Source organism: Aquila chrysaetos, chromosome 4 (genome assembly GCF_900496995.4).
Source record: "Aquila chrysaetos chrysaetos chromosome 4, bAquChr1.4, whole genome shotgun sequence".
In the NCBI taxonomy this organism is placed as follows: Eukaryota; Metazoa; Chordata; class Aves; order Accipitriformes; family Accipitridae; genus Aquila; species Aquila chrysaetos.
In genome coordinates this window covers 27,919,289-27,991,377 of record NC_044007.1, presented here as the reverse complement: position 1 = coordinate 27,991,377, position 72,089 = coordinate 27,919,289, and the positions used below count along the sequence as shown (strand labels likewise).

Below are 72,089 nucleotides of genomic sequence, written 5' to 3'. Positions count from 1 at the left end.
CCTAGCGTTTTTCTCTTGCAGGTTAGGCCAGGGAAGATAGACTGGATATCTCAGCATTGTATTCCCACCTCCTCCTAGCCTCACCTGTCCTGGTGGATTCCCTGTTCACCACATGTTTCTCCCTACCTAGGCCCATAGGACAAACAGCAGTCACAGAGAAGTTCTTGGGATCCAGCATTGCAGAGCACCTTATGGAAGGCACTGAAGGCCAGTAGGAAGCCTAGTTTGTATGGTCTGTCTTCTCTGAAGGGTGGCAATAAGCCATGGTTGAGCACAGCTTGAAAGAAGGGAACATAATACCTCTGGCTATTCTGCAATTGCCTCTTCCCTGCCTTTTGGCTTTCCTCTCATATCCTGAGGATTTAAAAGCCTTGGGGGAACTAGTGAAGGGAACAGAAAAATCCATTGCCCCAGATGGAGTTCTTCATACACCAAGTTTATAAATTGTCAGAAACCAGAAGACTTCCCAGCAAGATCCCCAGATTTTTACAGGATTTGCAGTGTGTGTTTCAATATAACATTAGCATATCTTTTCTCTGTGCAGCTCTTGAGATCATTTGCAGCAAAGATGGGAGCAACAATCCAGAAAAAAAGACTTGCAGATATTAATGAATGTAGAATTCATCTAGAGACAGAAAGCTATGCTAAGCAATTTAAAGAATAACATCATTCAGAAAACGGCCTTGCAGTACCATCATTGACCTCTTTGGCAAAGGATGGCCATTTCTTAAAGTCTGCTATTTCTCATACCTTGGCTTGTCTCTGACTTAGTCATTCCACTTTTACAGTTTCTTTGTTTAGAGATACAATTTCTTCTTTTTGCTATTGCATATTAACAGTTAGAGCTTGTCTGTCTGTTGGCCTGGAGGTGTCCATCAGCATCATTTAATCTTTGTTATCACTGCAGTGGAGTGGAGAAGAGAGAAGGTCTATGTGGACCATAATGCTTGTGACTTTTCAAAGACTGATGCTTTTGTGTCTCATGTAAGAGATACTAAACACGGCTTAGTCAATGAAACTGCACAAACTGTGTACCAGACAGTTTGTCCATCCTTTCTATTCCAACTTACTTCACCACACGAGAAATAAGAGACTCTCAGATACAGTCAGCCCAAGAATGAGGAATCACCTCTGCTAACAAACGCTACTTTACCAACTAAGTTAAGGAAGAGGATAGATCAATTTTGTTACAGAAATGTACCAGTGAGGAGATAACCCTGACCAACATCCACTGTTAGCAAGAAAGGTCAAGAGGATCTGTGAATTCCAACCAGCAAAATCATTTCAGGGTCTTTAGATGGAAGAGGTGGCCCACAGTCATCCCATTGCTGTTGTGGACCCATAAAGACTCAATTTTTTTCTTCTACTCCATTTATAGAAAATAAGCAAAGACTGTATGCTTCTCCAAGCATGACTTACATCTGCCATAGCATTAAATAAACATATGCCCACTCACTCTGCTTCACTTCAGCTGTAGTGGTATACTTTGTACCATGGAGCTTAGGCTGCTTCAAGTCCCCAGACAACCATATGCTGGCATAAGTATTGCTTGGAATTTAAGCTAGTGACCAAAGGCTGAGCATCTCTTAGCCTTACCCCTGCAGCAAGTGATCCCTCAGGCAGCAATCTTCCTCTTCTTTACCAAAATACTTCTGCCAATGACCAGGTCCTCTAGGACAAAGCTTGAAGCTATCACAATCAGCATGGGTTTAGTAGATATAAATACACTCATTTAGGCACCTTTATTTTTTAAATGGTAGCTTGTATTTTTATAAGCCTCCATAACTTCTACCTTCTGGAATAGTTTTTGTCTCTGCCCTTTCAATGTATGTGTTTTTCTACTACAGCTACCCATGATTACCTCACTGCAAAACTTACAATTACGTGGCACATCACAGCCTTGCTTTGAGCTTTTTGTCTAAAGGACTTCAAGAACCAGAGTCGTTCCTAATATAATTCAAGTGAGCCATGATCTTTTCTTCTCTTGTCTTCAGGACATGTGTCTAGAGGCAGCAAAAAGGAAGCTCTGAAAACTTTCCCAATGAAATAAAAACAACTCGGTCCCTTCTACATACCTAAAAGCTAATTACTGCAACTATGATATTAAGGCATTCTCAAAATAATTTCTTTCTGACACACACTCTGCTGACGTACAATAAAAGCTTTTAAAAATATCTCCCTTCACCTTTTGTACTCATTCACATAGAAATCCCAGCTTGTTGAATTTCTAAATGTTAATTCACAGCTCTTCATTCATCATATTTATAATCTTTTTTTTTTGCATTAGTAGCTGTTATGTAATTTTCAGTAGTTTAAATGCCAGCTACCCTTACCTATCTGCGTACATACTTGCTGGGATTTCTTGAATATCTTTATGAACATGTAGAAAAGCAAAAGGCTTGCTCAGACTATTCAAAGACAGAATTCAGTAACTATGAAGTTCTTAAAGTATAAGGGAAAGCAAGCTGGTTTTGCAAATGGAAACAAATTCATGCAGTTTTATATCAGTTATCTTAAAAACATATACCGATTACAATTAATTTCAAATTTGCCCTTCATTAGACACTCAGGCACTTCAGGTCTATTCAGAAAAGAAAAAAAGCAGGAAACTTCAGAAATAGAATACATCTGTTTCTGAAATTAGTGTTTCCTTAACGTATTTTTAATCACTACTTTTATAAATGGAAGGACCTGTTAATCTGAATCCCATTTCAACTGACTTAGGGAGATGTGTATACACTAGCAGTTAGGTGATTTCATAGCAGTGGGATTCAATAGCTTAAAGATGTACAGAGTCTGTGAGCAGTCAGAATTTGTTCTTAGGAAAGGGCTTTGATGACCTGATGGTAAAACATTCACTGATATTCTAATTAGAAATCTTTTGAATTAGAGTATCATACAGAGGTCCATTCACAGCTGGATCCCCGTTATTGTAGCCACTAGGTAAGCAAACAAGATGAAGAATGCCTAAATGAGTCTTTGGGTAGGAATTAGATCAATATCATCCACTTACAGCATAGAAAGAAAAATTTTTAAAAATCACATGCAGGGAGGAGAATAAAGTAAAATAAACAGCAATGTGGCTTCTATTTCCCCTCCTAAAACTTGCTAGATTTTAGGAATTGAGTGTGTACCTTTGTACCTTGCACATTTTTAGCCTCTCTCTTCTTCCTCTCCAGATTCTTTTTATAATTTAAGTAAGTAAAAGCATAGGTATCAAATTGTACTTTAAGAACTTAGAGGTAGATATATGGTCTGCAGACTTGAAGCTGAAATAATTAAAGGGTCAGGCTCCCTGACTGCCACTATATGTCCAAGGCTAGTCATCTCATACCTAACTCTGAATGGCCTGAGGCCAAGAATAACCTCAGTTTCTACCAGGATGCCCCCAAAGTGCTCACATTGCTAGTTTTGGCAGAACTGCCAGCTTTTGGAGCAGTGATTCTACAATACACATGCTCTGGCAGACCTACCACTTTCACTGCGCTAGCATGGTAATTAAGTTGCTGTTCTCAAGAGCATTGTCACCAGATTGCCATTTGCCCCAATAAAGGAGGAAGGAGAAAGAAGTAAAAGCAGAGTAACAGAGTAAGACTGTCCTTACAGACAGTTACCAAAGCAACACTCAAAGGCAGGATCTCTGTTTCCTAACTTTCTTCACCATAACTATTCCACATAACAAGACTTCTTCATACGGGTGATGGCTGCAGCATTGAAGACAATTGCTGAGCGATAATTCACACCCACAGACAGTTCTGCCAGTCCAGGAAACATTTCTCTGAAAGTGAATACAGTTTAAACATGTATTTCTGTGTTGACCTGTTTGCATTTTTTAAGTACCGTGCTCACCTGATGGACAGAGCACTCCCCCTCTCTGTTCCCACCCACAAATGAAGGCAAGACCTAACTCTTCTTCTTCCACCTTGAACTGCTGCTCCTTAGGACAAAGTGCTCTTTGAAGACTTTAGGACAGCTAATTAACTGGTGGTTCTGACAGCTCTGTCAATATCAGCTTTCATAGGTTTACCAAGATGGACATCACTTCACTGAAGCATTATAAAACATGCAAAGTCATTCAGTCAAAACCAGTAACAACACAACATGGCATGGAAGATGCTCTGCAGGAGAATTTCTTAGGCTGCAGCCTCTACAGGGGCTCAAGGACACCCATAGCCTTGGACTTCCTCTGGTCTTCCCTTTCCATATGACCCTTCTCCCATTGCTTTAGCTGAAATTACTCCATGCCTCCTGATCCAGTCACCTTTTCATAGCTACATCCCCCAGTCTTGTCCTTTGGCCCAACAGCAACTGTCCTCTCCCTTGAGTACACTCCAAAGTCTTTCCTGCTACTCTCCCTAATTGAGAGGTTTCTAAATTGGGATGGTGGGAGCCAGAATATTGTAAGCTACATAGGGAAAGAAGTATGAAAACTAATCTATACATACATAAATAATATGCTGCAGCTACAATATTACATCAATTCTATGTTCATTATATATCACTAAAAAAAAAATTAATTCCGTTGAGAAAACAAACAGGAGATTTTCCCCCCTTTCTGTTTACAAGCATTGGTCCCATGACATTGGGACATTGCCCTCTTTCCCTTGTCTTCCTGCAACACCAATTACCCTTAGTCCCAACCAGTCATGGGCAGGACTCTCATCCCAGATCTATGAGAAATTCCAAGCAAAACTAGGAACAAGAACTTGACTGCAGTTCCTTAACAAAAACAAAGCAGAAATATAAAAGGCTTTAGCTCTTTTTATGAGACCTAGTACTGCTGTGGAATGTAGGCCAATTATATAGACCTGCCAATTTATACTAATGTCTTCTCCAAGTGTTTTATCTGGTGCTTCTACCTTGCAAGCATACTGGGGCTGGATGGTCCTAATATGCACTACAGCAGTTTCCCACAGTTACTTTACCTGACACATAGTCTTGGCAGTGTTGTCATTTCAATTTTTCATACTTTCTATTTCTCCTTATACAGCTTCAATAACTTGTCAAATAATAATCGCAGATATCAAACCACTTAGCTTATCTATTTTATTCTTATTTTTTTAGATCTGAGTAGCTTGCACTGTTCTATAAGCTCCCCAATTTCCTTAGGCATTTAAGCACTATTCTCTCTTCCCTTAAAATTAGTTTTGGACCAAAAGGTAATAAGTGATTTTATACAACTATTTGCTATATTATGAGTTTGGGGGGGAGGGGGTTGAGAAAGGATTATTTTGGCTTGTCAAACTGAAAACATTTTAATGGAACAAGGAATGAAAAATTGCCTGTACAGGACATGCCTACCATAGAGACAGCTGAAGAATTAAAGTTGAGCTTGTTAAAAATATATTCTGACAGACATTTTCTGGCTGTAATTACTGACTTGATTTAATAACAACACTCTGTGGGGAACTGTCAAAATTGTTGATGGAAAGCAGGCAGGGAGGCTGGTGTGACCTGCCTTGCCTTCCAGGCTCCTTAGCTCTCAGGATGGAGAGCTTTTTGGTCACCAGGCTCACTGGGAAGGGAGAGGTCAAAAGTGCTGACCAGCTGCCTGGCTTCCTGGGGTCCTTCTCTGGCCAAAAGTCAGTTCCCTGACCACAGTATTTTTCAAAAATGCTGTTTTACGATGTTTCTCCTAAGGAAAAATTCTAAAAATTCTAAAAATTCCACAGAATATTTCACATTTCCAAAGTGTTGCTCCAAATCAAAATGGTAAATAAATTGAAAATGCAAAAGCTTCCCTGTGCGTCTAGTCACACATGGTTTGTCAGACCAGTAATCTAAAAAAATGGTGGTTCTACCACTGAAGCCTGGAAGACACATTATTTCCTGTACACTGTTTCTGCTGCCTTGGGTGATTAAATCGGGCCATGCTGCAGCTAGTAAGAATGTGGGCATTGGCTTTTAACAGAGCTGGGACTTTACGCCTTTATGTAGCTAAAACACTAGCTTCATAGTGTAGCTCCAGCCACACACAGGCCACTAAAGAGACCATCTGTGTAAGGCTTACTGTTGATTCCCATGCTCAGCCAGTGGCAATTCTTCTAATGACTTCAGTGAATGTTGAGGATTTCACAGGAACTGGAGAAAAATGGTTAAATGTCTGAAAAGATTTACATGGGAAAAGAACAAAACTCAAAATGCATACAGCTTAGCTAAGCAGTGACTCAGAGGGATCTGATTGCCATCCACAAATATTTCAGAGAGGTTAAACACATGGGTGGAGAAGAACTACTCAGGATAACAAGGGAAAGGAAGCAATATGATTGCAGACAATTTGGATTGAACTGGAGGCATATCTTCTCAATAGCATGACTGGTTAGACTGTGGAACAATTTGCAAGTGAGACAGTGGTGGTCTCAGCATTTTGGCCGTTTACTGCCAGATGGGGAAAACACGTGGTGATGAATAATCCTATTGTAGAAGTAGATGGACTTCACAGATTTTTCATGAGCTGTTTCTATTACGCTTTCAAGCTTCTGGGATCTCAGGATGAAAAAAGTAGAAGCAGATGAAAAAGGTAGAGGCAGGTACAGTTTTACTGCTGTTTGCTACATTAAGAAAGTAGTATCTCTAAGTAACCAGAGTTATTTTCATTTTTCATTCTATGTCATTGCTCTTTTTAAAATCATCCTATTATTTCACTCCCTCTAATTTAAAATTTCCTTAGTTTAATAGCACTGTATTAAAATGGAACTAAAAGAATCATAAGCCATCTGCATTACTTCTTGCTTAAAACTAAATAGCAGCCATTATGCCAAACAGATAATATTTAAATAGGCTTGCAGAATTCTGTAGTTATACCAGCACTAAAAAATATATACGCACATTTTCTTCCTTTTCTGAACTTGGGTAATGACAACATTAATGACTTTTACATTTACATAGCACTCTTCTTAAAGGAGACCAATTGCTGCACAAACTAATTTCACAGACAACATACAAAACACATTTCACTCATAAGTGTTAGGCAGTCAGCGAAAGGCTGAAGAGAGCATAACATTAGAGCTCTGGGTTTATATGGTTTGGAGAGAGGGATGTCTCCAGATGAAATAGCAGCATCATGTAGACCAGGGCTGAGCACATTTCTTACAGCAGTAATGACTTTTGGGACCAAGGGTGGCATGAACAGCATCACCATCTCAGCTTTGCAGGAATGAATGAGAGATTTTGAAGTGCAATGTGTGCTTTATTAAGTAGAGGAAAGGATAAGATGAAATTTGTACCACCTAAAGACAGAAAGAAAAATACTGCCCCAGCCTTAAGATTTGAAAATGTCTGTTTGAAAAGGAGTTTGAAATACTGGATTTAAATTGCTTGAAGAATGTTTTCTAGGGCGTGTGGTAATGCACAGCATAGTAAAGGATGTCAGACAGAGGCATTATTTCTAACTCAGACAAGAAACGTGTCCTGACATATTTACATTACCTAAAAGTTGGCTTGTGTAATGCAAGCAGAAAGAAAAAAATCACAACTGCACCAGGGTTTCAACTCTGTGAACCAGCATGCTCCATATGCTCTTCTTTAACTACCCACACCTTTTCCAAGCCCCTTACCAACCCACATCTGAGCTACAGCAGAACATACTGAATGGCCATGAAGTAAGGCCCAGATATTAAGAAACTGTAAATTTTATTCATGCACTGCCATCTCTCTCCAAGAGTCTGATGTCCTTAGCCATCAGAGGCTTTCAAAAGCACCTACATTTAAGCTTGGAAAATGTTTGGAAGACAAAACATGCTTATAGCCTAGCACTTAGGTAAATGAGAGAAAATCAGGGCAGAAACTGTCATGTTGTATAATTCATGTTAATTGCAATTCATGCTGTTGGGTAAAAGTGCTTAATATTAAACAACTGAACAAAGATAGGTGAGACCAATAGAACAGGTTTCCTGGAATAAATGATCTCCTTACGAAGAGAGTGAAGGAGATATGCTCTGTCCCAGCCTTTTTGTCTCAGCACTCCTGGAGTACAGAGCAACACAAAAGAGGTCATGAAACAGAATAAGGACAGAGGTGCTGAAAAAAGCATTGAGCATCCCTACAATGTGCAAAAGCACAGTGACTGAGGGGTCAGGGGAGAGACAGAAGAGCATAAATGAGATGGAAGTGAAGTACAGCTCAATCAAGCTTCAGCTGATTGTTCAGAGAGGCACCCACTGTGGACAAAACAGCACCTGAGCAGACTGCTGGCGAGAGCAAAGTGCAAAGCTAGAAACCAGGATAAAGAGATGGTTACAATAATTGATCTGAGAGGATGAAGGGAGGGACAAAGGGTTTAGAAGTAAACTCAGAAGGGTTGCAACTATATTGGCCCAGATTCCAGGCTTCCTTCAACATAAAGGGACCTTTACTTTTCATAGGATGGTCTTAAAAAGCCAAAGCTCTTTATATTTTGCTAGCCACACTGCTCTCCCCAGTGGAACCCTTAAACATGAATTTCTGAGTGCTGGATCCATCAGCTCCTGCACAAAGTTTGCTCCTGATGCAGGGAAACTCTTGTTAGGGAAACAATTTACAATCTCATGTTATTGGCAGAACTGATTTGGAATAGTTTCTATACCTTATTCCTTGCCTTGCCTAAGGCTCAGGCTCTCCCTGTGATGTCTGCTCAGCAGCAGCCCCAGCACATCGCTGCCCACGTCAGGCAGCAGCCACCCTGTAAGGATCTGACAGGGTGAACCAGTCAGGTCAGGTTGCCCAGTGGACTCGGCTTTCTAAAAGGCCATGCTACACCTATGCCTGGAGCATCATGTAGATGTAAGGCATTTGATATTTTAAGATTTCAAAAGATCAGGCTGAGTGGTGTCATAGAAAAGTGGAGAGAGAAAAGCCGAAGTTTGCCAAAGGCAAACACAAAATAACAGAGAAAAAAGGAGCATCAACATTGCATCAAACTTTATATTGGCTAAAATCTTCAGTGTAACTCCACTTACTTCAGTGACTCCAGGGTGCATTTGGCCCACTGGATAGATAATGGTCTACACTCTGGCTCTTGTGTTTCTACCATGTACTTGGATAAAAGGAGTCTGTCTAGCTTTCTGCCTACTCCTCCCGAGGGAAAGGTGGTTTATTACAACAGGAGCAACATGCAATGGGGTCCGCTCTGTACCTCTCACCAACAAAAGCCAACGATGACTGTGACCCTCTGAGATTTCATACTTTGCAATCAACCAAATGCGAAAAGGGCTGGAAGCCCTCAGCCATGAAAAAGAAAAGGAGAAACCTATCTGTCTGATGCCTTTGTTGCACATAGCTTTTCATTTTAGGCCTCCTTTAATCCAATATAGCAGCCTATAAAATATATCTCCATTCTACCATCTCTTTTAAGGGAAGTCTCTTGATGATTTTTTGTTCTCTATTTTTGCTCAGTCGGATTGTATCATATTTTTTCTCTTCAAATTTTCTTTCCTCCTTAGGCTTTCAAGCTCATTTCTCCTTTACTCTATCTAGACCCATCAATCCCTTTTCTTCCACCTACCCAATGTCTCAAATTCTCTCTTTGAAACAAAGACAGAACTCGAGTCTTTTCAAGTCCTCAGGTCTCTAAAAATCTGTACAAATTCACTCCTTGATCCTGGGTGCCTTTTGTGTTATCAATTCACTTTGTAAAAGATTTAAAGATGTATAAAAATTAGTTTTAATGGTAAATATTAGTGTATTTTTGTCGAATGTCTAAAGCAAAGCAAAATTTGAATGTCAAGAAACCTGAGAAAAATTATAGAATTATCTTTGAGAGCAGCCCTGTGGAGAAGGACTTGGGGATACTGGTGGATGAAAAATTGGACCTCAGCTGGCAATGTGTGATTGCAGCCCAGAAAGCCAATCATACCCTGGGCGGCATCAAAAGAAGAGTGGCCAGCAGGTCGAAGGAGGTGATTTTTCCCCCTCTACTCCGCTCTCATGAGACCCCACCCGGAGTACTGTGTCCAGCTCTGGAGTCCTCAGCACAGGAAGGACATGGACCAGCTGGAGCAGGTCCAGAGGAGGGCTGCAAAAATGATCAGAGCGATAGAACACCTCTCCTATGAAGAAAAGCTGAGGGATTTGGGGTTGTTCAGCATGGAGAAGAGAAGGCTCCAGGGAGACATTTTTGTGGCCTTCCAATATATAAAGGGAGCTTATAAGAAAGACAGAAATACTTTTTACCAAGGCCTGTAGTGACAGGACAAGGAGCAACAGTTTTAAACTGAAAGAGAGTAAATTTAGATTGGAGATAAGGAAGAATCTTTTTATGATGAAGGTGGTGAAACACTGGCACAGATTTCCAAGAGTTGTGGATGCCCCATCATTGGAAGTGTTCAAGGTCAGGTTGGACAGGGCTTTAAGCAACCTGATCTAGTGCAAGATGTTCCTGCCCGTGGCAGGGGGGTTGGACTAGATGGTCTGTAAAAGGTCTTCCAGCCCAAACCATTCTGTGATTCTATGATTCTTTAATTATTGAATTGCTGAGATCTGTAAACACAGTCCATATTCCTTCCATTCAGCATAAAAGGTGACCCTTCTTCAAACTCCCAGATCAACACTCTTGAAGGCGAAGATGGGAAATCAAGTTTCAATCACAGTTGCTTAGTTTCAGTGTTTTTCAAGAATTTGGCTTTTCCAACCAAGTAAAGATATCTACTGATGGTACAGTAAACACTATTAAATACCTTAAAGAATATGGTTTCTATTACTTCCTTTCTTAAACTGGGTAGCCATCTTGTCTTAAAAATATAGCTTATCCCCTTCTGGGGAGTCTTACAAAAGGATTTATGGAAGATACATGTGAAAAAATGTGGACCACTAGTATATATAGCAGCAACAGTATAAAATAAAAGCATCTCCACTCAGTTATTAAGCTGAGATGTCCCCATTTATCAGCTGTGATTTATACAGAACTCAGACTTTTAGGGATTCCTGGCTGATATCGGTTTCAAATGCCTGGGTCAACTGATACCTGATTTTCACTTAGTTTTCCATCTGAATTCCTATACTAGTACAAATAAGTCAGAAAGTAGCCACTAGGATTTCTCCTTCAGTTAGCAGAACCAAAGCTGCAGTCAGAAAGTGGAACTCCAGTAAAAAAAAACAACAAAATTTTCTTAATTTCTTCCTGACTCTCATAAGAGCAATCAATTGTCTGGAATGATAATTTAGGTAAAGGCCCCTTCTATTGCAACTGCAGCTCACTCCTTTTTTTCCTATATTAATTAAATCACATGCAGAGCATAATATTCCAGACAAAATTCCATTGCATTAAAAGTTCAGAAACATGGTTTATTTTGTATAATAAATGCCAGAGCCATTGTGTATTCATCACAGATGGGTATGCCCCACTAAAATATTAAGTCAACCTTTGGGCAGGCCATGCTTCCTAAGATTCAGTGTGTATTTTGGCTTCAGCTGAGTAGGTGCATTAGCAGTGTCTCTCCCCAGACTGATGAAAAGTATTTTTTTTTTTTCTTATCTGGAGTATAATAGGCATTAGCAGCCAAACAGATTCTTTGAATTTAATTAACTGAAAGCCCTACAGTAAAGGAGAATAACTTCCAGTTGACCCAACATAAGAACAGCCTTCTTCATGAGCATTTGAGATAAAGCTCTGGTGTTCATGCAAATTACTATCTGAATAATAAATATGTTTTATGCATATTTATGATTGAATAAATGAAAACTGGGAGTAGTAAACTTCAAAACAAAACCTCAAAACAACTCTACTGTAAAGCTGTTACAGCTTGTTTTGGATACACAGAGTTGAAAATTTCCATTAAAAAGCAAGATGCATCACTCCCCTGCAGCCATTCTGAACACACTGGCTGGAGTTTTTTGGTTCGCTTTTCTTCTTTTGTTAGAGCAAGACCCAAAATCACAACCTTTTAATCTCAAAAATAATCTTCAGAAAATGTGTCGGTTTGTTAAAAATAGTGTCAACATGACAATGTGTGAAAAGATAATCTGTCTCTGTGCATAAATATTTGGCATAACAGTCCTATATGGCGAAGGCTAGCACAACTGGGCAAAGGGAGATGGAGGGGAGAATGTAAGCAGGAACTTCACTCAGAACCTTCCTTTTTTTCTTCTCAAATTGAATGTGAACCAAAGCATCCTGAAAAGGCTGAGATACTTAGATATTTTCAGGTTTCTGAAAAAGCAGAATCCGCAATGCCTGACCATGAAGGGGACTTCTTAAGTGATTTCCAGTCATTTCAAGTGAAAACATTAGAAATGTGGGGTTTGCAGCAATCTGAGATCACAAGATGTTCCAACATTGTTAAGTGTCTTAATTTTCCACAGTCAAATGTTTTTAAGTTTGTTTAAAACTTTTCCCCCCACATTGGTGAATGTATCCCTTGTTACTGAAAATAATCCTTCCTCAGTAATTTCAACTTCCGCAGAACGAGATGTCCGTCCTGCCACATTATCTACATGGATAAATGCAGAGAGAAACCTGGGTTTCACTGAAGAACCTGCCCCTGGTTTTTGGCCCAAGGCATGATTAAGTGGTGTTCTTTCTTGACTCTGTGCTGTAATAATAGAGTATCTGGATCATTTTTCTGCCAAATAGGTGTTTGAATGGAGGAAAACCAAACATCATAATATAAAGGTTTGCACCAACTTCTTAGACTGTTTTAAAAAGAATTTCTGAAAGTAATTGGCCATTATCTGAATACCCAGAAACACAAAAGAATTTGCATTTTAAATTCAGCATGGTTATTTCAAAATTATCAAATCCACTTTAGGTTTTGTTAATTGTTTTCATGTTCACTGTAAGAAACCTACACCTCTTTCAGTGAGGGTGTAATTGGCATAAAACTGTTGTCTTTTGACTGACATTTAGCTGAAAGACTTTTTGGATGCATAAGACAGTTTCAGCAGGAGCAAATAAAAAGTACTTCCCCCCACCTCCCCCAACTCCTCTTCACTGATGAGGAACTCAGGCTCTCTGGTTTCCTGGGAAGAAGCAAAGGTCCACTGTAATATAATAAGGATAAGGCTTCCTGAAAAGAAGGACCTGGGGGGAAAAAAAAAAAAAAAAAAAGGGAAAAAACCACCATAACAAAAACCAAACATTCAGTGATTTGCATTGAATGATTTGAAAGGCTTGTGGCAAGAACTCCATGTACTGTATTCCTAACTGGTTTTTTTTCCAATCTAACTTTGGAAAGTCAATCCTGTATGATGCAGCTGACTTTAATGCTAACTAAAAAAAATAAACAAATAAATAAAAGGCAGTATCATTTGCACCTCAAAATGCAAAATGAAAAATACTTTCCTCTGCAAAACGTACTTTAAAGACTGATTTCAAACTAGTTGCTATGACTACCACAACACGCTTAAAGATATCTGCTTTAAAATGTCATCATCCTGCCATCGTGTGCCCATTTGTGGTACTGCTCACAAAGTCTGTATTTAATATTGAAATTATGACTGTTCTAAAACTTGGACATTTTTATCACTAGAAAAATACATGTTGCAATATAAACATCAGGTTTTAAGCACTTCGAATTATTAATATGCTATGATGCTGAATGAGAATTATTAATGCATGTATCTAAACGTGATGCAATAACTGGTTTTGCTTCTTTTACTTCAGAGCCAATGATCTATAATATAAAACAGTTGGGAAACCAACAGCTAACTTGATGACATTGGTACCATTAACACTTTACTTGAAGAAAAATGAGTAATTTCAGTCTTGGGCTTTCTTGCTTTGTCCCAGTGTCATTCAGTTCTAGACTGTGTAGAAAATCACTCATCTTGCACCCCATTGCTATACTTAATCAGCTGCATTAATCAGGTATGCCGCATCAGATTACCCAGTTTTAGCAGACTGTATGCAGCACAAGATGGGAAGAGGAGGGAAAGCTGCTTTTTGTTCTGTTTAGGCTACAGAAACCAAAATCTCTTTCAATGTCTGAGTGCATATCCAGCCAGCTCCCAGCTCTAATACAGAGCAATATGTGGGCACGCACAAAACTCTCCGTCCTCTTCCACCAGGAGATCCCTAGGCACATACCCTTAAATCCCAGTAAGTAAGTACAGACACATTTTTTTTCCCCTTTGTATTACTGAACAGCCACAGGACCTCATCTGTTTGAAGTAACAACCCCTCAGTTTCTATTACAGCCTCAACATGGAAACACTGATCAAAAACCTTTCAAGCCACATAAATGAGAAGGTAGCAGCCTCTTTTCTCATCTACTTCTTTAGCACTAGACTATGTTGAATTTGCATCACCCTCCTAACCCCCTTGCTGACAGATGACAGTTTGCTGTTTAAATGCAAAGCTGGAAGAGAGAGACAATACATTGCCAGCTGGCCAACATGGAAGTGAATTCACACAGCACTGATCTGTACTCCTGAGCCACTGAGTATATCACTTTAACCATGTAAATTTAAAAAAAAAAAAAAAAAAAAAAATAATAATGGCTGAAATAGCTCAGGACCCCCAGGAAGAAAGCATTCACAACTTCCATAAAACCTCAAACTCGGAAGGTGTGATTGAAAGTAAGTCACTGAAATTCTCTAGCCAGCTGTTACAGATGAAGCAAAACATCCACTAAAAAGTTATTTAAAATCTCCACAAGGAACCTGAAATATCCCTGCTCCAGCTGAGGCAGGTTATAACTGTTAACTATCCATGTATAACCTTATTCAGTAAGATAACTCAGAAATGGGAAGCTATGCTACTTCCAGAGCAGAGCACCTCAATATTGCCTGGGCTGATAAAATGGTTTGCATCTGTTGCCATCCTACCATTGCACACGTTTAGGTCCTTCCAATGGCAGCCAGCCACTGACAAGCTCTGTACAAAGTTATCTCACTAAAAGCAGTTCAGTTTCTTCATTTAATCATCTACCCTCTTTCCCGTTATGATCAGAAATGAGATTAAAGGCTACCACTAAGAACAGAGCTGTCAGAGGCAGGAAGCATATCTAGCTCTCCCCGTCTCTTTGACAAACTGATGGATTTTGGTGTCTCTGCTCTGACACCAAAGACCTAATCTTGCAAATAGTTACTCACACAAATAGTCCCATTGATTGCAGTGGAAGTAACTTCCACAAGTTTGCAGAATGCCCTCCTTCTGCTATGCACATGCTGTAGCCATTACTCAGCTGCTTGAGCAGCTGATGAGAAATGAATGTAATTAGACTTTCAGGGCAAAAGCCCAATGAGTTTACATGGATACTAGCTGCACATATCCTCTGCAAGGGCCAACAATTCAGTTTGCAAAAGCATTTTACCTCAACCATTTTATCTGCTTATGTTTTACTTCAAGAAAATCTAAATTTGTGAACTGGTCAAAACCAAAGCCTGTACTAAGGACAAGTCTTCTGGGTCCAGACTAATGGGATCTGGCAGGCTAGTTTAATCCTCGTGGTAATTTGTGGCAGCAGAGATACCAAAGTCTCCTAATCTTGGAATAGTACCAAACATATGTAATTAACTCAGCATTGCTTCCTGCCACAGCTTATTGCATTTGGACGCAGCAAATTTTCCTCCCGCACCTTGACGCCCATTTTCCAACAGGAGCCGTCATCTGTGATAAGCGTTTCCACTGCCTTGCAGCACAGGAGGGCTCTCTCCTACCTCAAGCAATTAGATTCAAGCATTATCCAAATAAATAATTATAAGGTTTCCTGTATTCTTAATGCGTTGTAGCATAGAATAACTTGATACAATGACAAGGCCATAATAGGACTTTTACGGGACAGAGGAAAAAAAGGCAACCTGGCACTCACACCTGATCTGCTCCACAGGTCTGTGCTGCTGACAGGGCAAGCCCAGAGCAGGTGAGTGACCACCTCTTCTCCACAGCAGTGTATTTGGGTCCATTTAGTTAAAGAATCTGTGCTAAACACAAATGATTCAGTGGGCTGTTACACAACCAGCCAGCTTTGTTCACAGACATTAGCTACACCAATAAATCTGAGTCATGACTTGATTATAGTGCTGATAAGAAGGTGGGTGGTAAAAAGAGAACTCTTACAGGTTTGAAAAATAGGACTGGTAGAGATCTCAAGAGGTCATCTGGACTAGTCTCCTCCCCTGCCCAAGGCAGGAACAGTTACATGGATACAGTTTTCAGATGACACCCAGCCTACCAGTTGTTTGTTAAGCTTGTTCTCAGAAAACCTCACTGGTGACGGGGACTATGCATTATCCCAGAAAAATCTATTTAGTGCTTCTCCGTTCTTACTTTCAGGATTTATTTGGTACTGTCTGAAAAATCTCTGCAACTTTATGGGTTGTTTATCTCTTCTCTGTGTTCTACTTTGGTATATTACCATTTAATTCATACAATGTGTAGTGTTGCCCCTTATTTGAAGGCGTTTCATGGGAACATTTGTATTCTCACTGATTCTAGATCAAATTCATTGCATTTGGCAGAATGGCTCTCACATTGCCTTTGAGTGGAGACCCTTATGCTGTGCAGTGCCTTGCTGTTGGAGCACACATCACGTGTCGTTTCCTTCTTTGATCTTTAGAACTATTACTGTCCAAAAGCCTCCCTTAAGCATTCACATGTACATTTTCTGATGTGCACCCATGTGTAAAAAAAATGTCGTGATACCAAAGAACATGCATCTACAAATATCTGTTTGCTTGTGCAAAGTGGGAGGCATGGAATTTCCTCCATAGGTCTGCAAATAAACCTTGCAAGCTGAGTGGGCTTTTACACTTTTTACATGTGCTGTATCATTCATGCATTGATGTGAAATCCTTTTATGAGCCAAAGAACAGCTCACTTCACCGCATACTTCCAGTCCTATACTTCATAAGGTGTCTGGCACTTAATGTGCTTGCGCACACTGTTTGTGCAGAGGGGTCATAGGAACCAGCTGAAGCATTGGACCACACAGTTTATCTGTTAGCCCAGTCCCTAGCTCTGTATTGAGATGATTCAATGAACTTCCTTCAAGACGCATCTGTTACAGAGGGGCTAGCCCTAAGCAAGCTTAACACACCTCACTTTTTATCAGCTGGCCTTGGAGTAAAAGCCCTAACATTCAGCAGAATTCCCTCATCCTCTCCGAAACTTCCCATCATACAACCAAAACAAGAGAAAAAACCACACATCTGGACACACTGCGCTAACCCTGTCCTCAAACAGATCCTAAACAGATCCAGTCAACAAAAGCCACTCACAAACATATTGAGCTGGAGCCAGTGTTCTGGACTGAGCACAGCCTGGCTTCAGGCCAAGACATGGTAGAATATCCATCCTCAACCCTGGCCTTCTTGGAGGGCATGTAGTACTGCTGACTATAGTGTATTACTGCTCAAGAGGGAGGACAGGGGACTCAGGAAATGCTTTAAAATGCATTCAGTGTAGGAATGGAAGGATCTGAAGTCCTCCTCAAAGGGGTCCTGGAGAACTGTGGTGGAAGTCGCAGCTTCACCAACAGACCCAGGCCATTCTCATGCAGTGTCTAAATGAAGGCATCAGAAGAAATAGAGAAGCATCATTGATGCAAACACCAACATTTGCAAAGTTCTCCTTGTCTTTCACCACATACAACAATGCCTTTGATTGAGTTGGCTGGAAAAGATCAGTTCATAGATTATTAACAGCTAGTTAAATCTGAGGAAGAATATTACTTGAGCTAGTAGAGGGAAGCATGTGTAGTGGAAAGTTTGCAGCTACTGAGTGAGAAGACCTTTTTGGCTGAAGGTAACTGACTTTCAGTGGAAGGGCCTTTTCTAAGAAAATACACACCTGAAAAGACAATGCAAAGTTCCCATCCCACCATCCAGAAGTAATGTTTTCTTCCAGATTTCCAAAGCAAGAGCAGCTAATCCTCTGCACCAGTAGATGCTGACCAGCCTTAATACCTTCCTTCAGCGCTTACTGTCTGAACTGCAGCAGGGCACTATTACCGAGCAAGATGATTTCTAACTTCACGCCTCCAAGGATGCTCCAAAGCATTCAGTATGGTGTAGATTGGCATTCAGTAGTCTAGGGCCTGGGATAGTAAAATATCCTTCATGGCTCCCAGCATGCTAATGTGCTGTGCAATCATACTGTCACTGGCTGCGGGTAATGGGGTGAACTGCATTCACATGGGAAACAGAACTTTCTTACTACAAACTTCAAAAAAATACCCCAAATTAGTCTGGAAGCTTTGGAGAGCATTAACCCATCCCAATAAAAGCGTCTACAGCCTTGACCTTTCTCTTGATGTCCACGAAAAAATGGAAAAGAATTTCCCATAGGAATGATCCAAGATTGAGAAAATAGTATGAAGGGCAGTTTTGTTTCCATTTTGCTGGAAATTTTCAAGTATCTGTCAGGAAACCAGCCTCAGCTCTGTGGCTTCTCCCAGCCCACAGTCAGCTTCTTCAACCCCCATCATCCAAGCCCTCCCAGTGAGCCTAGCAGCAACGTGAGCATCTTTTGTTCTATCTACACCAACACATCCTTACTGCAGGAACTCTAAAATACTGCCAAATTTCAGCTGAATTAAAAACATCCAGGTATTTGGATTTTCATCCTGAATAATAACACAGACAAAAAGTCACCTGAAAATTCAGAATTTAAGCTGAAATGTGAAGCTACTGTTTCACATGCAATTAGTGCTGTTCTGGAATACACATTTATTCTGGAATTAACATTTATTCCTTTTGCAAGGTGACAGATTATCTTTGTTCCGATTTATCCTTTACTGCAGAGATATGCCATTCTGTGAGACAACATACATAAACTTTATTTAAATCAACTTCACAATTTCCCCCATAGCTAAAATTCAACTGAGGGGAAAAAAAAAACCCACGAAACTGCCTTAGTTCTATAGCAAATCATTAACACTTCCCATTAAGTTGACCAAGGAACAAAAAATATTATTGTGACTTTTGTGGATGAAATTACCAAACTTTTTAATACTGGCATCGTTCTCTGTTTCTCTTCAAATGACTGAACAATTGTACCCTCACTATCTGCCCTGCTGTCTAACTCTTACTTGATTTTCTGCTGACTCTGTGCTATTTTTCCCCTCTCTGTATTAATAGCAAGTTTAAGGTCTTTGTTTCTGGTATCAGATTTAAATATCATTTTGTTGGCATGCTTGCATGAGGCTGATGCATGCTGACTGCTACTCTTTGTTGTTTCAGTCCTCACAGTAGTTCACACTGCTTTAGTTCACTAAACCAGGAAACATTCATTTGGGCAGCCTGGTCAATGATTCTCTTTTGCTGTTGACTATTACTATCTGTTAACTAACTCCTCTGTTTATGGCAGTTTTTTTCCTCAGATTAGCTGGTAGGAAACTTTTGTACCTTTAGAGGAACAAAGGAGCAAACAAAGCTGCCTTAGTTTTATTGAAGTAAGAATTAAAAAAGACCTGTCAGATCATCAGATTAATCACTTGATAAATACAGGACTATCGTCTATTTCTGTCCCAGCTGTCAGCAACCTGAACACCAGGAAGCAATTTTATTTGATTGCAGATTTGGCTTTTAGCTGCGGCTCCACAACTGGGCTGTGACTGGGCAGGTTGAACCATGTTCCTGAGCACCACGGGTTTGCAGCCAGAAGCCAGGGCTTTAACTACCTGTCTCTGTCATTGCAGCATGCCGAGCAGAGCCAGGGGACAATAGGCTGCTTGGATGAACTTTGCCGAGAGTTAAAGCTCTCCACAAATATAGAACGTGTCTTTTTGGGTTAGAAGAGAGAATCCCACAGCACTTTACACTTCCTGCATTCATAATTTTTTTATTCCTCATTTTGAGTAAAACCCACATTTGAGACTTAGCAGGTTGGAAAGCAGAGAGGGAAGGCAATCAATACTTGCAGAGTGTGAATTCTTGAGAATCAAAGATAGTTGTACCAGATGTCCACAAACTGTAGAGCCAGAAGTCTTCTCGGTGACAAAGTGATTACTCCTTGCAGCTATGGACTATGTACGCTTGAAGTTGTCTCTGCACTCAAGAAGAAAAGAGGGGGGTGCATATTTGAAAGAATACTCGGATATAAGACTTTTTATTCATCTCCACTGAAAGAAAAAAAAATTAAAAGGGAACACAGAGTTCCCTTTGCAGCCCACAAACTATGGGCAAACAATAAAAAACAGCTGAAGTCTTTTGGTTTATGTAGGTCAGGCACTCTACATGGTAAAACTGACCTATCATTGCACATACATTTACATACCTGCAAGAAGTTAGAGAAACCAACTGTTTTGATTTACTCATATATTTTTTGCCTAAAAGATGGGATAATGTACTTACATACAAATAATTCAAAAGCAAAACCACTGAATGAGCCCACTGCATCCCACACCTGAATACACTATGGAGAACATGCACAGCAGTTCAGAGAGCAGCACCATGGAGCTACACCAAAGAGGAATGTGGTCTGCTGCAGCACCAGCATCTTACTAACCTTTCCTACTATAGCATCTCTGGTACTTAGAGTGTAACAGAGATAAAGTGCAAAAACTCTCATGAGCATTAAGAAAATATGGGGAAATTATTGATTTTGTGAAAACGTTTCAGCCATTCTTCAAGATTTACTGCAAGTCTAGCTTCTCTTGTTGCTGGGATTATTTGTTATAGTATTTGACATAAAGAATAATTTCTCAGGATTATAATGTGCATACATGAGCTCAGTTGTATAACTCAGCATTTACTGAGCATTATCCTTTGTTGTGCTAATGGGGTTTTTGGCTTTCTTCTATTTTCATTGTCAAGTCACTCAGTGAAGAGACAGTCACAGCAGTCGTTTACAGAGAGTGACTTAAATTACACAGCAGTATGTAGCAAGACAGAAAGGATCCTATCTAGTGTCAGCTGCAAGGGGAATTTCTGTAAGCTGAATGCCATCAGTGAATAGAAACATAGCCAGCAATTCAAGCAATAAACGTTACAGTGTCTCTGTGATTTACAGTGACCTATTTTACTTCTGATTATAGTCGCTAAGGGCAGTAGCTCCAATGATACAATGGCACTAATGCTGTCACCTGGCGCTTCCCAGCCTCAGGGTGCTCTTGGACCGCTTTTCACACCAGCGCAGAGCAGATCTGCAGGTCTCTGTGTGGGTTTTGGACACATGTCTTGCTTTGTCCTTTGTGGAGAAGAGCCAGTTTCAGCACTAATGCTTCCGTGATAAGCTACGCAAAGATTTGGTGAACATCATAAGCAACAGTCTGTCTGTGCCTGTCTGAGAGGTGATGATCAGGACATGCTGTCCAGAAGATGCTCAGTACCTTCTGGCTTACCTCTCTGGAGATGATTTGCACTAGATCTTAAAACTCTGCCTTCACCATGGAAAGGGGCTGAGTTTCATTCTGACAGCAGGATAATTACTGCGCAGTAGCTAGATGGCTGCAAAGTCCCAGTGGCACCAAGGGCACTAGTCTTTTTGACAGGTTGATAGATAATGGCAACGTAAGTGAGAGGGAGCTACACTACTGCCCAACTTCAGGTGAGTCAGATAGGTACCCAGTCAAGGAGGCTGGTCTTCTCCTACTGTTAATAAAGAGAGAGGCAAACCTTTCCAGAATGCAGTTCAGAAGAGGAGCCAAAATTAAATGCATAGAAGTGCATATGACTCTGCCAGCGGTTCACTTTGTAAAGAAGTCTAGAGTATTTTACCTCCACTAGCATCTTCATGTCTGAGGTAACACTGAGTCATTCTGAGGGGACACTGGCCTTTTATGGGAATGAAACGAGGCCCTTGTTATAGCAAGCCCTTGTTATAACAGCATCCCACACTTGCTTGATGCATTACATTGCCCTAATGTCTGTACATTCACTTCAAAAACAGCCTAATCCGCCTTGCATCCAAATATAAAAGTCTCCAGATGTAGTACTTCCACTCATATCCTCCAGTATTCATAACTATGTATATGGGATGAATATTCAAAACTGTAATCTTGGCATGCCCCAGACTAGTTCAGGGATGACAAATATAACTTCTGATCACACTCTGTTCACGTGGAAAAGTTAGAACAGCTGCTGCTATTTGAGTTCTCACAGGCAGGGAGTTAAATTACCTAGAAATATACATAGCAAGCATAACCCAGAAGGCAGACAGCACCGGGAGGTGTGCCGGTGCAACCTGCCTCCCCACAGACACAAGGGCTTGCAAGGGGATACCTGGAAGACAAGCTGTAAAGCTGCCCTCTGTAGTGCTCACGTTAGGGGAAACACGCCTCCCTCTCACCCCTGCACCTTCAGAGCTGGAACCAAGGTTTCTGGAGCACCTTCATGCTTTTTTTTGTTTTGTTTTTTGTTTTTCATTGTTTGTTTTATGCGTCTTCAAACACCAAACAAGTGGCAATGAAAATCTTATCCAAGGAGTTTACTGACCATAAAAAGAACTCAAGGACAGAACACAATGAAATAGATAAACCTTGCTGTAACTGTTTTGAAATATGACTCGTATAAGTGGTTAAAGAGAGGGAAAGCAAAACACATTCATCTTAACGTTTAGAGTTTGATTCTGTTCCCCCAATTTCCTTGACAAATCTCCTGGTCCTGCCTCATCAGCTGTAAATATGCACCTGTATAACAACCATAGCTAAATTCCAGCAGCTGGGCAAAGAAGTTAATATTCTTCCTCAGAGTCAGCCAGTGCATTTTTAATGGCATATGTGGGATTTTTTTTTTTCCCAAAAAGTAATTTCTTTTGTTAGCAAGAATATGAAGATAAGCTCTCAGAAATACCTGCACAAACCTATCTTCTGACCTCTGCCTTTCTCCATTTTCCTACTAGCTACTCTCTAGGCAGTCAGCAAAAACAGGATTTACACAGCCAGCAACTCTATAGGCAATGCAAAATGAATTGCAGTGTAGGAACAGCAGAAAATGCTGACAACAGAAGTAGATTCGACTCTTTGGAAAAAAAATTAAATCGGACAACATTTCTTAGAAAAGAGCAAATTTTAAAAACAAAATATTGGTATTCTGTGAGAAAAAAGGACAAGACTTTTTGGAGAAATGAAAGAAAAAATCATTTGCTCAAAAATAATTTAAGTCTTGGAGAAATGATTAATCATTAATAGAGAGTTGGAAAGTAAAGACGGAAGAAACCTAAGAGGTCATCTAGCCTATTTCCCTGCTACTCCAGCATTTCAAACTGTCTGAGCTCTTTCAGCACAAGAACTGCCTTTGAGGTGGACTTCTGAGACTTCTCTGCTATAGATGTTCATGGAACACATGTGAACAGAATCAAAGAGATGTTCTAAACTAAGCTGAAGATTTCACTCCAGGTGAGATTTAACTTATTGTAGAATATGTTCCATCAGTCGGGTCAGAATGAATATATCAATTAAGCAAAGCAATAATTAGTCCAGTTTTACACCCCAATTGTAATATTATTGCACTAATTAATGTCAATTTGTATGACCCAACATGGATTATCCAACATGGACTGCTAGACGGTGACCTTCAGCTTCTCATTTTTGTTGATAACTGAAAAAGCTTGATTGCAAAGGTAAGAAGACATGTTTGTCACTATACAGCTCCCATTTTTCCCTATTTCTTTGAGCTGACAGCAGGTAACTCGACCTGGAAAAATGAATAGGAATACAATTCATAGAAATGTCAACCAGGTATTGCTTCAGTGCATTTCTCTAGCATCAGTGTTAAGTGCCAGACATTCTAAATGTTCTTCAACTCACTGGACTGTGAAACTACTTTGAAAGCAAACCTTGAAATTGTGCTTACAAAACCTTCACACTGATGAATTTAATTTACTATCTCTTTCTGGAAACAACAAATGTACATTAAAGTTCTGAAACAATGGCAAGTGCAGAGGAAATGACAATATAATTCTTATTGACAGCTTCCTATCTGTCCTAATTCTCTGCACACTTCAGGCCTATTTTTCCATTTTGTGGGGATTAATATTTAGAAAATAACTTTAAGCTTTAATTACACAGAATATATAGGCAGCACAAACTGCCATTCTCCAATATGCAGTTATTCTGTCAGGGAAGATATCAATGATTGGTTTAAAGTGTAACATTGCCCATATTTATTCATGCAGCAGAAAAGAGAATGTAGTTAATACTTGCATAAATATAAATCAGCAGAGACATGAAATTTAAAAAAAAAAAATGCAGTCTTAAGAGGAAGATGCTTTTTTGTTTTGCCAGTTGTTTTCCACTCTTTAATCAAATAACGCATTCCAGAAATCTGTATTAGGTTCTGATCCTGCAAACACTTTCAATATGTTTAAGGTCAGGTGCCTTGTCCCACTGATTAGTTAATTTAGTTCTGTGTATGATGGAATTGCATGACAGGAAATCCATCTTGTCCAGCACTCATCTTACTCTTCTCTCAGGCTTTGTTACTGAGATGGGACAAAACCAAGTGCAATGCAGCTTTAAGTCAGCACGTTCCCACTGGAGTTTGAGAAAGAAAAGACTTCTGCTCTCCTGAGTAAAAGCTAAAGTACTTTTAAAATAATCTTAACTCGTACTCCTATTTTAGACACCGCAAAGACTTATTCCAGAAGATGAGAAAAGAAACTATCAGGTCCCCTATCTGTGTGTCCTAAATTGACCAACATACCACAAACCATGAGGAAAATGTATAACACACCTGAAAAGTACTCTTACAGACTTGAACTGCTTTTACAAGTTGCACATTTTTTATTTTAAAGAAATTGGACCAGAATGATCAGATAAAAATACATCTGTACTAACAACCTGATTCTAGAAGTGCCAGGAGGCAATGAGCTGGAACAATGTTTTTCATTCTGTGACATCCAAGAACTATTCTAAAGGATGCATGACCTTTAATTAAGAGAAGGCAATTTATGTTTAAATTCACTACATGGAAGTCCAAAAATTTTCAGTCTGAAAATCAAAAGACTGAAAAGATACTCTGAAAACATCCAGGCAAAAGTGTATCAATTATAGATTCAGAGTTTGACAGAAACAGTAGATCTGTGAATCACTACATGAAAAATTTCATGGTTTGACTTAGACCTCACTCCAAAAGTCAAACCACTGTCCAGATATGAATAATTTTTTCCTCTTAATTTGCCTGACTTACATAAATATAAATGTATGTGTCATTGAGCTGCCTAGTCCCCTGTCTGCTTAAATCTATTGTGGTTTTCCTTGAGCCTTCTTGATTTAGACTTCCGAGGTGTTATTCTAAGAGGTAATAAAAGAAGCTGTCATATTCCCCATCCTTATTTGTCCCCTAGATGATGACCATTACATTGAGGCATTGAGAAAACTGTGTAACACCAGATTACTTTGATCTGTAGGCAGAGCTAAAAAAAAAAAATCAAACAAGCTTTGTGATTCCTTTTGTCCCTGCAATGGAACAAATTTATAGAATACATTATGAGCATTCAAACTTTTACCTATGCAGAATATTAAGAAAGATTGTACTGGTTTTGTCTGGGATGGAGGTAATTTTCTTCATAGTAGCTTGTATGGTGCTATGTTTTGGAATTGTGATAAAAACTGCTGATAGCACACCGATGTTTTAGCTATTGCTGAGCAGTGCTTACAGAGTGTCAAAGCCATTTCTGCTTCTCACATTGACCCTCCAGCGAGTGGGCTGGGGGTGGGCAAGAGGCTGGGAGAGGACACAGACGAGACAGCTGACCCAAACTGACCAAAGGGATATTCCATACCATATATGACGTTGTGCTCAGCAACAGAAGCTGGGAGAAAGAGGAGTAAGGGGGGACGTTCGGAGTGATGGCGTTTGTCTTCCCAAGTAACTCTTATGCGTGATGGAGCCCTGCTCTCCTGGAGATGGCTGAACACCTGCCTGCCGATGGGAAGTGGTGAATGAATGCCTTGTCTTGCTTTGCTTATGTGCATAGTTTTTGCTTTACCTATTAAACTGTCTTTATCTCAGCCCATGAGTTTTCACACTTTTACCTTTCTGATTCTCGCCCTCACTCCGTTGCGGGGGGGAGTGAGTGAGCGCCTAGGTGGGGCTTGGCTGCCTACCAGCATTAAACCATGACAAACATTCATGTTGCAGTAAAGCTCGAGCTCTTTACCCCTCAGCCCAGTTAAGAAAAGATACTCCATCCCATATACTTATAGGTATTCCAGCTCCTGACTCACAGTAAAGTTGAGTCAGATGTAGGAAGCTAGATACTTTTTAAGGTCTGAGCCTTGGGCTCTTACTACTTTATATACAAACCAAGAAAATCTACTGAGGATACCAGGTATTTTTCTTAATCGACATTTTGGTTTCAAAACTTTTTAAATTAATACCAGCAAGATGGAAACATCTTTTCATGTTTTCATGTCTTCATCTCCAGGTTCAATCATTTAAATGCAAACCTATCCCTTCTCCCAAGCATTTGGCATATCCATACTGAAAAGTACTCACTGATATTTTGACTTTAAAGCCGCCCAAATACAGAAACAGTACTTTGTTTTGCTGCTCTTTGCCAGACAATCTTTGACATTTATCCTAAAAGCACTGTAATAGCCTTGCTAAAATCACGCTGACTGGAGAATGCAAACAGTGAAGCTGTACTTGCTGGAGCCTCACAACAGCTGAACAGAAGAGATTCAGAGCAGGAAAAAGCAATTATAAAGTTGTATCCTGAAGTAAAAGACTAAAGTCACATGCCTAAAGACTAAACTTGACAAAAAGTTAAATCACTGACATGGAGAAAACGTGAAATGTCCAAAGCAGGGCATTGGACTTCTGCAGTGTGTAAAATATTCATGGATAAGATTTTTGAGGGAGTAAGTCTCATGAACTTGAAATTAAGATCTGATATGTTGGTTTAACCCACAGTGAAAGTTATCTCATGCTTTTAAAAGTAATAAACATTAAGTCATATGTAAACATAAGATAACAAAGAGGCTTGATATTGATTTAACCTACACCAGCTTGAATTAGAAGTGCTAAAAGTGACCTTAAAAAAGCCAACCGCCCCCCGAAAAACCACAACAAAAAAAACCCCAGAGCTGGAAATATTGTTGAGTTCACTGGGAAAGGCTCTCACAATACTATCCAAAACAGTATCCAATCTACAGTTAAGATTTAAGAAAAAAAATTAAAATCCGGGCCAAACCTAGGTCTGTAAGTGAACACAAATTGTGAGTTTAGATTAAATACCACCTTGCTAGTGGACAGAAAAAGTGCCGTGGTTTGGAAAACAACAACGAAGCTGACAATAACAAAAGTTATATGTCTACTGGCAATTATTAAACACCACCAAGAAAAATTCCCAGGCACTAGAACTCAATTTTCTGTATGCTTAACCATTAGAAAAGTCCCTAACATTATTTGAACTGGACAAACTAGCAGCTTCACAAACAACTTACGGGCACGTGTCAGGAATTAGCTGTCATCGTGACTATCCCCTGCAGGCAGCTTGGATACAATCATCCTTTTTTGGAGGTTAAACTACTTTAACAGTTGGACGTGGGCTATTCTGTGCCAGTTGGTCTTCGTGCTGGAGAACATTCCCAGACACGTTTAGTTTATGAATATCGACATAGCCAAAAATTCCAGGTTGTAGGCACCTGAAGCTAAAATTATTACAAGAATGTGACCTGCAAAGCTTTACAAGCAGTTGATAAACAACAGCAGCATACAAACTGATAAGCTGTTCAAGTCATGGAGGAATCGTGAGAGACTCTACAAAGCATTTTCTCCTGCAAGAACAACTTCCTTGCAAACCATGCATTTAGCTACAATATTTGTTTTGTCACTCCAGCTAAAAGGCAACAGTCTAATACTGTATTGTTGGAAATAGAAGGGGAAAATAAAAAGTCTCTTAATGATCAGAAAAGAAATTTAGTATTTATCACATGGAGGAAAAGCATTACAATCCTCTTGAAAGTGCTTAGAAAGATACATTTATTTGTTAAATAATTATGTTACTATTGCTACTCTTCTCATTACATCTGAGAGCTTTTGTTTCATGTGTGCTTAACTCCTGGGCAATTTCTATCCCTGAGTGACTGGAAAGTCTGAGTACACACAACAGCTGGTTGCCAAGCCAGCAACCTATCTGCATTAGCAAAGTTTCAGGACAGCTTGCTATGTTAGAGACACCAGCCTATTTAGAGTAGAGACTAGTGAAACATAAATAGCACAATGCATTTACTTAGAACATCAAAGAGTTCCTGCTTGTGATGATGGCAGAGCCTAGTATTTTCTTTTGGCTCACTGAAGGCTATTAACAGAAAAGACAGGGTTTGGGAATGTAGGTAGAAATGAGGTTGAATCAGTCAGATTAAAGAGGAAACAGGACCAGTTCTACTTCCAGTGGCACGTTTACCCTGTGCTGTCATCAGGTGAGCCCAGAAACATGATCTCATGTCTTTGATGTTGATTAGAAAGTTTACTCTCCAAATCTCAAAGCTCCAGAGAGCCAAGGATAGGATTAATTGGATCAGGTGTGGGTTATGCCTAGCATGCATCTCAGCCAAGTCACCATAGGATCTTTCCATAGTCCTTCAGAGAGCAGTGAGCTGGGCAGGAACAGCAAGAACAGTTCAGGGACTGATTTTATATGATCAAATGAACTGTACTTTAATTTCCACTGACTCTGCTGGGAACAAAAACAACCAGACACTTAAAGTTAGGTGAGCTCTAACCAGAGTAACTGTTTTGAGGGTCACTGCAGGGAACACTCACGGAAGGCATACAGATATATATATATACACATGAGCACAACCGAGTTCAGTGCAACAAGTCAGATGCTAGAGCATGCTTTGTACTGCCCAGAAACAACATAAGGGTTAGGCATATCCCTTCTTAGCACAGACTTGGTTTAACTGCTACTATCCTAAAGGCCCTAACCTGCTGTCAGAAAAGGTATTTGACTGGCAGATCGATAATCCTGAGGGCTTCAGGGTACCCTATCAATCAATGTGGGCACTGGGAGATGCAGGAACCTAAAGCAGTTTCAGACATTTGGAAAACAAAAATATTCACAGCTTTTGAAGGGTACGTGTTTTATGTAAGAGATTTCTCACGTATGAGCACAAAGACATCCCCCTTTCAGGCACTGGAGTTTGCAATGTAACTACACGCACATGCTCAGGTAATACCATAACCGTGGAGCTGACCTCCCAAAATCGTCACCTTACTCTCCATTGAGTCCACAGATAGCTGAAACCACTCAGTATCTTGCAGGAATCACTAGTTCAGGCTGGTCAGTCAGATACTACCATGGCATGTATAAAAAGGTCAGAAAAGGGCTGGAGAGATAATACAGGACTAGGCCTGCAGATAGTAATAAATACATCTCATGCCTGTGAGCACCCACCATAAGCTTTGATTGCAGGAAACCAGGGAAGCTGGGGCAGCTGTTTACATTTTCCCTTCATATTTCTGTGGCTATTTAAGAAAATATCATAATGTGAGAGGTGCTGGTGCTATCAATATACGTGTGTTCTGCTTTACACACAAGCTGACGTTATTCATTATGAGCTTCTTGTGTCACAGCCAAAACTTTGAATACTTTAGTTTGCAAAAAGTCAACAAAATGTGGAACCGTGAAGCTTCAAGTCATCTGAAACATACAGCACTTATTAAATCTGTTTGTGGGTTGTCACCCAGGAAGACTGCATAATACTGCAAGGGAAAACAAGCTAGAGAAAGCAGATGCCTTAACAGCTAATTAGAATCTAATTACTGTTTCAATTACCTTTACTCACCACTCTCAGTCCCCAAGCCAGCTACTGACAGACATCAGCTGTCCGTGTGGCATCCTCATCTGACACAAACCCTATTGAGTGTGAAATCAAATGAAACACTGTTACACCAACATTAGCAGCATGCCTTTCAAACTCTCTGCAGTAGGAAGGCATGCTGAATATTTCATAGCACACATTTATAGCTAGTGCCTTCCTTTCAAGGCAATACAAATACTGTATTTCTGCAGGATTTCAGTGCTGCATAGCTATAGACAAGTGATTAAATGCTACGTACAAACACACAGGCAAATCACAGTCACGCTGGACTAAACATAGCTTCCCCCATCCTTTTACTTGAGTTCAGTCCCCTGCTGTTACAAGCAATTTTGTCATACGATAATGCCTAGCATCAATCCCTTCTTTACTTAAAACCAGAGAAGATTCCTTGCACACTGAAGAAATGAAACATAAATACAATCCTTATTCCTCCAGGGAGAGTTTTCTATATATTCTAATGAATTGCAAATCCCCAAATCTCCATCATCTAGAAAGCTATGTATACCTGGTTATTACTTTATTCTCACAGTGCCTAGAGTCCTCCCACAGCTACAGGATTCCTCCATAGTGGGTCTGTAGCTGCTTGCACTGCGAGCAAGCCCACAGTCACAAACACACAGCATAAGCACATAAGAAAATGGAAACAATCTCTATTTACAGATGAGGAACTAAAGCTGAGAGACACTTCCCCAAAAACACAGGAGACTCCACCTCAGATTTCTTGCTTTCAGCAGTGTTATTACTGTGGGTCTGCCCTTTTTCCCCAGAAGGACAGGCTTCTTTGCTTGTAAATAAACACATCTTAGTTTTGTGGGGACCTGAATTTTTGAAGCTCACCAAGCAATGAAACTGAGATATAAAGAGTTTGTCAGCAGGAGAAAGAGTACCCGAGTGTGGCTTTAACATGAGAGTTACCATGGGGGTGGTACCACTCGGCTGCGATTACAGTGGTATTGCTGCAGCCCACAACTGCTGCAGGAGGAAACTGCACTTGTTTCTTGTCTAGCATGCTCTACTGGGCAGCATACACATACCCTAAGCTCTTTCATAGGTGATTTGACCACACTTTGCTTTGGATCTGCCTTTTTTTGATCAGTTTCTCCGAGCATGCTCTTTGTCCCCAGAGGAAGGAGTCTATATTCCATCAGGACAACTGTGGGCACGCAAGATGGCTAAAGGTTGGCATTGAGATCTTCAGCCTGAAGGGAGAAGGGACTGTAATACCTGGTGAGGAAAACCTGGTAACTCTCCAGAGAGCAGGAGACTTTTCCCTCAACCACTCCACAGCTAGAGAAGGATCCCCTTACGTGGCAGATGTTTTCTCCATTTTAGATTCATCTGCCTCAGCTTGACCGAGGTCTGCAGGCTCATGTGCCACACAGTAATGGAAATGGTCCTCCTAGGAATACCCCTTCGCTCCTGTAAAGCAAGTGATACACTGGTTTTCAAATTACAAAAGTTAAGAAGCAACAGGGAGTGATCTCAAGCATTCGCTCTCTCAGCTACATTGCCAATTACTAAAACAGTCCCCAGAAGGGTCCCTGGGCTAACCGGCACTCTCCTTAAAAAAAAAAAAAAAAAAAAAAAAATCCAGGTTGGGTCTATGAGTTAATATGGGTGGGGAATTCATCCAGTTTGGGTATCTCCACCCTGTTTAAGAGCACAAGAGGGTTTAGCTGTATGGACAAGGACTGTTCACGACGCTATGTCTCAGTGCCAGCAAACAGTCCCAGACATAATTTATTAGTACAGTCGCAGCTTAGCTCTCTGTTAATTATGGCCTGTCAACCTACTTGCCAAACTGTACAGCTCCTCTTCAGATAGCTCCAGTGGAAACAAATAATTAGTGGAAGAGATCAAAGAGAAGAACAGAAACCGTTGCTGTGATTCCCCTTGCTTCTTGCATCCACCACAGACCACAAGGTTACTAAGGTCAATAGTCATTCCTCTTCCTGCACAAATCCCTGTTTGGGAAGAGGTAGTCAGGGAGATTACAAACTGTGGACCAGAACTCCCCCTCCTGACCACACTAATCGATCTCTCCTGTTAATTAGCTGAACTTGGTTATCAACATTAGGAAACTCCTAATAAGACCCAGAGGGGTTTTTTTTGATTCTAAAGAGAGATGATTACTGATGCGCACACACAAATAGGTCAAGCTAGAATATAAAGCAGTTTTCTATCTGCTATCTCAAAGCATCACTCTTTAAGAAAAATCATGGTCAGTCTTGCATCAGTTTGTTTTCTTATTACAGGCAAATTTGGGGTGCATGTGGCAGCTGACCAGATCTTTGCCTTATCTTCTGCTGCAAGTGAAAAGCCAGGCAAACAGCATTACAAAGGTAAAACAAACTGCAAAAGGAGAAGCAGCTCCATTGAAGAGACAGGAACAAGTCCTGCTGCCATGGGAGTTTAAAAGATTCCTAAGCCTCAGAAAGCCCTGCCCCTTTCAAAAAACCAAAAATAAAAGTCTTTAACAGATATTGACCTTGTCAATACAAAGAATCCATTTTGAGAGTAGGAAATGGGGGGAGAAAGATGCTCAAAATGAGCACTGTACAAAAAGCTGCGTGTCTGCCTCCATGTAGCCTACCTACCTAAAAATTTCCTTATATTTTTAGTGAACGGGTTTTTTTTAATTCATTCTGACCTAGACTGTAACATACTGTTCTACAAGAGGTGGATAGAGGGATTCACATTCTGCAGCTCACAATGAATCAACATACCTTTTTATTATTTCTTATGCGTTCTTTCCTCTACTAAATATTATTCTGATTATTAAAAGAACAGTATTCAGATAGTGAAATGATTAAAAATATTTCATTTAATGTAGCATTTAACACAAGACTTTTCCTTGGGGGATATTGCACTACTTTATTAAGCCACTGTTCTGCAAAGATGCACGAACTTACCTTACTGTACAGACCCCTCTGCTGGGTTCAGACTTTAATTATGTTAAATCCAAACTTTGACACTTTCCAGAAATGCTGCTTGGAACTTCATCTGTATATTCAAAGGGGAGGAGGGATGAAGGGAGAGACAGCTGGTTCTTTTCTATTATTCTTTTTTATTAATTATTAATATTGACTAAATATTTGTTGAACTTATTTACCATCTCTGAAGATGAATGTAAAAAGAATGTTTTAAGCAATGTTCCTGCATCCTATTAGATTTGTAAGATCTAAAACCCCTGAACACATGAAGACACTTAGAAAATGAGGAGGTTTTTTTGGTTACCCAGAACAAGGGGAGGATGTCAGATACAGTGGGGGAGTTCTCTGTCATCCCTCCAGTTCTGAATATTTAGAATACGGCTTTTTCCATCCAAGCATTTTCTTAAGCCTTTAAGTAGGAGCTAGAGATTTAATGCATCTATATATGAATATACTAATAAAATAACCTTAAATTTATACAAGATTAAATTATACTTAAATTATAAAAATACAACTGGTTTTTCTTTTATCTGCTTCAGTTCCAATCTCTTACAATGAGATAATCCAGCTAGTTCCAGAGTGGGCACCATCTGTATTTTAATTTATTATTAAATCCCAAAACTGTTAAGTATACATCAGAGGACACAAATCTAAATATAACACAGAGTTCTTGGAATCCATGTGAAGTTAATATTGTAAGAATATTGACACAAGATAATAAAACTTTCTTATTGCTTATTGCTACTACTTTCTTACTGCAAAATTTCAGCCTTTCCAAATAGCAGCTGAAGACTGATTGTGCATGCTGCAGACTACTGAAAGGAATTATATCCAAATGGAACAAAACTTTATCCCAACCCAATGTAGAAGCCAGCCTTTGGCAACTAATGGCATTGCCTTCAACGACTGCTTCCCTTCACCTGCTGTGAATCAGAAGCATCCTTAGAAAGACAAATGCGTTCAGGGGTAAAACTAGGATGCTACTGAATGCAACTGCAAGCCTGATTTGGCAGTATGTCTTCCTGATGTTCCTCCCTGCAAAGACACAAGTGCAGCATCTCAGAGATAGTTTCACAGAAGCACTCCCAGGGGCCAGACTTTCAGGCTGATTTTGCAAGGACAGGAATTGGAGAAGAGATTTTTGACTTGCAAGCACACAGACACAGCATCCCACAAAACCCCTTGCGCAAAACAGTTTTACAGATTAAAATTGCACTGCTGCTAAGTTTCTTTGGTCAGATCAAGAAGAAATGTATTTTGAAGTCCAAAATGCCTGTGTGCCTGAGATCACAAGGCTGTGAGCCTACTTAATCTGCAGTCTCTTATATACATATATGAACAACTGATTTCCTAACCTCTTTGTCCCACACCTCCTCTCTCTTCCTGTATGTAGTACAGCAAAATGTGTCAGCACTACCTTCTTCAGGATCATCTCAGACATATGCTGAGAGATCTCTAGAGCAAAGCGAGACCATATATAGCAAGCAGCACTTTTGCTTTGCATTACATTGCAGCTCCAGCTCACAAGCCCCACATGGTTTAGGTTGGGCGGTTTAAGATGTTAGCAGGGAGCAGGTCTGATTCACTGTCCAGTGTTTCAGTACAGTCGCAGCCTTCACTTGTGATTTATGTTAAATTCAGTTTAACCTAACTTGAGCTTGCTCTGCAGTCTGCATTTAAATGATGACATCAAGGTAGATTAAGGTTTGGCAAGATTTCAAGAAAAGTCTTATCAAATTTTAATTCTTCTGTCCCAAACTAGAGGTAAGCATGCCTGAGGCAACTCAGGAAGAGACAGTCCCTCTCCAAGAGCCATGAGGGCTTTATCACAGTATCTTGATTCAGCATGAGTGAAGGTTCCCGAAAGTTGCCGAGCTCAGAAATCAGTGGGAATCAGGATCAGGGAATTGCTGCTTTGCAGAAGATACCAGAGCACTCCTATTCTGATCCTCTTGTACCTCACTGAACACTGGGCAAGGCATAGTGATACAAATGCTAGTAGGTCAGAAGGCAAAGACACGGATCACCCCTCAGAACCACTGTTAAATATCAGAAATGTTCAGTGGTACTGGGCACTGAAGTGCTTTGGAGACCCTTGGTACATGGGCACCTAAATACTTAAGGAAAATTGGTCTCTGGGTATCTAAGTTACTGTGCATAAGAGGACTTCCAGTGTTCTTTGAGAAGCTCAAACAAATTATTTTCTTCTCTTGTGTTGGTAGCATTACCATTGTGCTGCTACTGTTAAATACCCACCACTCTTAGACAATCAAAAAGATAAAGCAGTTGCTGGGATTGCACAGGCCTGTAAATGCCTCAGAGCAATTTCACAGTACTTAAAACATATATTTGCAAGTGTGTAGACATTTGCATTAATTATCATTATTGTAGACACTTACCTCTATGAAGAAAAACACTCTGCTCTGAATAGCTGATATTCTGGTATTATTTTTACCTGATATTACTTTAAGCTGATACTTTAAAAAGAACAGTTTAATACTTTCAATGGCATTTACAAGAAAATTTTGGAATGAAATAATATAGGATGTAGATACTTCATTTAAGCAAATACAACAATTCAAAAATCTGAGTTTTGGGAACATGTCTAAGAAGTTACTTCATAAAACGGCAAAAATGCATATTCAGCAGCAGGATAAAAACCACAAAATTAGTCTGAGATGTCACTTGGGATTTCCTATTTTTCTTTGTTCTCTAGCTGTAACTCAGCCAGGTCAGCGTTTGGAGATGCCTTTCTCCTCATCCATGATCTTCTTGCACAAATAACTGTTTTGCAATGTAAACATGCAAAGTGCGTGCACTTCATTACAACCGCAGGGGGACAACAAATCCAAGGAACTGTGCATTTCTTTGACCCGCAGGGCTATGTGTATGAACATGACCTTTTGCACTTCTGCTCTCTGCCCAGCCAAATCTCCCCATCACAGTACTAACTCCCCCCAAGCGCCAGCCCTCCTGCCAGATCTTCTGCTCGTTGCAGCTGGGCTCTTGCAGGCCAGGGCAAGGCAGGAGCAGATCAGCAGAGGTGCCTCTGAGGGAGCTGTGGCTCCCAGCTCCCGTTCCACTGCTGCCTTTGACTATCTAACAGGCAGGCAAGAGAAGACAGAGCCAGACTCTTCTGGGAGGTGCTCAGTGACAGCAGGGGATGCAATGGGCACAAACTGCAACATGAGAAATTCTGACAAAGTATGAGGAAATATACTTTCACCATGAGGCTAGTCAAAGACTGAACCAGGTCATCTAGGCTTGTGGATCCTCCACCCTTGAAGATATTCAAGCCTCAACTAGACGTAGCCCTCAAGCAACCTGATCTGACTTGGACGTGATCTGAGCAGGGGCTGGACTGGTTGACTTCCCTTCCAATCTTCATTACTCTATAATGCTATGACCTGGAGACAAACTCCTTTCCAGACAAGCTTCAGCTGATCAATATGATCTCACCTGTTTGAGACAGAAGTTCCCAACGCGGATAACACTATGCTTAAATATTAGGTGAAAGTAACCCAGGTCTTACTTAGGCAAATGCAATCACACATTACACCTGTGTACAGGGCTTCCATCAAAGGTACCTGAAACACTGTAAATATCACAAAGGATAATGATAACCATTATCAGACAATACAGGTGCGTCTCCCAACTTTCCTTTATTCAAGTTCCAAGCTGGTAAGAGGTGCTGATAAGAGGGAGGGATTATTTGCTCAGGTTCATGTCATGTTATTGCAGCTATACATTTGGCTGATTCTAAGACACAGAAGCAGCTCAAAGGCAGGCAGCACAGAGCGCAGGAAGAGGACACCAGGTACTTCTGCACTACATGCAACCCTAAAAGACTGAATCCCCAAGGACTTTTCCCCAAGAGAATATAATTCACATGATACAAATCTATCCATGCTTCACTACATGGCTACCTTTCCTTTACTGTTTATCAAAACGGATATAATGAAGAAAAGTAGATTTGTGCCAACATACCTGCCACTTATAAAAGCAAATTTCTGCCTTGCCTCAAGGTTAATATTCAGTAATCTTTATGAGTCTGCATTTTCTGCATTGTTAATACAGAGGGAGGAGACTCCCCCTCCTTCTTCTACTCAGGTTTTAACAAGTGAAAAGGATTTAAAAAAAAAAATACATTTAATCCATTCTCTAAGGAATGACTCATTGAAAAGGGGAGAATAACCTCGTCCAATTATAGCTGCCAGGATTTTTACCTCCTGGTTAAGTATACTAATACTGTTGCACTAATTGCAACCTTTCCCCTCCTCGTTCAAGTTTGCAATTCCAGTCTCAAACTGCTTCTTTACAGAAACATTTTAAGAACTCATTACTCCAAGTCTCTTTTCCCCAGTGCAAATGCCAGGGGCTCTGGGGAGTCCAGGGTTCTTCCTCCAGACCCTGGAGGATTTTCCCACCTCAAAGCCTCTTTGAAAGAAACAGTAGCACTGTCATAAACACCTTAATCTAAAGAAGCAAGGAGGGAGAAATCTTTCATTAGACTGACTGATGTAGCTGGAAAAAAGCCAGATTCCTCAGCTGAAAGAAGCCAGCCACAGAAAAAGACCTGTTCAATGCTGTACCTACACATATGCATATTGGAGTCCTCTGTTTGACTGCAAATTAAGTGATAACCATACAACATCTGGTAAACCACTATGGCAGACATTGGGGGGGGGGGGGGGGGGGGAAGAGGCATGCTATAGCCAATGAAATACAGTTCAACTCACTGCACAGAAAAAGCAAATAACTGTACTCTTGCCAAAACCAGGAGAAGACACACATCACATTACAACCAGCGCAGCCTTCCCACAAAATGCTAGAGACAACAAAATGCTTGCAAAGCACAAATTTGTGTGACATTGGAACTGCACACGCCATGTGTGGGTGTTGTTCCCACAGTTGTGAAACCCTAAAATGCAGTGCAACATTAAGATGACTGGAAATCAGTTATTCGATACAGTGCAAGCTGCAAGGACAAATCCTTTCATGGCTACCATAGTCCTGCACCGTAGCAAGCTCAGCAGCAGGAGATGATTCAGTGCAGGAGTCACTGAGTGTGGAAGAGATTACTACAGCTGGCTGAACACAGAACATCATCTTCTACCTCAATTTACATCCGCAGGAGAATATATAGGATATTCATTTACTGGTATTAATTTTACCAATCCTGAAGGGTTTGTTTTTGGGGTTTTTTTTTGGGGGCGGGCGTATTTTGCTGGGGTTTTTTGTTTGGTTTTTGGTTTTGTGTTTTGGTTAGGTTTTTTTAGAGCATAGGGAAAGGAAGGTACGCAGAAAGTGGTTTGAGAATCAAAAACACAGAGCAACCTCTGGCTTCAACTCAGCAACCCCTGCCTCTCTGGCTGGTGGAAAAGCAAACGGCAAGCGCACAGGTCTTCCTCACCCAGCCACCACCTGAGCTAGGTGAAGCAGAGCAAAGCAAAAAGGAAGCCTTTCAGGCAGGCAAACCATCTGCCATATACTTCTGCTGCATATCAAAAGGGCAGCAACACATGTTCCTCTTCTGATGAGAGCTATCCACTGCTTCTGGTTTGGACTTTGCTAGCCCAGGTTATAAAAGCAGGCCCTAGAGGCACAGGTATGTATTCAGCAGACCTCCAGAAACCAAGATGCTCTTACTTAGAGCTCTTACTCTAGCTGCTTCTGAGACACCATTCCCCATAGCTGTAAAAGACACCTGAAACAGTCATAATAACTCAAGGTTCAAAAGCATCAGCAGTAACTTCATATTGTTGCCATTTCAGCATTATTTGCTTCCAGTAGTACCACCCCCACTCCCCCCAGCCCCCGAAAATCCAACAAAAACACCCATCCTTCTACCATCTGGGTGCTTCATCGCATACTGAAGCAAATTGTTACTCCCTCACAAAAATCACAGCCAGAATTCATTAGTCTATTCCCTCACCACCTACCATTTCTCACATTAAATGGAGAATATCTGTGATCTTAAGCAATCAAGTTTCTAAGGCAGAGAGCAAAAATTTGGTATTAGAATAGTCCATCACCACAGGCCTCTCCTTCCTTCCTCCCACCCACAACCTTAGAGGGAAACAGTTACAGCTCATTGGGAACAGAGGGAAACACCTCCCATTCAGCAAATCAAGCTCATGCAGATTGCCCTACAGAAATTTCTTCTTGGGCCAGGTGCAAATGCATGAAGAATACTTGGTACGTACATGTTTGCACCCCAGCTGATCTTGCCCTCTTACTGGGACAAACGAAACCATTCTAATAAGAGAAATGTCAGCGAAATTTGTCAAAAGGCTATTTCAGAAGTTAAGAGGTCCAAAAGTCAAAACATGCTAAAATTCTCCAGAAGAGAAAATGCTGACCTACCTCTTGGTGAGGCTACCCAGCTGCCCTCCTGTAGAAAGAAGCAGCAGCTGTCAAAGGATTCTGCAATTAAGAAAACAAGACACTGACATGTATTGACAGTTCTGGCAACGTTAAGGTTAATTTAACCTCCTCAAACTGTGTCCACTGTGCTCAGACTATTATTTCTTCCCCTTCAGCTTCAAAGACTTGTAGCTCTCTAGACTCCCCCTCCTGCAGATGAGGAGGGATGAGAAGCAATGTACTGCAGCCACCAATGCCAAACCGTGCTAGTCTGTAGATTGTACAATAAAAAAAGACTTGCCATGCTGACCTGAAGATACAGGTTTTACATCCTCTTCACCAAAGCAGGCACCTAACTACCTTGACTCACCTAAGCTTATGTGTGCTACATCTTGGCAACATTCTCATCTCCCAAAAAGGATGACGCCCAATATTCAAATCCCAGGACCAGGACAGAAGAAATCCTTCTTCTGCTATCTTGCTAGTAAACTTTTTTCTAAAACAAAGCAAAAGAAACAAAAAACTCTGTATAATAAACCTATTCTGCTAATTTATTTCACAACGTACCTGAAGTCCTAAATAATTAGAAGGAAAGTTAGAGGACTTTGCACACTCATAACAACAAATCTTGCCCAGCTAATTTTCCAAACAAGTTGAGAACCCAGATCCAACTACACGTGTCACTTGGCTAGCAAGGAGGACTTAACTTACATTAATGAACACATGCCTTCATTAAACACAGTTTTAAGTTTAGCAATATGACAGAATAATCTATTGAAGAAGGAAAGGGACAGGATTGAAACTGCAGACTCAGTTATTTCTTGCTACTTATCACTAACAAATTAATACAAATTAAAAATCAATACAGCAGGATAGTGCGAGACAAATGCTAATATCCATGAAGAGGGGATGTGTTAGAGCCATCATCCCTGTGCTGCCAGGCACATCACTAACTCTGCAGGACTGGAGAGGACAGGGCCAAGTTGCTTTCCCCATCAGCAGCAGAATTGCATCAGCTTCCCCTCTGCACTCGATTTCCTATTCTCTCATGCCCAAACCATCATCGTCTTACGTCGACAGGACTGGTACCAACTTTGAATTTACTATAGTGAGGAAGCTTGTCACAGGGCTACTCGAGCTATTTGCTTCTGTCATTAAAAATGACCACAGAGTGAACGGGAACACATTTATAATATTTCATATTAAGCATTGTATCCTAGACTATTTGCAAGGCCACTGATGACTCCAGTAATCTCGGGTCAGTCAAAATCCAAATCACATCAGCCTCAGGTGGAAAGCTGAAAATGAACGCAAAGGATCTGATATGTGACACTAGCCACGCACCATGCAAGAGCAGTTTTTCCATTCTTCAAATGTGACTCTGGCAACACTTCTTGAAGCTACTGTGCAAAAATCAGTATGAAAATAGTACATAAAGCTCCTGGACAGAAAAAAGTTTTCCTCACAGGTGCTTAGTATAAAGTTACGTTTTGACAAATTTATTACACAGTTGCACTTATCACAAGAAGGAGGAAGGAAAACTGGTGCCATGCAGCTGAGAGACTTCTTCTATATGACCTGCAATTTAGGTACGTTTCATTCACAAAATGCAGAAATTTCACCATCATGGCAACTCAGAAAATATTCATGAAGGTGACTTGCCACATATTATTTAAACTGGATTCATACCCTTTTCTTTTTTAATTGCTCTAGGTAGGGAGACCTTCTGAAAAAATTAAAAAAAAAAAAATCACATCACTTTTACATTCAAAAATAGCAATCCTCTTTCGGTTCCGTAGCACATGTCTCGTAAGCACATGTATACTTATTCTTCTATCAAAAAGGCAGCTACAAATACCTAACCTTCAAAGTATTTAACAGAATTAAGCATGTAGTTAATTTTAATTTAAAAAAAAAAAAAAAAAAAGGGCATCTTTCCCTTGTCAGTAACTCCCCACCCATGGAATTGATCCTTAAATCCTAGAGTTGTTACTCCTTTAACGTAGACAACTATCTTTGCATGCATATGTAAAGATGATAGTCCACTGTACCCTCTTTCCAACTACTTCATAGCAACCTAAACATTTAATACATATTCCTTTAACGAAAGTTGAGTGAATTTATTGTATAAAATTATGATTGGCATGGTACAGAAAAGTTCCTTTTAATGCACATTTCCCATTAACTTGTACACAAATATTACAAGTATCGAGCAAAATGCAAAAGTCTTAAGAACTAATTCCATACTACAAAAGTGTTCACATAGTGAAGTTACTCTGGTTACAAAATGTCATGGAAATAAAAGCACTTCAAAATACATATTTGGGAAATGTTCTCGAATAATAACACAACCTTAAGTTAGTTTAAAAATGCAAAGAGATACCCTCTTCAAAACACTATTGTTGATTTGGCAAGATGGAGCAAAGTTCAGATCAGTTCATTTACTGAAGGATTATTCTTTCCAAGAAAAACAAAATAAAAAACCTTTAGTTAAGAAAGGGCTCAATTATACTATGATGACAAATAACGCCATCAAAAAGTTATCTGGCTCTCTTGTTTTCACACAGGAGCTGTCAGAGGCAGAGATGAGTAAATGAACACTTCCAGGTATATACAGATTGCGTTTTGAAAAACAAACGAACCAAAAAAAATACCAAGCCCCAAAACAACAAAAAGGAGACAATCTGAACTTTGTTGTTTCATTTAACTAGTTCAGTTCCTTAGGTCACAAGACCCAAGAACAGCAGTTTGCAAAGGATACATACTTAAAGAACAAAATTGAACTTCCACTACCAAGGAATGCGTAGATGTCAAGTTATGGAAGTACTATACATCCTCACAGTAAGACTGTTAGAGGCTATCAAATCTCTGCTTCCCAACGACCTTGAAAACCTGCCATTCTCAACAAGACAAAAATGCTTGAATGCAACAAACAACCTTACAAAAAGGAGGCACCATCATACTATTAGAAAACAACAAAATTTTGAAGACTGAAAGCATCCTTGAAAACTTACACAAAATAACTACAAAATAAGCAATACATTACATTATTTTTGTATCAGATGACTTGCATGTATTTGAGCAATTGAACATTGGTACGTATATCTACATGAAACTCACACCTACAAGACATCATGTTCAGGCATTATTGTTGTTTTCCTTTTACACACACACACACAAGTTACTATCGGGTTATCCAGTCTATTCAAACGCAGTGAAAAACAGTCCACAGCACGCATAAAAGGAGCATTATCCAATACAGTGTTGTCTTGCAAAAATGGAGTCAGAATTCCTGAGTCTCAGAGACATTACTGTCCTCCTCTGTTACTGGATTATTTATTTTTCCAAGGAGAACCTCTAGTTTTCATATCTTCACTCTGATGAAATTTATAATAGATTGCATCTTTTAAAAAATGTAGAACTTTTAGCAAAAACATGCCAACCAAAGTGAATTTTTAAAGCTTTTTAAAGGGAGGGGGGGTTCACTTACAAAATAAAGGCCACCTTCATGTAAGATTGGTACTGCCGGTATCCCATCACTTTGTTTAAAGGAGAGATTTAGCTCCCTATTCTGGAAGCCTTATTACATGCAGTCATGCGAGTTGAAAAACTCCATCCTTTAAACAATTAAAAATATTATAAATAGGACTAACATGGAACAGCCCTTTGTTACAATCACCAAGGTGGTAAAACCAAAGCAACAATTAAGTCATGAAGTCTCCTTCAAATAGTCACTGCAATCTATTATAACTTCTGTATTTTCCCTTTTACTTTGCATATTACACAGTGTAACTTAAAATGTTATTTAAGAGCACTTCAGTCCCACAATGTAGGATTTAAGCTTGTGTGAATACATATGCATGGCTCTGCAACATTTTTAATGACTTACAAAAATACATTCAACCAAAACTTTATATAGGGTTCTCTTTTTTTTTTTTTAAATCAAAAATGAAGGAAAAGCCAAATGGTCCCATCATTAGCTAAATAATACACTCCAAGTTCTAGAAGCAATTCCAAAGCAAAAGCACATTCAAGAATAACATACATTGAATTGCATACTTTCTCATTCATCTTTATCAGTAATAAAATTCTACTGCATATAATTATTCAGCCTTATAAATAATGCAAAGCAGAAAAATATTTACCTCTGTGCTACTTTTCTCAATTTATAGAAGCATTTCTCAGTTTATAGGAGGCAAAGGAAAAAAACCTAAAGTGCAGACTACAGGCCATGACAGGCATAATGAATGACCAAAGGTGCAGCCAAATTTGCATTTACATCTTAAGTTACTTCATCATCTTTCTTTTCTTGCTAGAAGTCACCCCGTGTGCAATTGAAGAGCTGGTCAGTTGGTTTGTGCCACAGTACAACCTGTAACCACTTGTAATTTTTTTTCAAACTAGTTGAATTGTCCATAGATATCTCTAGGCAATAGCTTAGGTTCACAAAACCTTACTTTATTAATACTTGAAATCACACAATATTGACACCTCCTCCAGAGAATGCTACTGTCCTTTTGTTGCAGTATGTGGTTGAACCACTGATGCTTGGTTGACTGTCTTTAACAAACGATGTCTTCATTTCCATTTCGCACGCTACAATAGCTGCATTCAGTTCCACTTGAGCTCGGTGAACAACATAAAACATGAGTCCTATACTTATGACAATCTGCAAATAAAATAAAAGAGTGTTGCAGGCTACATAAACTGTAAGCATGAATACAAAGCAACTCTTCTGAACAAAACAAAAAGTCATCGACACAAAGATTCATGGAGGCATTTGTTAACTCAGTGCTTCACGGGCAAGACATTAGAAGGGAGATAAACTTAACCACTGAGTGGCTCTAAACCTACATATGCTAACACTGTAACTAGCATCTCAGAACATAGTCATAACATAGAACTTAAATATTTATATGAATTGAAAAGATGTTTTCTTTCTTTCCATTGACACCCACATACTTGTTAGAAAGCAATCCCTTCACTTTCTCTCTTGGCAAAAATGTTTCCACAAATTAAGTGGTGTATTTCTGTAAGTCAAAAGGCCTGTTGTTCTCAATGTACCGAGTGAATAATAGGTTGAAACTGTACTGAGCATCTGCAACTTGCAAAACAGCAGAGACAGAGGATGATGCACAGTAAAGGAAATAGAACTTCTTGTCCTTGCCCCTCTGGTGTGGAAGATAGCAGAGAGGAGCAGTGTCACTGTGCTTCTCAGATATCAGGACTAAACAGGACAGATCAGAGTTTCTGAGCGACTTATAGCAGTCTGTATGGGAAGAACTTGGTTTCTGGAGGACGGCTCGGGGAGGGGACAGGATGTTGGTGGTATGATTTTTTGGGTTTTTTTTGTTTTAAGGAGGAAATATTGTCTAAAACTAGGGTTTTAGTTAAGGTTTTCGCTCTAAATTTTATTACTAAGAATTTTTAAACTTTCACCACAAAAATTATCAGGAATAAACCTGGACAATTTTTGCTTAGAAACTACTCATTCAATGACATCAGCATGCACAGCACTTCCCAGAGCAGCCTTTGGTTTCAAAAAAACACCAGTTAAATTTTCAGTTGAGATACTCCTTAAAAAAAAAAAATAAAATCTTCAAATAAAAAAAATCCATCTGTCTCATAGTGACAGTCCCTTTGGAAGAAGTAAATTCCTCTGCCTTTTTTAAACATGTTTTATGAAACTAGCTGGAATCTGCAACTTCCTTTCAAAAAACCAAAAAGGTTATATTGTTTACAACAGAACCTAAGTTTTGAGTCCAAAATCTGAACTTCATTATTAATTGGTAGGGTTATGTTTTAACGTTAAGGACTATCACTTAAAGCATCTGTCAGCATGGCATAAAAGATGCTAGAATATGACCAAGTAAGATGATTGACAAGTACAGTCATAGGATAATTGCAGCTGGAAGGCATCCACGGCAGTCTCTATCCCAACCTGCTGCTCAGAGCAGGGCTGGCTGCAAGATCAGACCAGGCTGCTCAGGACTTTTGTCCAGTCAAGCCTTGAAAACTTCCAAAGATGGAGATTTCACCACCTCTCTGGGCAACTGCTCCGCTGCTTGACTATCCTTGTGGTGAGAAAGATTTTCCTCACAAATTCAAGTTATACATTTCAAAAACTGGCCAATGTAAGAGTCAAAAACAGACTACAGACACCAAATTCTGAATATAGAGGAAAAATCCTATTCTAAAAGCTTAGCCAAATATTTAAATTTGTCTTGTTTCAGAAATATTACTACCAGTAACCTAGTTCCCTAGATGAGTAATTTAAAAAAATATATACACACAGACAACTATGAAATGTGAAGGATTTTTAGAGCTATTTCCTAAATCAAAGTCCCATTAAGCCCAGCAAGGCAAAGCACCAGGCAGATGCCTGAGAGAAAGTAGGAGAACATAAGTAATTCCTCCACTAACAGGCTCCCCTTGACTTAGGTCCCAAGGATTGCTCTCAAGGAGGTGAGCACTCCTATTCATTCAGCCTCTCCAGCTAGCACTTACCTGAGTGACAGTTATGGTACAACCTATATATAATCCACAAAGAGGAGCCAATGTCATTTAAAAAAAAAAAAAAAAATTAATGGAAAAAAAAGGGAAAGACCACTAAAAACTACTACCCTGGAAATAACATTTCATGACTAAAATGAAAGCTGATCAAGTAACCATTTATTTTCTCCTTGATCTATTGATCACATTTACAAAGGCATTTTTAATACTCATAAACCTGTCCTATGAAGTCTATAAATTATATGTTCTTTTTAAGAACACACAATTTTCGGGGGGGGGGGGGGGGGGGGGGGCGGTTAAAATGGTTCTAGACTTAGTTTTCTATCTTAACATTGTTAAACGTCAGCTTTATGACTGTAAAAACTGAGGAAGATAAATGACTGCAGTACCAACTAAAAGTCTGCAAACCATGGTAACTGCTGGTCAAACACAGCCTGAAGCACCAATGCTGTCAGAGCAGGTTTTAATATATAATCTGGTTCTGAAATACTCACTATCTCTGTGCTCGTAATGGTCTCAGACTTAAGGATTACCGCCAAGATTTACTGACAAATTATTTCATCGGCTAAGCTCATGTAAAGGTACTATATACTTCTCACAAATTTACTCACTTGCAAAATTAGGTGCATTTCTACAGCACTTTTCATCCTAAATACCTATGCAAAATCAGGAGTGTTCAACGCTAATAGTGAACACTGAACAGGTGCTGGGTCTAAGCACCCTGAGCACACTACTTCACAGTCGGTGGCACGTCAGCTTTTGTGTAGGGGGGCCTTGACAAGTCTACAACTCAGCAGGAAATTACCACAGAGGGCAAGAGAAGAAAACTTGACAAAACTGTGGCAGAAAGAGAAAAAGAGAACACTGAGTAAGTTCTGCTTTGTGTCACGTGAGGTATGAAAGAATTAAATTTTTCTAACAGAAGAAAGCAAAATCAAAAGAGAACAGTACACTGGAAACCCATTTCCCTGGGTATCTAGCAGTCAATAAGCCTGTGAAAAAAAAACATCAGCTCAGTTTTACACAATCTACTGAAAATACCAATAACAGAGCTATAAATCAAACACTTTTTAAAACCTGTTACTTTTCAATACCACATGCCATACTTGCTTGGCTCTCAGTCTGTAAGAGGTCGGCTGCCTCAGACTAGGGAGCTGTTATGCCAACAAAGAGCAGCTCTTAAGGCCTGAGACATGCATCGCCCCAAACCTCCTGCAGCCCACCCCTTTTACACTGCAGACTGTACAGTCTGAAAGAGAAATCAGCAATGCTGAATCTCTCTACATCTCATACATGTTCCTACAGGCATGCAGTTTCCCAAGCTAAGATTCAATGACTTGAAGAGACAAAGCTACAGGAAGGAAACTTGCCTACTGTCTCCAGAAGCAAAGTCCTGTCTTGAATCCCACTGGTACAGCAGATGAGCAAGAAATTAGGGGGATAAAGAAATAAACTCAAACACAAGAAGATGACTGTTTCCAAGAATCATTGCTTACCCAAACAGTCAGAGACTGACATTACTGTTACCAAGGTCTATGAGAGCAATCATTTTATCTTACCTGTAAACTGAATATAAAATAGCCACTAACACTTTGTTCTGCAATCACATCCTCCATGGTGCGCAAGGTAGTGCCCAAGTATGAGTTTAGGAGCTGAGTAGGAAGCAGCCCAACTGAAGAAGCCATCAGGTAGTTCGGTAGTGACAAATCTGTAATCTGAGTAAAAGAAAGTGTAAGAAAGCGAGCACAGCTCCAACACAATCTAGGTGCAGAAACCACCAGACTGCTGCTCCCACAAGCATCCATGCAAAAAAATGAAATAATTTCTTACATTCCTTCACTGAAACTTTCCACTGTATGTTAATCTAAGATAACACAATAAAACAGTATGTGGCTAGTTTTCATCTGGCCTTTTTACAGTTACTAGGTTTTATTTCATTTCATCTTACATTACACAACATCTCTGTGCAAAGGTCATTAACTAAGGATGCAATTACACTGTTCATTGAAGATGTTTATTTCTTCATGGTGAACAGAGCCCTACAATTTATGAGAATTTGCTTGCGGGAAGAAATTACCAAATGTGAAGGTCTAAAGCAAAAATCTATTTGCTTCGCTTTTATTAGTGTATGGCAACTAATAAAAGAGGTAACTGTTCAAAATGTCACTGTATTAAATATGATCTAGGTAAACGGAATGGCAGATACAATTTGCCCCTGCAAGGGAAGTTATATACTCACTAAGATACATATATCTATCAGTGATCTCTAGTAGCAATATCTATTATCTATCAGTGACACACATGGGTATCATTACGATTCTCTACCAAAGGTATTTTGTGTCACACTTTAATTAGTGAAAAAAAACACCAGTACATGGGGCTATAGCTGTTTGTTAGTTTCTCTGGAAAAAAATACTAATAATACTTCAAGATATTTTCCTCTCTTTGCTGTGAAATTTCTGTTCTGAGTCAGTATGTGGACAGTTTACAAGGGAACAAAGTACACAGCACTAGCTAAATTAGTATCAGCAGCCATCGGGAAATATTAAATTCAAGAGCCAAGAGGCCAAAAGATATTTGCACAAGAAAAATGAAAACAGGAGGAAACTATGGGTTAAAAATTAGTATGAAAAGGGTGATTTTGAAAGAAGCAGCCTAAGGAATTTTCCAGACAATTCAGTTGATCACATAGTAATAAAACAAGTTCTAATTAAGAACAGCCCCTAACACTGGGAGCCTACATTGAAATTATTGACCTTGACAGTTTTGTATAATGTCAAAGACAAGAGAATAGCAGCAAAGTTACTCATTTCATCATCCTATTCTTAAAATAAACTTTGGTTACTATGAAAGTCACAGTGCTGAATTCTCAGAGCTCTAAGCACCATCAGTGTTAAGTTTCTGGGAGGACGGAAGGGCGATGGAGGAGGAGAATGCAGCGAAGCATAAAGATTAAGAATAATTCACTGGAACAAGACCTATTAAGCCAATTCCAAAATTCACACTGCAAATTACATGTCCCACAGACTGAAATATACACAAGCAACACAAATAATACATTTCCCTCTCTATAAAAGATTAATTTAGGTTTTGAATGAAAAAGCACTACGGAATTATGTCAGAACTTCGTATTTGACTGATGCTTTGAGAAGTCTTTCTTTTATTTATTTATTTATTTATTTTAAACTTTATAGTAATGTCCGTCATGTAATAAGAATGCACAACCAAAACTTCCCATATTGGCAAGGGAATGAAGGAACTGCTATTAAAAGTCTCTGAAATACTAATGCTGAGGCAAGATTTGCTAAGTAGGACACTGTCATTAAATCTAATGGAGCTGGGAAACCTCCCAAAGATTGCTTTAACACTCCCAGGCACCTCTTTCATTTCTGTATACATATTAAGGACATTTTGGTTGCAGAGCAACACGTTTGCACGGCTGGATCTGTCCTGAAGCAACTGGACCTCCCGGGCCATGAGAGAGACTGTTTCCAAACAAAGCGGAGGCTGCCAATGGACACGCTGGACTGAGACTTGTGCTTCCCACTAAAATGAAAGTCAAGGGCGGTGGGGGGGGGGGGTGGAATTTACAGGTGCCCTTTTAACTGCTGGTTTGCAGGGTTTAGACCTACAGTGGTATCCTTTCCCCCGGAAGGCAGAGGAAGTGGACAGCATCCCTACCTAAGAAACCTGAGAAATTTTCAATAAAACTTACAGCTTTCCATGTCTTTCCTTCTACGAAGCTTTACCTGATCTAGAAACCTGCCAGACTGTGGTCTGTGTGGCCAAGCTGCCAAACAGAGGCTACCACGACTCTGTTTCTATAGAAAGCTGAAGCCAGCAGAAATTAACAGTGAAATCCCAATGCAAGCATGGATGCAATTGTTATAGGCCATACCGATGTGTTAAAACAAAACTAAGAACTACCTAACCACTCTGGTAACAAAAGTGTTAGCCACAAATTCTCCCACTAAACCTTGGACAGGCCTTGTCCAGTAAAACTTTTGTGTATTCTTGGCAGCTGACACCTTTGGATCATTCCTGTCAAAGAATAAACGCTTGTGTCAGGACTTTGGTGGGAGCTCACATGCCTTTGGGGATTGCAGCAGATTTCTCTCCCCTCGACTTATGAAATCCTGTGTTTCAGATCAGATAGCAACCGAGACCAAAGAACAATTCTGATGCTCTTTACTTTCTCCAGAAAACCCCACCAAAAAACCCAGGTAGCAAATAAAAAACAAAACAAAAAATAGCTAGCAACTTTCCAACACGCAAAGTAAGCAGCCTGAATGTTCCTGCAAAGCAGGTACCATTTCTTGAACTCTGATTTCACTGTGTGCATTTCTTGAACCGGAGATGCACGCTGGGACACATTATTTCTTCTGCACAATACTCCCCTCAGAGGAGAAAGAAGAAATATGAATTCCGATCTAAGCTACACCTGGCACTGCAAATAATCAGTCTGCACAAATCTAGCTCCAGGGACCCAGTAGTGGGAAGGAGGTGATAACCTGCATACCAGGCCTCCTTACAGACCTGCCTTCGGAACACTCAGCTGTCAAGGGGAGAGGGCTGCGCATGGGCAAACACTTAGTAAGAGCTATCAGGCCACCCTGGCACCACAGGAACGATAAGTAAGCAAAACCCACTCAAAGAGAAATACAAACATGCTTTTAGTTAAGAAGTTTCTAGGTCTTCCAGAAAGGCAAGTAAATACATTACCCCAATGCTCCTACTATCAGCTCTTTCCCAAAGAGCAGCAGAATGACCTTAAGAAGCAAGATGTTCATGTCTGGCTGGTGAGAAACTAAGACATTCATGTTAATTTTCTTCTTGTGCTGTTTCAAATAATATGATCCCATCACTAATCAAATGCTAGGAAGCTCTTCATTCCTTCTGTACATTCCTCTGCAATTCAACCTCCCCGAAACCCTCAGCAGATGGTACACACCACTAAACAAGTGCTTGTAGAAACTCATTAGTCCCAGCCCTGCAGATGACCCCTCTCACATCAAGGTTATGGCTTGTCCTGGACCTCATGTGTCACTTCCTCCCTTCCCTCTCATTTAAGTATTCTCAGTATCTCCAGTTTACTTACAAATATGCACACAGAAAACATGCATAGACCAGACTGCTGGCAAATTAAAGATGTGCAGGTTTTCTTAAGTTCACTGTTCTTTCTTCTACTATTAAGAGCAATCATTTTCAAATTCATTCCTGAAGTTGCTAGCACAGGGAATGGATAGATAGTTAGGGCACCCCAAATCCCCTTGCCTTATAAACGTAAGTAGACCATTAAATTTTCAAATAAATCAGATTTCAAAGAAATGACAACTCAGTCTGTGTAGGCAGAATTTTGTATTCTATACGTAGCTTAAACTTGACTCACAGCAAGAAACTGCCTTGAATTCCCAGATTTGCATGCAACATTTTATTTTTCAGTAATCTAGTAGTTCATATTAAACGTTCTCGGTTAAAAATTGAACACACTGTGCTTTATTTGACTATGCTGTAAAGTAATAAATCCAGAATAATAAATGCAAACCAAACTAATTTTAGCAGGCAACATCCAAGTTATTTGGCATACTCAAGAATCTGGTTACATCTCATTTCCTACCTGTTATTTTAATACTGATACCTTCCACTTGGAAAGAAAATTATTTAGCTTGCGGTACTTAGAGAATACAAAGCACTGATCTACAGCACCATTTTAATATTGCACTGGCCTGAATACTCTGCTGAATCTTGTTTCCAACAGAATGGTTATGCCAGGAAGGAAATCATTTTAACTCAGTAATTCTCTGGTCAGTTCTTCATATCCAATACTGCCCTACAACATCTGCTGACTACTTCAAGGGATGCCCAGAAGCTGTGAACAACCAAAGCACAACAGCTCTCCCCACTTTAGGAGAGTCACACTAGAGCAGAAGCTTCATCTGCTACACCAGGACCTTGGGCTCCAGGGGTACTCTGCTCCTGGCTGCATGGGTCTAAGCTTCCTCAGTCCTGCAGTAACACAGGTAAGCAAATAAAACAGCTGAGGGTCTTCTCATTCATAACAAGGAAATGGTTAATGGATCTGCTTAAAAAGAAATTATAAGTTGCTACAGCTTTTATGGGCAGGAGATTGCAGCTCACGAGACAAATGCCCCAGCACACACAGTTTTATACCTAGCAATTTTAAATATTTGTTGTGGGTGTTAACCCCTAAAAATTGTGTGGATTAATTTTTTCTTAAATAACAAATTTGGTATTCAGTGACCTACTCATTTCAACCCAATGACTCTGCCAAAATTAAGCAAGTGCTTCAGAAGGGTACAGGATCAGGAGTGCTGATCGGGCATGGAAAGCGTGCTATAAGAAAGTGGCACACCAAAACATTTGTTTATAGGGTCTCCTACATTAAAGAACATAGGAGTTACTGTTAAACATTGTGAAATATTTCACAATCTGGTTTGCTCTGTTTTGATTTCACCGAGTTAGCAGACACCACTGAGGCATAACACACAGCCAAAACCATATCCTTCAGCCAAAGCATTCAGGAAGAACTGACGGTCTGAAATTGTCATCAGCAGCACGATGGCACTCAAAAGCAATACCCTCTACATTCGTCTTCACTTTCTCCTTTAAGATGATCAAAGAGAACAGTGAGATCATAAGTTTTAAATAATTTTTCTTAAAGAATGTACCAGTCTTCATCTAAAAGTAGAAAGAAAAGCAAGTCCAACCCTTTTCCGAACTCAAGTTTAAATTAACTTTCAGTACCACTCCGGTGTACCAAGTCCCTTTTCAGCTGTGAGCCTACATCTTAATGCTCTGTCCAAACTGCGCAGCCTCTCTTGTGTCCATGGACTTAACGCTCTTTATGGATTTGCTAGATGTATGCTACAAACAACAACCAAACTGAGCAAGAATTTTAATCTGCCTGCTCCTTTCTTTCCAATATGGTTATTTATATTAAGTAGCTGAGGGAGATCTGGCAAGACTGCTTAAAAATCCAACTTTTCCTCCACTCAGATCACTTTAAAAACACAAGCACTTTAAAACTGCTGAGTTCTCCGCAGATTTTGCTACACAGCTCTTTGGTGCTTCTTTCTAACACCAGAACAGAGCCTCAAAAGCCGGAGAGCAACTCTAACGCAATGCCACTGAACGAGGCACCTCGAGAACCTGCCTGCCGTCCCTCCGCAAGCACGGAAGAGCCACTAGCAAGACCAGGCAGGGGGGCTGCTTTTCCTGTTGTTAAAAGAGAAAGAAACCAAAGTTTCTTCCCGGGAAAGGGGGCAACATCCACCAGCCACGCTGGCCACTACGCTGCAAGCTATCCTTCCAGCCAGAGCGTCCTCCTTGGCCACAGCCACCGGGCTGGGGCACGCGGCCCGGGCCGGGACTCACCGCGAAGACGGCGTTCTGCAGCCCGAAGGGGATCGGCGTCAGCCGTGCCAGAGCCACCACCTTGAGGCCGCCGCCACCCTCCACGACGCGGACGATGGCGCTGAGAGTCTCGCTGCCCTGGATCCTGGCCCGCGCCCAGCGGGCCAACAGCCGCTTGCAGGCCACGTGGGCGACGAAGGTGCCGACGAGGACGCCGAGCACCATCAGCCCCACGCCCAGCACGAAGCCGTAGAGGTAGCCGGCGGCCACGTTGAGCAGGATGTAGCCCCATCCGCAGGGGAAGGACACGACGATGAAGCCCACGGTGAAGAGCAGCACGCCGGCCAGGCTGTCCAGGCTCTCGGCCCAGAGCAGCAGGTCCCGCAGGTACTGGCGCACCAAGGCCAGCGAGGCGAAGCAGAGGGCCGCCAGGACGCACACGCTGAGGCAGCTCTTGCACCAGCAGGTGCCCAGGAGGCAGCAGGAGCAGCGCCAGCCCCGGGCCTCGGCCAGCCCGGGCCCGCCGGCGCCGCCCGCCTCGGGCAGCTGGCAGAGCAGCAGCTCCGCCGGCGGCAGCCCGCCCTGCTCCGCGTAGGGCCCCAGCAGCAGCCCGCCGGCCCCCGCCGCCTCCGCCGGGACGAAGCCGACGGCGTCCCCGCCGCCGCCTCCTGCCGCCGTGCCGGCGGCTCGGGACAGCCAGCGGCCCAGGTCCTGCCGGGCCCCCTGCGCCGCCGCCTGCTTCACGGCCCGGGAGAGGAGCTGCAGCGCCGCGGCCCCCGCGCCCCACATCTCCCCGCCCCGCCGCCCGGCCCTAGCGCCGCCGAGCCGCCCGGCCCCGTCGCTCCCCGCCTCCCCACGCAGCCTGCGGGCAGGGGCGGCCGCTCCCTCATCTCCCCGCCATGGCCCGGCTGCCGGCGGCGGAGCCCAGCCGAGGGCCGGGCGGGGGCGGGGAAGCGGCAGTGGGGAGGGCGGGGAGGAGGGGGCCGCGCTTCGCCGCCGCCGCGCGGGGCCGGCGGGCGGAGGGGCCGCGGCGGCCTCCGCGCTGCCTCCCCTCTCGGCCGCGCCGCCGGGGCTGCGGCGTTAGACGGCGGCGCCGCGCTCTCCGTCCCGGCAGAGGCAGCGGCGGCCCTGGCGGAGCGCGAGTCCCGGGGGGCGGCAGCGGCGGCGGCAGCAGCAGAAGCGGCAGCGGCGGCAGCGGAGCTCCATCTCCCGGTGCGCTGGGCTCCCGCTCCGCTCCGGGAAGCGCCTTCTCGGAGCGGCGGTGCCGATGTGGCAGCCCGGGCCCCGCTGGCAGCGGAGGGGGAGGAGGCTCGGCTCCGGCGGCAGCCGCGCTCTGCCCCGCCGCGGGGCTCGGCGGCAGCGCCGCGGCCCGCCCCCCGCTCGGCCCGGCCCGGCCCGGCTCGGCTTGGCCCCGCCCCGCCCCGGGCGCGCCGCGCCGGCCGGGGTGAGCCTCCGCGGGGCGCCGCGGCCCCTGCCGCCTCGCCCTCGCCTCAGGCAGCAGCCCGCCGGCGTCCCCGCCGTTTTCCCGCCCCGTTCTGAGAAGCGCCCTCCTTCGCGGCGGAGCCTTAGCGGCGGGATGTGGAGGGGCCGTGCTGCAAAGCTGGTTGTTTTCTGTCAGAGGAGTGCGTCGTTGAGGCGTCTCTGACTAGACGGTTACTCTTGGGCTCCCGTGACACGCCGGCCGCTTTCCCTCCCTTACGTGAAGGCTTCGTGTCACAAACACCCCGGTGTTCCCCTCTTCACCGGCGAGACAAGGCTCTCCCAGCCAGCGGCCGGGGGTTTGAGCCGAGGGGTGACAACCAAGGCCCCTCAGCTCCGCGGCTGCTGCGTGGTACTTGCGGCATCGCCGCATCGGGACAGCTTGGCTCACCCAGCTGCCTGGCCCGCATGCCTGAAGGCTCAGACACACTCTTGGATGGCTTGAGCTTGAATTTTGAGCCATTGCTAGAAGGAAAGAAACAGCCTGGATATGCAGCGAGGGCTCAGTTTCGAGGGGTGTTTTCTCAGGAGCCTCGCTGAGGCTTGACAGCTTTGCGGGTCGCTGTTGTTCTGGTGTTACTAATGACAGGAACCGTATAGTGCAGAAAGCGTTTTGTTTTCGTTACAACGCTTAAACGTACAATGTGCTCCTGCGGAGTTATATTCCTCTGCTGGGAAATTTGCAAGTGTATATAAAACGAGAATGTGTGTGGGAGTTTTAAAGGTTAAAGGGTGAGTGGAACCCCCCCCCCCCCCCGAATCTCAAAATGAAGAGGATATCTTGAAGAATGTACTGCAAATAGGTTCACTTGCAAAATACGCCGTTAGAAATGATATAACCTGGGAAATCCAACAAGTCAGCCTAAGAAAATGACAGATGTCTTTGAGCACCACAGCAGAATAAAACAATCCTGGGAGACTCTGTACAGCAGGGAAGTTGCAGACAAACACCTCCAGCATAATCTGCTTTCTTGCTGTTACCTGTATCTGAATGTGAGCACTTCATTTTGTGTGTGCTCTTTACTTAAGGTGCAAACACAGGCAGGGCATGCATCCAGAATAGGCAAGAAAGGTCTGCATTACGGCTTGTAAAGGATGGTGGGCATGCGTGTACATCCAGTAAGGCATTTCAGCAAACTGGAGATGGCTGGAAGTTCAGTAGAAAAACAAGAAGACAAAATATTAATTTCTGGTTTTATACTAAGAGCACGTATGTCTTTGATGTGGATTCAGCTTGTGTATATTTTTGGTTTACGCTGCCCCTACATTTCTGCATTTAAAGTGCATAACCTTGAGCTCAGATCTGGAATGAATCTCCTGCTGCCGCTCCTAAAAGCTACAGGGTTCTGTATGTATAATCACAGAAAACATACGTGAAAAGGGACCACGAAAGGGTATGAGGAACAGAGTGGTCTATCTAAGTGACAGTCCTGACATTACACTCCAACCTATAAAAATATTTTAACTAATTGGTTAGTGGAGATGCTTCTTCAGTCCTTAGGAATAAACAGGCTGAAACTCCTTGACTTCATCTATTGTCTGGCCACCCTAAAATAGCTAATCCTGGCATTACAGATCTTGGAGCAATAGCTCAGGAAGGAAAGACAACACACAGTCAGATTTTGAGTGACACAGACCATGGTCATGGAGCAAAAGCTGAAACATCTTTGGATAAACATCCAAGCGCGGCCGCAGGAATTCAGCAGGACTCAGGCGGAGCTGGGAGCCTCTCCCACGTGCAGAGCAGATACAGCTACAGAGCTAAGAGGCAGCGTCAGCTGGCTCCTGTGTGTCTTTCTGGTGTGCTCTTACCATCTGAAGGGGTAAAAACCGGACCTCACACCCCCTTGAAAATGTGCCAAATTGGCACATTGCTGGACAAAATGCTGGACGAAGTGGTCAGCCTTTCAGACTTACTAGTCAGTGAATCATGAGATATTCCCATACTATGGGTGATGCATTTGCAATGGTGTGATGATATAAACAAGGCAAGATCTGCAAGGAAAAGCAGTTTTCTTTTAATAGACCAATCATCACACTTAGAAAAACAGACAACCTCTTGAGCACACAGCTCCTGGACAAACACTTTGCGCTCCAAAAGATAGCGCTTTTTTTTTTCCAGGTAGGCTAGTTGATTTAGTGAATAATTTCCAACAAATGTTGTCTCACCTGTTTTTTAAAAAAGCACTTAGCTTCAGAAGTTATTTGAAGTTTCAGAAGTTATATTAGCTTCAGAAATTATTTGAAGTAATAGGAATAAAAATTACAGGTTTAGTACATATGGAGTGAAATGATTACATTACATCAACCAAAACTGCTCCTATACTTCCTCAGGCTGAGTTACTTAGATTCTCATTAAACTCATCTTTCATTTGAGCTGATTCCTTACCTGTCTTTACATTTAATTTTGATATTTGTCAGCGAATCAATGTAAAACCTGAGAGGCACAGGGTAACAGCCACAGGACTGTTCTCCTTCATGAGAAGGTGTTTCTATAGAAAGATGCTCTCATGACGTAGATTGTAGTGGATATTGAAGAATTTTTGCCATGTGGGTGTATTTTGCAGGCCCATGTTGTAAGTCCAGGATATTTCCTTGATCTGGCACAAGCAACTGAGAAATGCTATTTTGCATTTTGAAACTCTGCTTCTCCTGTCTCATTTTTTATTTCAAGGAATATTAGGATGCAAACACACCCAACTAAGCGTGTGAGTCATCTTACTGAAATGAAAGACATGACTCATTTAGGCCCATGCAACTGGTCCACACTGAACAGGGGTCCTGAAGCCAGAGAGAAGGATACATTAAGCCACGAATCAGGAGCCAAAAGAATTCTGAGTTGTGAGCTCCTGAAAGCTTGCCATAGTTATTTCTGAATTGCTCTTTGGGAGGGAGAAGCAGGACTTTTTTGAGAAGATGATATTAAGGACTGTAACTCCAGTATACTTCTAAATGCCTGTGCTGATTAATTTTGTCAGCATTAACGTGAAGGTCCTTTTTGGGGAACTGCAACATTGACTAATGTGTGTCAGGAATAACCATTCTTTGGCCACAGCAGGCTGTCACTAGAAGTGCCCTCATCATGTCTGCAGTCTTCCTTGTCATGTGTTCCTTTCCATCCACATGAAGGAAGGTGCATACACTTTGCTCATGCAGGTATGACACTTTTTGCTATTTAACAGAGGATGAGTTGCAGGGATTTGGGGGAAGATATTAGCAAGGAGCAAGCCATGACCAGAGGAATTATTCTGGTAGCCAAAATTAGGTCTGTAGGGTATAGCCTGGGCACCACTGAGTTGGGTCGTTACATTTTAAATACATGTGCATTCATAGCTTTGTCAAAGTGAATGAGAAGTAAGCTGAAGGAAAACAATGCTATCATGTAGCTTTATATGAGGTTGGTTAAATTCCCAGTGAAAGGTGATAGTTCTGAAGTTACTGCATCAGGAATGGGAGGTGTGAGAGGAGAAATGGCACTATTAGCAACTTATTTTTTGACAAATATTGATGAAGATATAACAAAGCTTGCATTGCTTTCACCTGGAGCTATCTAGATGAGAAAAGATCTTTAAATAAAAGATACAAACATAAAAATGAAATGTCCATAAAACTCAATAAATGTATGCATTAAAGAGTACTACTTTTTAAGTCTTAGCATGGGAATCCAGACTGTTATTTTGCAGCTTGACTGAGTAGATGTCTACATATAGGACTAGAAACTTTATTACTTTATTTATAGTCCCAGCCTCCCAGATAAGCGCCATACAATCACGTTGAAAACATTGAATGATTTGATATACTATCGTAGACTCATATAATTCAGAAAATGAAAGTGTTTATTTTCATACATGTTTGTACAGTTAATACAGTGATGTAACAAGAAACATTTCAAGCAGATTTTATTGCAACTATATGTAAGGCATGAACAAAAATTAAATACAGTAAGCAATGTGCTGAAATATTTACATTGAAGGGAAGATTATGAGACATCACTCTGGTATTAGTTACATATAAATAGTGACACACCTAAACCAGGTCTATTTCAGTAGAACTGAGGATTTATGATGACTTGCATGATATTCCTTAGAGTGTCCTAGCCCAGAAACAGCAAATGAGAAACCTTAAACATCCTTATACATAAGGCAAAAATACAGGTATATACTTGGTACATCTATAGCTGCTTTCAGCTCTTACAGTAATGGAAAACTTTAGCTAATTAATCTTAAAGACTCACATGGGATTCTTCCTTGCAAAAGGATATCTTTAGGTCGACAGAAGAAACTTCCACCAGTTTTTCATTCCATGAAGTGACTGCTTTGTTGCCAAAAGACCGCATTAATCAGGGGCTGTTGGTATAATGCAGAGTAGCCTAAAGTTTGGAAGTCACGAAATTGCTCATGAGGACTAGACTAGCATTGGCAGCCCTAGGAAATGGTAAGCTATAGAAGAAAGATCAAATTTATTATATTCATAGTGTCCTCCTGAACTGCACAGTGCAAACAGTAGATGCACCTCAAAATGTTAACCATGTAATTACTTACTTCTACCAGGGCCACAAACTAGGAATCTATATTTTCATGCAACAGAATACTTGAGGCAGTTCTTGAGAGCACTAACATTTAGAAGGCGTGCTTTCAAAACGAATTTTGGGTATCATGAAATAAGGTACAGTAAGCAAAGCATATCTGAGGAATAGGAAATTCTCTTGGTGAAGTAATTTAGTGAGGTTGTTTTGCACACAGATTCTTCTCCCCTTAAAAGTGACTATAAGAAGAACTGTATCTAAATATATACCGTGCTCAGGGCACTTTTAATGGGAGGGGTTTTGGAAAATGGAAATGTTAGCATATCCTTAGGGTCATCTTTTCATCAGTTCCCACACATCTGTGTTTCTAGCAATATACTTTGATATTCTTCAACAAGCTATCACATTCTTTTTGATACATCTGCAACGCTTTTTATCCAATCCCATATGTAAAAGCTATATCTCTCTCCTTTTATATATATACCTTTAAAGTATACTACACTAAGTTGCAAAGCAAAGCAGACTGCATTTTCACTATTTCCATGACAAGGGTATAGTCCTATGAAGGTTATGGATTGGAGGTCAGTTTCTCCTAATATTTTTGGATCAGTGATTTTTGTAGAACTATTTAACATTAAAGGTTAACCCAAGATCCAAAGAGTCTGTTTTAACAGCACAGTAATATTTGACTGAGTTTTACTATTAAGCTTTATCCAACAGCTTTAAGGTTAGCTTCAAGTCAGCACTAAAGCAGAACATTGTATTTGAGTTTGTGGGTTGGATAAACGAACACATATTTAAGTTTGCTGGTGTAAAGCAGACCACTGGTCTCAGTTACAGCAGTCTAAGATCAGAAAGAAGCTCATGGATTTATTTTTTCATGTTGTCTTGATTTATAATTAGCTTTTACTTAGCAAAGTTTTAGCAGCCCTTTCCCATCTTTGTTGTTATTCCTTTATCTAAGAAACCACAATGTGGTAACCGCCAGCAGGCATTGAATGTAGCAGGCTTTTACGCCTCTGTAGGAGGATGAGGATTGAAATCATCCCAGCTTCTAAAATCAATGGCAGAACCCTTGTCTGAGTGTTACACTATATCAGGCACTGTCGCTGCAACAAAGCACAATTATATCGGTCTACAAGTTTACAATCTTTGTTGTGGTGTATCTACTAAATTATTTCTTTTTCTTAGTTTCCAGCTAGACTAACTGATGAATTACAAACGTCCTCTGAGGGAGCATTCACATTTTACATTAAACACTGGTGAAAACAGGATTTGAAGCCTAATTTGCCTCCCATTCTAATTGTTATGGCCCTAGCCATAGGCAAAAGAGCATCTTAACTAGAAGCCCCAAAAGTCAGAGTTTGGTAGACAGCCTGGCTCTCCTCTGCTGTGTAGTTTGAAGGAGAGGCAGATTATGACTAAGTTTGGAAAACGCTTCCCAGTCTTTTCTTAATGGTCTCACCTCATATGTGCTAAGACTGCAAAATGGTAACTCCGCCTCTTGCCTGCTCTTTCCAGGCACTGGTGACTGCACCACTACTCCAGCAGCTGAGGTTGGGGACACAATGAAGTTGCAAGAGCAGCAATCCATTAGGTTTGCAATAAAAATTTTGCCAAAGGCTTGGAGTGTCCTCTCTTTCTTTTGAAGCATTCAGTAGTCCTCAGCAGGCTTATCTGGCACTCAGGAACTCATAAGAGGTGCTCCACATCAAGCAGCTTAGGAGACAGACACAGAATACAAATAAATGAATGATCAGACAAGATAGTGAGGGTTGACAGGACTTGAAGAATATTAGTGTTGATAGGAAACAATATGAAAAAGCGTTGTGTGTTCTTTTCAGTCCCATTCCCCTTCTCGCCCAGACACAAGAGGTGCTGTAAACATAAAAATGCCTTTTAGTACTGCTTAAATGGAGTTATACAGGAGAAGGTACAAGAAACAGGGTAGAGGAACAGGGTCTGTGCATGAAAAAGCCTGCTCCCTTTGGCCCCAAAACCACTCTATCCAAGGCAACCTTCATGCACCCTTTTCTGCACTTGAGGGCAGCTTTTCCATGACAAGGAGGAACCTCTAATGCTGTAAGAGACAACCTTGCACACAGTAATTAAGATTAGTGGGTTTGCTAAATATGAAGCCTGTGTACAGAGCAGATCTCTATAGGGCACACAGCTTCGGCAAGCAGGAATCCAGGTGCATGGCAATTTGGACTTTTGAAAACAAACATTCCCCAACTGCACCTCTTACCTGGTTTAACAGAGCCAGAATAGCTGTGTTAAAAATATTTAGACGTGTTGAAACTATTTATTGACTTTGAGACTGACTTAAACTGCTCCTACATTGATATCCAAAAGCATGTGTTTAAACTGAAGTTGTTTAGTAAACCTGGTTCAAATGATATTGTTAGATAAAATCAGATAAAGGTTTCCAGACCTGGTCTTGCAAAGACATAGTAGCACATGGATTTTAGTCATGTAAGTAGATACATTGGTCTGCCCTCTTTTGACTGTATCCTGGGCAAAATTTGCTTTCCGCAGCCAATAAAACCCAAAGGAATATTGTAAACAATTGCATACAGCATTATTAAATACACAGAAAAGTTATACATGTCACTGGTAGAAATATTCAGGCAAAGACATCCACAAAACTTGAAAACATCCAGAGGTTTCCATTGATATGCTCTACAGCTCATGTCTTTTTTATCTCAGATCTTTACCTGGATTTAGAGTGTTTGTGAAGGTGGTTGTTTGGGGTTTTGACCCATCCGTACCACTGTTGCTCTGTCTGTATTATAACAGTTTCAATTTCAACAGTTTTTACTGGGCTACAACAATTTTTTCAACTGTCTGACTCTCCTGTACTTTGTATCCTCAAAACACTATATAAACATTTTGTGTTGGTTTTACTGCTTCCATCTGTCCCTTGGAGCATTTAAAATTACCTTTAAAAATGATGCATAAATTAAATCAAACACATTGTAAATTTGAATGAATCTGCTCTAAAGTGCTTTCCAAGTCATCAGGTGAAACAGGCAGTCTGCAAACCCAGCTATCCCCTTGGAAAATAAACACATTGGCAGCATATCAAAACTACCCCAGGAAGATGTTCTCAGCCCCAAAAGAGTCTTTCCCCATTATTTCTCCAAAGTAACAGAAATGATTATGTAAACCATTGTAGCAAGTCCTAACCTAGGTAGAGAATTTCTTCATTGAAAGAGCACCTTAAAAGCTCTCTCCAACATTGAACCAGCTATCTTTATAAAACCCTACATAGTGTTTGCTTCTTGTGATTAGAAATAAGGCAGAAGGGTTAAGTTAGACACAAAGGGATTTAGTATCAAATCTGGGATTTGAAATCAGTTCTTTGCTCCTATTATACAAATTTAGATTTTTGTGAGTTCTTTTTCCCTCTTAAAAAATTTAGAGGGTTTTTTTTTTCCTTTTTAAAGTAAGTTTGTGCAACAGGAAAAGTTCCAAAATTTTTTTTCATGTTTTTCACAGTTTCTTTAATATATTCTGAAATCACTCTTTCAATGTAGTTTGTATTCCTTCATGAAATAACATGTTTTATTAATATACAGACACCTTGTACTGTTCCATCTTTAGGAAAATGTTAGCTTTCATCATTATGTATGGTCCCAGCGGTAACACTTAACATCATCCTTTATTCCCTGTTTCCAGTCGATAACGGTGGGAGGTTCACCTCTGTTTTCCTTCCTCCTCTGTCTCCTTTCTGGCATTCTGCCTATGGCCATGGGGTAGCAGGCATATATTATTTCTTCAAGCAGTTACACCAGTTGCTTGAGGCATGTGTATCTCTTCAAATTAACTTCTCCATGCCCCTTAGCATCTGTTGCTGCTTTATCACTTCACTGCCAGATGGGCAGCAGGCACCAGTCCTGAGCCCGGACCAGCCGAGATGCCATTCCATCCTTACAGCAGCAATGTTGTTAAATTCCTTACTGGAAACTGGATAACCTAATCAGCTATGTTTTTTCATTAAAGTCAAGTTTCATTATCCTTTATGTGTCTTGTTAATATTTGTCAACAAGACAGGACTAATTTTATACCAAAGGAAATACTGAAGAGCTATTATGTAGACATGTATGTATGATTTTTTAATGAGTTCTAAATGCAACTCCACACCACTCCAGCATAAATTTTGCCTTAATCTGAAGTATTCCTAATTTTTCTTTATGCATCAAGGCCTTCCAGATTAGTCTCACATCTAGCAAGACATACAAAAGTATTGAAAAGTTTTGCTATGAAATAGATAGATTTTAGTGTAAAGTCTACCTCACCTCCTCTAAAATGCATAAAAATTTCCATAAGATAATTATTTGACAAGGAAAAAAAGGACAAAAATCATTAAAATACATTTGGAATTGACTTTGATATTTAATAACTTGAGCAAATAGTGACTGTGTGTGATGCCAACATTATCCTTCAGTACAAAAAGCAGACGAAGTTACACTGCTAAACCCAATGTATGTACTTTCACGATATTCTCAAACACACTATCTGGTGTGTAGGAACTAATATGCTATTTACTAATTATGGCTGGAGTAAGATCATGGCATGCTCTATTATGGGCCTCTCCATTCCACAATAGCTTATTGCAATCATAAGAAAGAGGCTGTGGTGCCTTTTTTCTTAACCTATGAAGTTACAGACTTTTTCTGTAACACATACCTTGATCCAAGGTGTCAAAAGAGAACTGCTGGATTCCTGCAAAAGCCTTTACTTCCTCACAAAGCAGATGTTGTAAGCAGTTTCCTTCTAGATTTCCTTCATCGATTGTATCATAGACACACACTCCAGTAATGACAGAGACATAAATTACCTCTAGTCTGAATTCATGGACAAACTGTACTTGCTGTCCCTCAGGACCTGTACTATGCTGAGGAGCACTGACATAAAATGTGCAGGTATCCCAAACTGAGAAGACCCAGCTTAATATAGGTAATATCATTTATTTTACTAATTCTAAGGAAAATTGTGTTACAAATGCAAACTACTTGTCTGGCTTATGCATGGTTAATGGCTAATAGAGGTTGACAAGTGTAGAGGAGGATCACATCTTTCTTATTTGCATCCGTGGCATTAGAAAGGTTTGGGGTTGGTTTTTTTTTTGTTTCTATGTTTGGTTTGTTTTGCTGTAGCTATTATCATTTTTCCTGGACTTTTTTTTTCTTTCTTTCTTGCATGGAGGTAGAAATGAAGTCTCATGAAGCAGTTCCTTAAAAAATAAAAAAAATGGCAAGAAAACTGGATATGAGGTGTTGAGCTTCTGTTGAGAGCAGAGATCTAGTATCCTGGACCTGTGTAAGACCTTCAGTCTTTATGATTTCACCCTCTTGTTTCCTAGTTGCCCCTTCCTTTAAAATTTGTCATGCACTTTAAACTTTCAACCCTTCAGATAATTCATGTTACTTCAGTATCCGTTACTCCTTCACTTGCCCATTTGACCAAAATTTGCTGGGCAGAAAGCAGACTACATTTCTTCAGCAATACCTTTGGAGATTGCTTCAGAATTAAGACAACTGATAATAAACTTGGTGTGTAGTGATAAAGTCAATCCCAGTAGCTTCCCAAGAGATATAGGAAGCTTTTTGCAAAGTTACCCTTTACATAGCAAATACAGGAACAACTCATTGCACTAGCACTGGAATCCATGAAGCATGCATTTATTTTTTATTGTCTTGATTTTTAATTAGCATTTTACTTAGCTAAGTTTGAGCAGCCCTTTCCCATCTTTGTTGTTATTCCTTTATCTCAGAAACTACAAATGGAGTCCATCAAAGGTAATCAAGTTGCTCAGGCATGATTTTCTTTTGGTAAATCCATGCTGACTGCTCCCAATCATCATCTTCTCCTTCATGTTCTCAGAAGACTTTATTTGCACTGTGTATTGTTTAGATAACATGCAGAAAATATTTAATCAGAGTATACTTTTATTGCTGCTACACATTTCTCACCACATGTTTTATGGTACAGTATATATACTATGAGCACTGAATGTCACCAATGGATAGCAAACACAAGCAGGTCTGGATCCAACCCTGATCCAGATCTGGGGACTATGCTGTGTGTGAGCCTTCACATCGCGTGTCTGAATCTGTGTGCTGCACTGGGAGAGGCTAAAGAAGGATGGACAGGGGGAAGGAGAAGGTTAAGGGCCATGTTACCTGTCTCCCCTCCCTCCCTGCCACCCTGCCTCTTCCAGTAGAACCTACCTGCAGGACATTGTCCTCTCATTAGGAACTATTTCTGTAAACAGATAACAAACTGGAGGAGGGACATTATTAAAAACTCTACACAACAAGTAGTTACATAGCTGAAGACTTGATCTGATTCAACAGAGCATTACAATACCTCCAGGACAAGTTATACTCCTTGACGTCAGAGGTTTCGCATGAGCAGAAAAGCAGGGAAACACAGAAGCAGTCAGGCTTACCTAGTCTTCAGTGTAACAGAAGGCTGCTTCAACAACAGAGTAAATAAAGTAGTTGTAACTCTGCTGCAACCAATTATGAAGTTTCTAATTATGAAGAATTATTTAGGATTTTCTCCAAGGAGTTCATTTTAAAGAGTACTGGAGATTATCTCTAAAGACCTTTTCTAACCTGTCGCACTTAAAAGCATTCCAGCTTCTCAGATGTGCTGCTCAAGGGAGCTCTTTCTATTTTATTGGTATCCACTAGAGAAAAATAACTAACAGGCAAGTCGTAAAAAGGTTGGGGTTTTTTACTTAACATTACAGCAATTTGCTGTTGCTAACCTCGTTGGGAGATTGCAGGATGCTGAAGATGAGTGGATGAACTGATTCCCTGTGGAGTATGATTGACTGATGGCGGGAAAATAATAAGAAGTCCCAGGGAAGCACATAGCAGAGAGAAACTTCAGCAAAAGTAGAGTTTTAAAGAGAAGCATTCTATTTTTCCCTTCTTTTTTTCTTTAACAAAAGCACACAAGATCTTCATGATACACTTTGATCTGCACAATTTTGACTAGGTTATTTTCAGAGAGCCGAAGGCCCTTCTTTCTGTGTGAAAGTGTAAAGGCAGCACTTGCCACCTCTGGAAACAGCTCTAGGATTCACAGTTCACCCAGAGCTCCTAAGAAAGTAGATTCACATCAGTAACCTGTAGTTCCTTCTGACAATGTAAACTCAGCTGTTTTGAAGCTGATTCTTAAGAAAAGTCTAGAGTAAGTCACCTGTGGTGGGAGAAAGTAGATGTATACCATGTATGACTGGACAATAAACTGCCCCTTTACGTGCCAGGGTTTAGAACAGAGCAAAGCATGTGTAAAGCCCCGAAGTATTTCCCCACCTGTTTCCTGCCCTTGCACAGACTGTAACAGTCTCTGTGGTTTCGAAGCAGAACCAAAGAGGGAACCTGTGATTTCAAGGCAGCACAACATGAGGGAAACGTTCAGTGTGGCAAGAGGGTCTGCTGTGCCCACTGTCCTCCAGAAGAGCGAAAAGGTTTCCCTGCTGTTATGAGACACTTGCAGATTCAGTGTGTCTGTGGCAAAGGTCACCACTTTGTGGTTTGGAACAGCATCTCTGCTTTACCATGAGCAGAAAAAAAGGAAAATCTGGTCAACTGAGGGCACAAACTACAGAGCCAAGGGATTTCTTCTTTTTCAGAGCTCAAGGAAGCGAAAAATGTGGCAAGGGGTGGTGAAGACACTTCATACGCAGATCTCAGAGAGGAGAGGACAAGCATGCGTGAGCGTTAGAAGAAAGCCACCCTGGAGGGAAGCCAGCCAGCCTGTCTCTAGCAGACCTTTGCTTTCAGGGGAACTCAGGAAATGGGTGAACTTTCTGGTTCTTCCACACTACTGACATATACAGGCAGTACCGCATTACATCCTACCCTTTAAGGAATAGATTACGACACAAACATGATTCTCCATTTTCAGGTTTTTTGGAATTAAATTTAAACATACACTGTACTAGCACAACTCATGTTACTACCACAGTAGTTATGCTTTATTTCCTATATTTCTGCAACAGGGCAATTAAAAATTAAAAGAATGAACCTGATTTTAAGACAGAAGAGCCTCCTGTAAAGGAAATAATCTCATCAGCCTTCTGAACTGAACGAAATAGTCCTGTTTCAGTGCAGAGCAGAACAAAATTACTACTACACCAAGGTGACTTAAACTTAGAGTTGAGCCTTATGCCTTCTCAAGGGACAGCCACACAGGAGCTCTCTTGGAGGGTTTTTTAGAAGCCCCATGTCTTGGATGCTGCAAGTCTCTTGGCAACATTGCTGTCAACAAATACACACAAAATCACCTGAGGGTGTACACAAAACTCTCTACTATGACAGCAGAACTTAACACTGAAATGTATGCCACAAGATATGGAGATAACGTTTCTTGTAAAACTTGGCTGGAGGCTGCAAGGCTGCTTTAGCAGTCGTGCAAGACAGCCTGTACTGCTCATGCAGCTCTAGAAATGGCGAGCAATTGCAAAGGGATTATTCCCAGTGTTTACTTCAGACATCGCTTTTCAGCCTAACTTCAGTGTAATGAAAAATAAAGAAAACAAGGACTGTATCATCATTAAGATGCTAGTTAAGTAAAGAGACAGGTTAAAAATAAAACAGGAAATTATTCTTCTATTTTTACTTCCCGAGCTTTTGTTAGCTAGCAGACGCAGGCCAGGTCCTGAAAAAGCACTTGTTTAACAATTGGACAAAAATCAAAAGATAAATTTGAAGGCCATCTCCTTGGCAGCTCTCATGACAGACTCTCTTCAGCGCACAGTAAGACTCCTTCAAAAATATTAAAAGTCAGTTAATCTAAATATGCCACATACCTTTTAAGAGAGGTTCAAAGTGAAACTAGTCTGCTTAGAGCCCTCATGGCCCTGCAATATTTTATACTGTGTGTCCTTATCTAATGTTCAGAATATCAGCATGCCAATCAGGTTTTCCCAGGGAGCATATTATTAATCTTTGCCCTTTATTATAAAGTCTTGGGTTTAGCTGTGTTGTATACAATATGAGCCCAGGATCCTGTCAAGGACTTGTCTTCTATGTATCTCCCACAGCCCAGCAACATGGGGTCTTCTGAGACTGAAAAGATGTCCTTTATGATTTCCTTTAGCATATGAGAAGGAGGAGAGAAAAAATGCTAATTATTATACAGAAGGAAGTGTAAATTGCACAGATTACAGTGCCCTGCGTGTGACCAGCTCTGCGCCAGTTTCAGGCATGCAATCGGATGCATATGCTGCAGCAGGTGGAGACACACTTGCACTTCTCTCTGTGGCTGGAGCTCAATCACTCCCTGAATTAGGCCAGGTTCCCTCTTGGGAAAAGCCCCAGGAATGAGCAGCTCTAATTGCATTATCCAGAGAGATTTTGGCCATGGTGAGCAGAGACAACCATGAATGAGACCCTTAGTCTCCTGCCCATCTCTAGACACTTTTTAGGAAGTTTACCCATTCTAAGTAGCTATAATTTAGCTATATAGGCTATATAGCTTTGTACAGCCAGCTTTAGTGCTGGGGACTGAACAAAAAGAAAATAGGAATACTCAGAGCTGGAAAGCCCGAGAGAAAGAGCAGTGCAAATACAGCGTATCCAATAAAAGATGTGTTTGTGTTTTATTTAGATTCTGTTGCCATTTATGTTTAAAACAATCTGATTAGTTCAGGTTATTCAGCACCTGGAAGTTCTCTTTACTGCTTGCCAAAAATAAATTATTAAGCCTTATTCTTTGTGATAAAGGACACTGGAAGGGGAAGCCATGGAGAGAAAGACAGGAGAGTAGGCTTTGAGAAATACTCAGAATACTCAGCAATGGGTTTGTAAGCATTTCTAAGTATACCTGAAGCCTACGAGAGACCAGGGTTTCTGGCCCACGAACATGACAGACTTCAGCCACTGCTCAGCTGGAAAAGACAGGCCTCACAGGAGTGCCGAATGGTGAGGACCCCTGAACCCTTGTCATATGCTTAGCAAGGGAGAAAATTAGTATTTCTGTAATTTTGCCACTTATTAAGTATGAAATTCTAAGTGAAATACAGTGTCTTGATGCTCTTTCCCTGCTCATAGAAGATGTTTCCATGCATAGTTCTGTTCATATTTACTGCTATGCCAACAAATCTGCATCAAATGCTTTTCCACTGCTGCTTTTTTCTCAGAACCTCTGCCAAACCATACAATCAATTTTTTTCAGTGTTTACAGACAGTTTGAGAGTCTATAAACTCTAGTTCCTGCATTATACACACAAAAGCAAAGGAGAGAGAGAGGAATAAAAATCTCTTGCCTGCTTTGATGGCAAAATTGTCTGTACAACAAGGAAGTATAAATTCTTTTATCATTTTCTTTTAAGTTTCAACAGCTGCCAAACTCATCCTCTGCTAAACTTTAGTATTTCAAAAATGCAACTACTTAACTGCAAGGGATTTTGCTGAAGAATTGAAGTCCCATCCCTCTAGTTCTGAAGCTGGCTTTTCCAAACGAGCGTATGCAGCCCATTTTGTATCTGCGTGTAGAGGTTCTCGCAGCCCCAACCTCAGACACCATCTTCTGCATGTAATGATCCTTCCTCATATTCTCTCCCTTATCTGATCAAGAACCACTTTCATCCTTCAAACTAAAGATGGAGATGTTAATTAGCAATAAGTAGACCAATATAGATGTTATAGTTACACAAAGGACTTGCCAGTGGAAACGGGGAAAGTAAAAGGGAAGGCAGAGGAAGAAAGAGAAGAGAGAGTTTGTGGAAACCACTTCATAAGCACTAAGGACACCTCTGGTTGCAATTTCTGAAGTACAAAACCAAAGCAAAAACTTGCATTTAGACCCATAAGCCTGGCTGAAACCAGTACAGCTGCCAAATAATTAGGTCATCTTGGGAAACTCTTTCACTAAGCAGTACTCTCCATTATACTGTTGTTTTTTCATGTCATTTACTCAGTAAAGTGAGCAGAAGGAAAGGGTCACTGAATGAAGGAGAGAGAAAGTATCCAACAAAAGGGAGAACACAGTTGCCACTAATACTAGTATATGTTATATAATATATGATCACGAATAATCAGTTACCATCTTGATAATTAAAAGGTAATTGTCTAAACCTATGGCTGTAATGTAAATGGAGATGTGCTAACCCAACTGAAATTTGTGCAAGTATCATCAGAGACTAATCATACCCTTCTTCTCTATAGGTTTGCTTGAATTTGCTTATTTTGGAAACAAAGCAAAGCTTTAACCTCATTTGTTAAAACTGTATAGGCAGCAGAACTAGCCAGTATTTTACTCTGTCTCATGACCTATTAGTAAAGTTCCCAGAATCAGCAGATTTCCAGGTGTAGAAGTTTTAACTGGTGACAATACAAGGGACAGAAGTGACTTGTGGATTCTAAGATTAACAATAAAATAACTACCTCTGACGTATGTCCCAGTGATGTATTCCACTGGTAGATATTTACCATTTTACATCAGCACATTTCTGTGAGATGTCCTGAAGGTAAGACAACACGGTCGGCTTCAGTCATCAGTTACAACAGTACAGATCTAGATCAACATCAGTATTAAATTTATATCAGCAAGAGAATGAGAGACCAAGGGCACTTGGCCTCTTCTGGAAAGACCCAGAACAAAAAAATGTTACTATTACCTTTCCCGCAAGACTTTACATTGGCAGAAGTGATGGAAGAATGTGGCTACTAATTCACCAGCCTTAGAATTAATTTCTAAACTTTATCGTCTCCATTGAGACTCTCAAATTACTTTTGCTATAACATCATTCCAATTATTTTCAGCTGCTTAGCAATCAGAATTTGTAGGAAAATTCTGACTCTTTGAAAGTTGTGCTTATTCTGAATGGGAACAAAGTCAACTTTCTATAGTTTCTTAAAACACAAGTTTCTGGAGGAGACAGAAATTTGAAATGCATTACCCTAAGATAATTAACTAGTAAAGAGCTCTGAGTTTCAAACATGACAATTTATTCTGAAAAGGATCAAAAGTAATCACACTGACATTGTTAAAATGCTTTCCAATTCTTTTCATCATAGAATTTCATGAAAAGCAACACATTTTTCAGATGGTTCAGTTTTTAATGAACCTTCGTTTCCCGATGGAGAAATTTTCCTACAGTAAATTTCCTACCTTTTTAATTTTATACTTTGTTTTCTATACTCTGTTCATCTGACACTCAGTTGTACAAATGCTGAAGACAGACACTTCTACCACCACCACCACTTTTCCTAGGTATGAGTCTCTTACTCCATCTGCCAGTACAAAAGTGTACTACAACACAGACATTACAGCTCTACGTATATGGCATTTTATAGTTTGAAGATTGTCTCAGGGTTAAATATTGATACCAAACTATACTAGCAAATGCTGTAAATCTACAGTACACCCCAGCTTTAAATCTAGTTTTGATGTTGGAAATACATGCTAGCTAAATGAGGCCCTTCTACTTTTTAAGAGGTGATCAGAGAGAAATGGATAGATTAGGAAAAGAAGCTTAACTAAAAAAATTAGGAGGGAGGAATAAGGCTTGAAGTTGCAAAATACACAGACAGTATCTTAATTAACAGGAAAAAGCTTTCCAAAGAACGGATGTACTTGGAGCATGGTGAAAAAATTAATTGGTTCTCTTGAGGTTAATAGGGAATTAGAAAGAGGATGGAGTAGTATTGCAGACCTGTTGTGTAATTTCCCTGTCTACTCTTACAAATGAAGTGGATGGAGATTTGCTTTAGCTGGACGTTCATTTTCCTGAAGACAGGGAAAAGGGCTAACAAATAATGCTCAGCTGTAGGTACAGGCAGGACGCAGCAGGGCTGAAGGGAATCAAAGCAGAAGATTTGTGGGTGGCAAACTGTCAGAGGTAACCACTGACAAATATTTGCCAGCCTGGTTTTGTTAGATTTGAACCCAACGTCTGCTCTGAAGGACAGGAAAAAAACAAGTGTAAAACAAATAGCAACACAAGAATCAAGGCTTATTTGCCAGAGATTACAGACATTTATTACCGAGCACACATATGGAAAGCTGACCTTTGGCAGGAAGATATGATTAGACAGAGTACACACACTGCAGACAGCTCGGCTTTCCCACCAAAGGAGGACGCTAGAAGAAGCAGCGGCTGAAGTACACTGGAGTTATAAAGTGGAGACCGATACATTCTGTGCACGTGTCACCTGCGTAGCAAATAATGCACGTTGTCCTCGGGAGGAGGAGAGGGTGCACACCCTCTTTGCCGCTCTGGTACCTCACCAAGTTGGTGAGACG

At 40.8% G+C, this 72,089-nt stretch overlaps 1 protein-coding gene across 2 annotated transcripts; it reads right to left on the bottom strand.

The window, feature by feature from the left end:
- Positions 1 to 41,025: 41,025 nt before the first annotated feature.
- Positions 41,026 to 53,827, bottom strand: TMEM64 (transmembrane protein 64). 2 transcript variants are annotated; one of them, XM_030012464.2, is made up of 3 exons: positions 52,835 to 53,827; positions 46,999 to 47,154; positions 41,026 to 43,595 (listed from the first exon to the last, which is right to left on the bottom strand). In XM_030012464.2, the coding sequence occupies exons 1-3, from the start codon at positions 53,600 to 53,602 to the stop codon at positions 43,401 to 43,403; spliced, it is 1,119 nt and encodes a 372-aa protein (XP_029868324.1). In that variant the 5' UTR covers positions 53,603 to 53,827; the 3' UTR covers positions 41,026 to 43,400. The 2 variants fall into 2 exon arrangements, with proteins under 2 accessions (XP_029868324.1, XP_029868323.1); XM_030012463.1 differs by lacking the exon at positions 41,026 to 43,595 and adding an exon at positions 45,739 to 46,847 and having other exon boundaries at positions 52,835 to 53,723.
- Between the last annotated feature and the right edge of the window lie 18,262 nt (positions 53,828 to 72,089).

Excerpts from the sequence above, each read along its gene's own strand:
- TMEM64 (XM_030012464.2), bottom strand. The coding sequence starts at position 53,602 with ATGTGGGGCGCGGGGGCCGCGGCGCTGCAGCTCCTCTCCCGGGCCGTG. Across the intron at positions 47,155-52,834 it reads TGCAGAACGCCGTCTTCGCG|ATTACAGATTTGTCACTACC; the intron begins GTGAGTCCCGGC and ends TCTTTTACTCAG. Across the intron at positions 43,596-46,998 it reads ATTTTATATTCAGTTTACAG|ATTGTCATAAGTATAGGACT; the intron begins GTAAGATAAAAT and ends TTTTATTTGCAG.